The sequence below is a fragment of the Cannabis sativa genome, chromosome 1, assembly GCF_029168945.1.
Source record: "Cannabis sativa cultivar Pink pepper isolate KNU-18-1 chromosome 1, ASM2916894v1, whole genome shotgun sequence".
NCBI classification, from domain to species: Eukaryota; Viridiplantae; Streptophyta; class Magnoliopsida; order Rosales; family Cannabaceae; genus Cannabis; species Cannabis sativa.
The window spans coordinates 36,652,352-36,707,658 of record NC_083601.1 but is presented as its reverse complement, the minus strand read 5'-3'; the positions used below and the strand labels follow the sequence as shown (position 1 = coordinate 36,707,658).

The following is a 55,307-nucleotide window of genomic DNA, read 5'->3' as shown; positions in this document are numbered from 1 at the left end:
AATACATCATATTTATAGCTCTCTATTGGAGATGCTCTCAAAGGATATTTGGTAATGTTTGGGCTAGTACCAAGCGGTTGGTGTTTGCTAATGCTCTTTGTGGGGAAGTTGCTGCTTGTCTGTTGGCGTTAGGGATGCTCATAAAAATCGAAAAATTGAAATCGACTATCAAATTGACCAGACTATAACTGAATTTTTGGTTTCACGTCATCACCGAATTTGATGATTAATTTCGATTACAATTTGTTTGACATGGTAATCAGTTTCAGTTTTTGACAAAAAAAATATTGGTTAAACTGCCAAAAATTGAAAATCCAAAAATTCGCTAAAGCTTATACAGCCAGTTTTGAGTGGTTATAATTTCTCAACGGTTGGTTGAGGTTTTCATAAAATAAAAATCGTCACCGATTTATCGGTTATAAAATTGGTAAAAGCAGAACATAACCAATTGAATTTTACCTTTAGTTGGCATTAGATTTAGTTGCGAAAAAAGACTTGTAATTTGTTATAGTAGAATGTGGCTCTTGTTATTGTAATATTAATCAAAGATTAAATAATCATCAAAAAAACACTAATTTATTTAAGGCATCAAACATAGTGAGTAAAGCATATTACTTTATAATAATGGCTATGAATCTTCATACATCATTTATACTCCTTTAACTTTGCAATATACACTCAATGAAATGAGAAGAAAAAGATATAAGGGTCACAACTCTTATTCACTCTCTAATATCTTAGCTACACACATTCCACCCCTTAGTCACTAATACGCACAACCTTTTTATGAGGAACTATGGGCCAATTGGGTCTAGATGTCTAATGCGGGAGAATTAATTATTTTAGCTCTAAGGGTTGACCAAAGACATTTTAGAGTGTGTCTATGAGCCCCGAGCATGTTATTATGTTATGTCCATCCCCTATTCACCTTGAATCTTCATTTTGCTTCATTTTTTTGCATTCTATTCGCCTCTTACCTGTAATTTAAGATAAATTTATTTTTAACTAAATGCACAAAAAAAAAAAAAATAGTTAATAGAAATTTAATTTTACAATTTCAAGTTGTATTTGTTGTTTTAGGTCTTTCCAGTAGGCGATGACCTCTACTCACACCTTTTGTGTCACCTCCTCTAGGGTCTCTTATTCGTGTTTGCCTCTCCCAGGTTGACAATATTCTTCTTCCATGCTTTTTTTCGAGTTCGATCTCTAATTGTATATTCTTTTTGACATCGCTAACAAACCGTAATTCACGAATTTAGAATTGTCAAGTGGGAACTCAAATTTGGTTTGTAAAAAATATAATCATTAAAGTCATATATATATATATATGTATTTTTACAATAGTTTTTTTTTTTTTTTTTAAGTATTACAATAACAATTAAATGTTGTCGCTGGTCTATCCCAGATAGTTTGAATTTATACTTTGTAAATGCTCTCTCAAGTGAACTTATTCATGAGAATGGTGCTGCGAATAAAGAGTTTGACCATGTTGTTAAATTTGTTCCTATAGTCGTCCATGGGGGCCCCACTCTAGATGTTATCGAAATTTTAACTTCTACCTCGCGGGCTACTTGACTAGTTCATCTTTTACATTTTTTTCCCTTATACGCTCCTTTAACTCCATTTTTTTTATTGTTGTCCACACCTGCACTAGACATTCTATACGTACAAGCTATATTTATTAATGATAAAATAAGTAATTGCAATCATAATCAATTTATTAACTAAAGGAACATGTATTTAATAGGGCTGAACATTTAGACCCGCAAACCCGAAAAACCCGGCCACCCGCCCCGACCAGCTGCAAAAAAAATCGAAAAACATTAAAACCCGTGTTTGGTTGGGTCGGGTTCAACCCGAAATTATCCCACACGGGTTTCGGGTTCGAATATTAAAAAGAGGTTTTTTTTAGTCGGGTTCTAACCCGTGACCCAAAATACATCAAAAAAATATTTTTTTATTATATTAAAAAGTTAATAATATTAATTTTTAGTTTATCACACTTTACTTTTTACTGTTCATTCAATACCTACCTACTCAATACTCACTATTTGAACTTGACCAAGGTAACCAAGCAAAACAAGTGGCTACAGTAGATGAATCGTTTTTCAAAACAATAAAACCATGTCTTGAAGAGCATGACTACAATAACAATGATAATGACAGATCTTAATAGTGGCATTACGAAGTAGGGACCACCTACTTTTCTCGGGAACCCAAAAGTCAATGTGATAAAAATAAAAAGCCAATGTGATAAATGAAACTTAGTTGTCTGAGCCTTTTCTCGGGAACCCAAAAGCCAATGTGATAAAAAATTATAAAAAAATATGGCATTTTTAAAAATTAAAATTCATTTGAGCCCAGAAATGACATTCGGGCTCAGCCTAGTAACATGCAAACCCGACCACGCCTAACCCGCACATACCCGACCCGTAACCCTCCATACCCGACCACCAAAAAATTGGGTTCGGTTGTACATTTCCAAGACCCAAAATTCAAAAACCCGAACCCAAAAACCTGACCCGTGTGCAGCCCTAGTATTTAATATAATCAATGGTGGGTTAAAATATTACAATATTTTAAAGTTTACAAGCCATTACAATCATCATCATCACCATTAAGGGTTATATTATTTTCATCATAACTACTAGTGTCTTCATCATCACTATGAACAATGAAATCATCTAAATCTTGATAGTCAGGATGCACATGGTCCATGTTGGTCACCTCAGTTGGGTCGATACCATCATAGACATAGTCGACATCGTCTAGTTGTAGAAGTTGTACAACTAACTAGATTCTCAAATAGTTTCTTTCTTGTATAGTCGAGATGTCTTCATCATCTTCATCTGGGAAATTCCACACATTACGCGGGGTGTAAATATTAACAAACCATCATTTTCTATACTATTACTATTTGTGTCCCACCACTTGCACTTACAAATGATAACACTACAATCATTCAAGTAAGTTAATTCATAGAATTGTTGGAGGATGTCATAAAAATTTCGACCACGTTCACCCAGTACCAAAATACTACTGTTTTGGGTGTTACGATTGTCATCTATTTCCTCAACTATGAATTTAACACCGTTAACAATAAACAACGAGATTAGAGGGATTTGTGATGGCACACAATTCATCTGATACTTCCTAGGGTTGTTTGCTCGGAGTTGATTAATCTATCATTGAATTAAAATATAATCAATATTAACATAAATTATAATTAATAACAAATTTAGTAGAAAACAATACTCACTCGATACTTCGGGAAACCCGTTCTCTTGAATCGTATCAAAATTTTGATCACCATTTTCATGCACTTCCAAGAGAGTAAGTTATATGGGACTAAGATTAACGATTGCATGTTGCACGGTTTGCTTATGTTGCCAAATAGATTGCACTCATTAGTGGCCAAACCCAACCTCACATTTTTAAGTTCAAGTGCGAAGAATGGATAGCGCATGTTAAATCGCTTCCACTCTTCTGCGAATGGAGCATGTCAAACCGCTTCTATTCTTCTGCATCCGCAAAATGCCCAAGCTCGTCATCCTCTTTAAATCTCTTAGAGTAATACTACCGCATGTTCTAGACTGAATATCTTGAACTATTAACAAAATCTTCCATTACCTTTTAAAAAGAAAAATCATTATTTTTTTTTTTAAAAAAATACTAATGAAAATTGAATATATGTTCATTAAACAAAAAAAAAAGAAGAAGAAGATGAATATATAGGCAGACACATATAAATAGGATAATAGGTTTAAATTAGTTCATCGTGTAGGAGTAGAGGAGCAACCCGCCCGTGGTGTCTTCTGTCGTACTCGTGGCTGATGGAGGATCCGAACGCACCACACGGTCCCTCACGCCGCCACGTTCGTCAACTCTCAACTATGGAGTAAGGACCATTCGCCTTATTCAATTTTCTCTTAGAGATTTTATCGAACACTTCTCCACATCAATTTTCTCTCAATGCGACGGTACCCAAAGTTTCTTTCTTTTCTTCACTTAGAATTGTTTTATTTTAGTTCGAAGAAATCCCAATTTGAAATCAATAATGCTTTCCCTTAAACTGAAGCATCTCGCCAAAAACAAGTCTAGTTCTGTTTCAAAAACGCAACTTTCTGTAATCCTCAACACCATTACCAATCCAATTTCTCCTTCTTCTTCTCCTCCTCCTCCTTATGGCGGTAACGGCACTGGTTCTGCAATTTCAACTCCATGGCTAGCTTCAAGATCAACTACAACCTCTCAAACAAGTAATGACGGTATTAGTTACTATGGTCGATTGTCTATGGACCCTGTAGTGGTATCCCTTAAGGAATGGTTTAAGACTAGGAACAACAACGCCCTTTTCTATGAGATCTTCAAAATCATCGGCAGCAATCGAAACGAGGGCGACGACGTTTCGTTTCGCGTCACAGATTTGGCTCTATCTAACTTGAGGATCCATCTTGACGAGTCGTTTGTGCTTGATGTTCTAAATTATGGGAAATACAAAGACGTACTCTCCTGCCTCAAGTTCTTCGATTGGGCTGGACGCCAACCTGGATTTGTGCATACCCGTGCCACGTTCCACGCCATTTTCGGTATTCTCTCTAGGGCTAAGCTTTTTTCTCTTATGCTGGATTTTCTTGATAGCTATATCAAGCAACGTTACGTTCATAGGGTTCGGTTTCATAACACATTGGTGATGGGTTATGCTGTTGCTGGGAAACCTCAAGTTGCACTCCAACTGTTTGGTAGAATGCGCTTTCAGGGACTCGACTTGGATGCCTTTGGTTACCACGTGCTTTTGAATGCTTTGGTGGAGATGGAATGTTTTGATGCTGTTAAGGTTATTGCTAAGCAGATTGAAATGAGGGGTTTTGAGAGTGAGCTTACATGGTCTGTGATGGTGAAAAATTTCTGTAAGCAGAAGCTCTTTGAAGAAGCCGGAGCTTATCTTCGTGGGTTGGTTAGTGATGGACGGTCCTTGAAGGGAGATGAGCTTGGTGGACTTGTTACTTCTCTTTGTAAGGATGGTAAGTTTGAGCAGGCGGAGAAGTTGATTGAGGAGTTTAAGGACACCGAGACCGTTCCCATGACTAAGTCCTACGATGCTTGGGTAATGAATCTTGTTTGGGCTGGTAGACAAGATGAGGCATTGGAGTTTATGAAGAAGCAAAAGTTTTTAGATGGGTATGTTCCAGATTTGTTTCGATATAATTCCTTGATTTGTAAGCTTCTGAGGGAGAACCGGCTTAAGGATGTGTTTGACTTGTTGATGGAAATGAAAGAGAGTGAGCTTTCCCCCGATGATGTCACTATGAATGCTGCATTGTGCTTCTTTTGTAAAGCTGGTATGGTGGATGCTGCAGTTGAACTGTACAATGCGAGGTCAGAGTATGGCCTCACTCTTAATAGCATGGCCTACAATTTTTTGATCAATACTCTGTGCTTAGATGGGAGCACTGATAAAGCATTTGGTGTATTGCAAGATTCTGCCGAGCAAGGTTATTTTCCGGGTAAAAAGGCAATTTCTATACTAGCAGATGCTTTTTGCAGAGAGGGAAAACTTGACAAGATGAAGGAACTGCTTCTTATTGCCTTGGAACGAAATGTTAAACCTAGTGCTTCAACTTATGGCAAGTTTATATCAGCTTTGTGTGCGGCTAATAGGGTAGAAGATGGCTATTTGATATATGAGGAACTCAATAAGATAAACGAGGTTGCCACAAGGAGTACTTTCTTTGACTTAATACATGGCTTTAACAGATTAGATAGGGGAGATGTTGCTGCTAAACTCGTCATTGAAATGCAAGAAAAGGGTTACAAGCCCAGTCGTACCTTGTTCAGGGCTGTTGTTCGTTCCCTTAGCAGAATGCAGGAACCAGAAACTCAATTCCTCGAGCTGTTGAAGTTGCAAATGTCTTGCTCTGACCCCAGTTGTACAATATACAACTTTTTCATCGAAGGTGCTGGATACGCAAAGAAACCTGAGTTGGCTAGAGGAGTGTATGAGATGATGATGAAGTGTGGGATAAAGCCCAATTTGCAATCTGACATTATTATGTTACAGAGTTATTTGAAGAGTGAAAAAATCTTAGATGCTGTAAATTTCTTTAATAGTTTGCGCACCAGCAGAGTACTTGGAAGAAAACTATATGCTGTCATGGTCGCTGGTCTTTGCAAAGCAAACAAGGTGGATCTTGCGCTTGAATTTTTGATGGAAATGAAGACAGCTAAAGTGACTCCAAGCATGGAGTGTTACGAGTTACTTATAAAGTCATTGTGCTTAAATGGAAGATACGATGCAGTGGTGATACTTATCGATGATTTAGAGAAAACTGGCCGTTCCATTACACCGTTCATTGGTAACACGCTGCTGTTGTATTCTTTCCAAAGTCAAGAGCTTTATGAGGCTTGGACTCGTTTGAAAGAGGATCAAGCAGAGAAATCTGATACCTCAATGCTTAGACTGCTAATTGGTGCTTTCTGTGGCCGTATTAGGGTGAGCGAACAGGTAGAACACTTGGAAGAAGTGATTGGAAATTGCTTTACACCTAATGTATTCACTTACAATATGTTGTTGAGAAGGATATGCTCGATCAATATGGACAGTGCTTGTGAGTTGTTCCTTCGGATGTGTCAAAATGGTTATGTGCCGGATCAGTTTACCTTTGATATCTTAGTACAAGGTTTTTCCAGACATGGGAGGACAAAAGAAGCACACAGATGGTTAGAAGAAATGCTTCGCAGAGGATTTACTCCTGCTGAGTCAACAACAAAGTTAATGTAGAGTGATCTGGTTTCTGAATGAGTCTCTCTCACCCCAATTTTTGTTAAGGGACTAGAAGTTGAAAACGATCAGGTTAATTTCTTCTCAGTGTTCTTGTGATTGCAATGTATCAATGAAATGAAATAAAAAGGAAAGAAGTTTTCATCTCTATGCATCTCTTTTATTGTCTTCTTTTTCACTTTTGTTAGTAGAATTGGATTTTGTTTGCGGTAGATTCAAACTATATAACAGGAGAGAATAGTACAGTAATCCTTCAATTGTAAATATTGCAGTAGTAGTAAGATTCAAACTATAGGTTTGATTTTAGTATAACTCTAAAGATTAGCGTTGTTTCTTTCTCTTCTTTTGATGGTATTCGTGACTTAATATCAGCTACCATAAAATAAATGTTTAAAATCATCTAAGACCATGATCACAAAAAAATAGAATTTTCCTTGCTAGATGAACATTGTTGGTTATTATCTCTGTTACCACCGAAGGCATCATAAATTTTAAGTTCAACTTGGCATGTTCGTTTCTACTTCCACATTTTTCTATATAGAATTTCATCATACTGACACTTAAATGAAATTCTGGACTTCAGAGTAGGGCTGTTCATTCGATTCAATCTGTATTTTTTTGGTCAAACAACATCCAATCCACACTAAGTGCGGATTTTATTTTTTGGATCCAATCTAATCCGCACAATAGCTCAAATCTAATCCAATCCGCAGAAGTGCGGATTGGATCGGTTACTTTGGAATGGTTATTTTTTAATATTAAATTATTTAATATTTATGAAAATATATTTTTTTTTTCTTCACATAACTAGCAATAAAATAAAACAAATTATAGTTATTTTTTTTTGTCTCTAACAACATATTAAATAAATAAAATAACAAATAACAAATTTAAAGGAAGAAAAAAAATTGTATATATATAAAAAATATTTAATTTTATTTTAAATTGTATGTAGAAAAAAAATATACAAGAATAAAATATACATTTATCTATTAAGTTTTGCAATATAATTGTATTATATGTATTAGACTTTTAAATTACTATTTTCTTTACATAAAATATTATTTGTATACATAATTTTTTAATTTTGTTATAACTATGTGCGGATTGGATTGGATCAGTTACTTTTACATGTCAATCAACATCCAATTCGCACAAGTGGGGATTTTGAATTTTCCAATCTAATCCAATCCGCACAAGTGCGGATATCCGCACTTTGCAGATTGGATTGGATTAGATCGTGCGGATTGGATTGGATCGACTATTTTATGAACACCCCTACTTCAGAGGGCAGAAAATCCATTTCCCTTTATGCTTAAGGGGGAAGTTTTCCCAGGGATAAGCTTTCTAAGAATGCTCAGCAAAATCAATGTTTAATTTTCTGGTATTGATATGTCAAAGAGTATTTTTTTAATAGTTTATAATGTTTTACTAATTCATGAATAAATTTTGATACTGTATTTATCTTTGTACTCTTCTATTGGACTTGGTTTTGAGAAGGAAAGGAAGACTTGATCAAAAAACTGCAGTTTCTTACTTTCTTATGCTTTAGACTTTACTTTGCCAGGATTCCTAGTATTAAAATTAAAATATGCACTTACTGCACTATGATTATTAGTATAGTAAATCATGCCGTATACGTATATACTGAAAAAAGTTCAACGGTCAGAATTTTTTGGAAGTTTAAAGAAAATTATTAATAGAATAATTCGGTTACAATGGTACATCATCTTCATTTTTCTACCACTTTAAATATTTGACAAACTGAGGAATATTATTAGTACATTCGAATGATAATGTATAAATAAATGTATATGTGTATGTATGAGTGAACATAAATTAATAATTAATGAAACCTTTCTGACAAAAAAATAAATAATAATAATGAAACCTTGGATGTTCAATGTTTCTTTCATACATGACGAAACATTTATTTATATTGACTTACCTTAATGTAATGTTCACGAAATACATAAAAATAGCTGTATGTATAATATATCTTATATTCCCAATAATACAAACAATAGAAAAAGGCCACTGTAGAATATAATAAACAATATCTATAATCTAGTGTAGACAATTATAATTATATGCAAATAAGATATATTCTTAGGTTGTTTAATTCTATATGTATAAGAATGTACATACTAAATAAAATAAAATACACCACCATATAGATCATCATCTGAAAAGTTTATTTCTCAACCTTTTATGGTTCGATTCATGAAAAGATCAAGATGTAGACACTAGACATTGGACAATCAGGAGGAACATATAAATATATATTTATTTATATATATATATATTTTAATAAGCCTATAATTATTCCAAAAAGAAAAAAATAGCCTATAAATTAGAACTATATATGTCACTATAGTTTGAAGACGAATTTGATTTCCAGTTTATTATTATGTAGCGCGCATGTAATATAATATCACTAAGAAAATGCGAAACATCAAATAGTTTTTTTTTTTTTATTATTTGTTTAATTTTTTTAGAAAAGAAAAACATCAAACAGATTTTAAAGTTTATAAAAAGGATAAATAAGTGTTTTGTTGGGAACTAATTTTTGTAGAGTTTTGCTTCAAATATTGTGTAAAAAATTCCCAGAATTATAACAACCTTCATGTTGCAAATATATATCTTATTGGTTGAATTCTGTTTGATTTTTTCGCACAATAAGCCACATATATAATATAGTTAAAATATATAATGGCCTATATGTTTAATTAAATTATGTTCAAAAAATGTATTCAATAATTATATTGTAGTTGGCTAAATTTTTTATTAAGTTCAAACAGTTATTTATTATGGATTATAAAGAAAATTATGTGTGAAATAAAATATTATTTTTGATATTATAAATTTTTAGAAATTTACAAAGTTTACTAAATATTTATAATTTAAGCCAAAATTATCCTTTTAAAATAAATAAGAATCTACCTAAATACAACTTACTCAAAAGAGTATAACTTTTTATTACAATCTCTTACTCTATTTTCACGTTTAAAATTCCATATCAGAATATTTTTATTAATTTTTTTCATAGCGGTGTTCATTATAGTTATAGTATCATATTTATAAATTGTTGAAAATTTTTAAGTAGTTTACAATATCAAAAATAAAGTTCTTGATATTCTAATTTACTATGCACGTTTAAAAACTTTAATGGTCTGTTTGGAAACAACTGTGTAATTACTATGCAGTGTAATTACTAGGGTAGTAATTACACTGCATAGTAATTACATTGTATTTTAAAATACAAGGTGTGTTTGGATGTCAAGTGGTAATTACATGTGAATTCCTAATATCATGTTTGGCATGATAGTTAGTAATTACACAGTAAATTAATATTATAATATTTAAAAATAAATTTCATCAATTAATAATATATAAATAAATAATAATCTCTTCATAAAATAAAGTCAAAACTATAACAATTTAGTAGCAAATATTTAAAATAATTTTTTTTAAGACTATCTAATGCTCTTGCGTTCAGGGGCGGAGCCAGGACCTAATTACTAGGGGGCCAACTATTAATTTTTATTTGAAAAATTTTATAGTGCACCTCTAGCTAAAAAATTCGTTTTGACATCTAAAAAAGTTTTTTAGTCTATTTTTTTTTCATGATCGCGTACTTTGTAGTTTTCTCGTACTACTTGTAATTTTTAAAAAAATTCTGAATAATTTATAGTGCCAAAAAATAAAATTCAAACAATTATTTACCAAACAAATTAAAAAAAAAAAATCATGTGTGCAACAAATTTTTTTAACCTTATTTTTAGCACTGTAAACAATTCAAATTGTTGTAAAAATTTATAGATGACTCTAAATAAATACAACCTACGTAATCATGAAAATAATTTGGATAAAAAAAGATTAAAATATTTTGTTGTACTCATATTTTTTTCTCTTATATGTGTGGTAATCATGAGTTGTTTAAACTTTATTTTTAGTATTGTAGAATATTTAAGATTTTTTTAAAAATTTACGAGTGGTTTTAAATATGTACAATGTCCATAATTATAAAAAAAATGGAAAAACTTATTTTGTAATTATATTTAAATAAAGAAACACTAGTATTTATCTTATATTTCCATAAATATTTTCATCACATTCAAAGGTATTAACTAAGTTGCTAAGTATACGTGTGTGTCTGTATATATATAATCTCATTTTATTATATATCCAAAAATATATATGTTTATAATAGTTAATTAAAAAATAACTATACATATATATATATATTATAAATTCATTATCTTCAAAAAATTTGGGGGGGCCAGGGCCATCCCACCCTTTAAAGTGCCTCCGCCCCTGCTTGCGTTCCATATATTTTGAGTTATTAAATCTCTAAAATTAAACATATATTGCTTATCATCATCTGTTGGCCCGTCACCAAGTTCTTCATCTGAATCTAAATCAAAATCAATATTGTTCAAACTTTCACAATTTCCTATTTCATTTCCATGTCCTCTTCGAAAAATTCATCATCCCAATTCCACTTGCGAATAAAGTTGTGAAGTAAACAACATGCTAATACAATCCAACCTTATTTTTTGATGATTGATAGAAAAAGGGAAAGTCAATACATTAAAAATAATTAAAACATCATATCAATTAATTAAATTAATTTGAATTTATTTTTGGTATGTAATAACACTGTGTAATTACACCCAATTCTCATGGGGGGTATGAGAATTGGAGAGAGTAATTGAGGCCTCCCAATTATCTCTAATTACACAGTTACTATGTAATTACATGGCCACACAACATGCCAAATCGTGTAATTACCTCCAATTACATCCACCTACCTTAGTGCTTCAAACGCGCCCTAAGGGTGCGTTTGGAAAGCCACAATGTAATTGGATTTGTGTGTAATTGGAGGTAATTACACAATTTGGCATGTTTGTCTGACTATGTAATTATACTGTAACTGTCTAATTGGAAGTAATTGAGGGGTTCCAATTACACTCTCAAATTCTCATGGCCCCCCATGAGAATTGAATGTAATTACACTATGTAATTACTAAAAACTTTACATATTAAACATTAGCTATTAAAAAATATTATTTTCCCATGTAATTACTAACTATTTTGCCAAATAAGATATTAAGAATTCACATGTAATTAACACCTCATATCCAAACACATCTTGCATTTTAAAATATAGTGTAATTACCATTCTAGTAATTACCTTACTTAGTGATTACACAGTTACTTCTAAACGCACCCTAAATATATTTTTGACATTGTAAATTATTTAAAAATTTACAGAAATAATGTTGTAAGTATACGAAAAAAATTTGAAAAAAAAAAATTAAATATATTTTCCGAGACAAAAATTGACTGAAAAAATCGAAGTAGTCTTGCCAGCTGGCATGGGTCAAGTTTCTCTCTAACAGTATTGTTTGTTCTTCTACGTATTCGACTGGTTCTACGCTGGTTGGTTTTCTGTTCCGATTGCTGCGTCGTCATCGGTGGAGCACGGTGTCACGAAGGTTCTGATCGTTGAGTCGTCATCGGCGGAGCACGGCGTCAACTGGATATTGCGCCTGGGTCGACTGGATATTGCTGCGACTGGGTCGACTGGAGTTTGCGCCTGGGTTTTTTCTCTGTTCCGATTGTTGAGTTATCGACTGGTTTAGTTATCGTCATCGTTGAGTTATCACTGGATATTTGCGTCTGGGTTTTTTCTGTTCCGATTGTTGAGTTATCGATTGGTTGAGTTATCGTCATCGTTGAGGTATCGACTGGATATTTGCGCCTGGGTTTATCTGCTCCGATTGTTGCGACTGGTTTAAACGTGCCGGTTCTCTCATTGACTCTCATAGGGCTCTCGACGGATCAGGTTTGTGGTGTTGGGTTTGTTTTTCCCAGTTTCTATCGTGAGTTGTTTTTTGGTTTGATGGCTTCGACTAGCACAGCCATGGATGACATGGAGTTCCAGTATGGGCATATAGAGTTGGATGATGAGGAAGAATGTGGTTTTGAGATTGAGGACGACGTGGAGGAGGCGGTTCTGGTGGATGATCGTTGGTGTTTGGTGGGGAGGTTTTTGAATGCGAGATCGATAGATTTTGAGGCTATGAAACACACGCTGGCGGGGTTATGGAAACCGGGCAAAGGCTTGTTTGTCAAGGAATTGGGGCCGAACCTTTTCTTATTTCAGTTTTACCATGAGATCGATATTAAGCGTGTTATTAATGGCAGTCCTTGGACTTTCAATAGGCTACCATTGATATTTGGTAGAGTTCCACGAGGTGGAGATCCGAAGTCTGTAAAGCTTAATCAACTTGATATGTGGATACAGATTCATGGCCTTTCTACGGGATTTATGACGGAGAAAATTGTCGTTACCGCTGCAAACTACATTGGCTCCTTTGTTGAATCGGACCCTAAGAACTATAATGGTCTTTGGCGGGATTATCTCCGAGTAAGAGTGACGGTGAACATTGATGTCCCATTGAAAAGACGAATGAAGCTTAAGAAAACGGGTGGTGAGTGGTTTTATGCTAATTTTAAATACGAATTTGCTCCGACATTTTGCTTTATCTGTGGTTTGATAGGTCATTCGGAAAACTTTTGTCCTAAGTTATTTGATACACCTGAGGATGAGATTGTTAAACCTTATGGGAGCTTTATGCGTGCACAACCACGAAGGAAAAATTATCTATTGAGCTCTCAGTATTTGCGTACGGGTACGGAGGCCGATGAGCAGTTTGACCATGCAATCCCGGTGCGACAAGATGAGGAGGATGATCGGCCAGCCATGCAAACTGGGAAACTACCTTGTTTGGAGTTTGAGAATAATCCCCAGTCAAAGGTGGTTGATGATATTCCAGATTTGGTGGATGATGGGAATATTCCTCTTAATGAAAATTTGAATCATAATGGCAACAAGACTAATGCTTCCAAGTCTAGTATCAATGAAAGAGGAAAGTCAGTTGTGTTTGGAAATCATGTGTCAAGCGGGAAAGGTCAACCTTCACTTTTCATTGGTGGAATTATCGGTCCACATGGAGGACAAGGAGGCCGTGGGCCTTCTACTGAGTCCAAAAGAAGGCGTCAACATGAAGGGGTTGGTGGGCCTGACTATGTTGATATGGAAGCGGAGGATAGTGCTGATATGGATGTTAATGGACTCTCAAAAAACGAGTTCGAGGTGGGTTCTGGTTTCCAGGCCCACCGGGCATTATGAGTACATTAAGTTGGAATTGTCGTGGGATGGGCAACCCACGGGCGATACAATTCCTATATGATACTGTAGCCCATAGGAAACCAGATTATATCTTTTTATGTGAAACTTTGTGTCGTAAGGATGTGTTGGAGCGAGTTCGAGCTAAGCTGAAGTTTGAAGGTATGTTTGCGGTTGATGCATGTGGTAGGAGTGGGGGGGTTGCTTTACTATGGAGGCATAAGGAAGATGTCAAAGTATTGAACTATGCCACTAATTTTGTGGATGTGGAGGTGCGGCCTACTGATGTTGGGGAGTGGCGTCTTACGGGGTTCTATGGGGAATCTAAGAGAAGTTTGCGTGGGGCTTCCTGGGAGCAACTCCGGACGTTGGCTCGTGGAAACACTCTTCCTTGGTGTGTAATTGGGGACATGAACAATGTTTTATCTCAAGAGGACAAAAAAGGGGGACATCTCTATCCTAACTGGTTAGTTGACGGCTTAGGGACCTTTATTCGGGAGTGTGGGTTAATTGATTTAGACATTGTGGGACATCGGTTCACTTGGGAGAAAAGTCGGGAGGCATAATTGGATAGAGGTCCGTTTAGATCGTGCTGCAGTGACGGACGGATGGCTCCATTGTTCCCATGGGCTAAACTTATTAATCTCGAGGTATCTTCTTCTGTTCATTGTCCCATTTTTCTTGACTTGGTTCGGCATAATATAGCTTGGGAGTCGCAAATTTCGCTTTGAAAATTGCGGCCGGGAACCTCTGTGTTATCGAATTGGTAAAGGAGTGTTGGGAGGAGTATAATCTAGCGGGTATCCAAGAGAAAATACAACGGTGTGGGGAATCTCTTTCGGTTTGGGGCAAAGATTATTCGGGTAATTTTGCTTCTCGTATACAATATTGGAAGAAGGAGGTGAGACGGTGGAAGCAAGGTAGAGATCCTGATGCTATTTCTAAATATAAGGAAGCTGAGACAGAACTTTTTGAAGTTCTTACTCAGAAGGAGGTGTTTTGGCGTCAACGATCGAAACAATTGTGGCTTCAGGAGGGGGATAAAAATAGCAAATTTTTCCATGCAACGGCTTCTTCTCGGCGCCGTATGAATGCTATTGATAAACTCCAATGCGAAGATGGAAGTTGGGTTGGTAGGGAATCGAATTACATCGGATGTCATGTGCTCTTGCTTCCAGAACACATTTACTAGTTCCAATGTACTATGGATGATGTTCTTGATGGGATTTACACTTTCTTGTAACTTCAACTCGGAATGACTACTCTCTTGCAACCTTTGAGTGATGAGGAGGTGAAAGATGCTCTATTTCGGATGCACCCGAGATAAATCCCACGGACTAGATGGCATGACTCCGGGTTTTTATCAAAAGTGTTGGGCAATTGTGGGTAATGACGTCATCAAACGGAGTCAGCTCTTTTTTCTTATTTGGACAGTTGCCTACTGGTCTTAATCATACTAATTTAGTGTTGATTCCTAAGAAGAAAAATGCCACTACTATGGGTGACATGCGCCCGATTGCTCTTTGTAATGTCCTCTACAAGGTTTGCTCCAAGGTTCTAGCTAATCGGTTGAAGCTTGTTCTTCCTGCAGTCATTTCAGAGAATCAGAGTGCTTTCATTCCCGGGCGTCTTATAACTGATAATATTATGATCTCGTTTGAGGTGATGCATTATCTCAAGCGGAAAAGAGTTGGAAAGGAAGGCTATATGGCTCTTAAGCTTGATATGAGTAAAGCGTATGACCGTGTTGAGTGGCTTTTTCTTAAGAATATCATGCTAAAAATGGGCTTTGATGCGCGGGTGGTAGATCTTATTTTGCATTGTGTCTCAACGGTTTCGTACACTATTACTCATGGGGGTCGTGAGATGGGGCCAATTGTTCTGGAAGGGGTATTAGACGGGAGATCCGTCTCCTTATTTATTTCTTTTGTGTCTTTGAAGGATTTTCTTCTCTCATAAAAAGATTTGAAGCTCGGGGAGCTCTTCATGGTTGCCGTGTGTGTAATGGTGCCCCCATAATTTCTCATATGTTGTTTGCGGATGATTGCTATATCTATTGTAAGGCTATTGAAAGGGAGGCTCGTAGTGTTCTTCTTCTGCTTCAACTATTTGAACAAGCCTCAGGTCAGTGTGTTAATTATTCTAAATCAACTATTTTCTTTAGCCTCAACACAACTTCGGCCTCTAGACAAGATATGTGTAATCTTCTTCGAATGAATGAAGCTCCTGAAAACAGTTTGTATCTTGGCCTTCCTTGTATCATGGGCCGTAATAAGAATGCTATTCTTGGCTTAACGAAGGATAAGATGCGAAGAGAATTCGAGTTGGGAAGGTCGCTTGCTTTCAAAAGCGGAAAGGAGGTATTGATTAAAACAGTGGCTCAGTCTCTTCCTACATATGCTATGTCTGTGTTCTTGTTGCCGGTGGAAACCTGTAATAAGCTAGAGGGTATGATGAGCAAATATTGGTGGAGTTCGGGATCCAATCAGACCCGTGGGGTAAGTTGGGTGAGTTGGAGGAAGCTGTGCCGTCATAAGCATCATGGGGGGCTTGGTTTTCGAGACTTAAGGGATTTCAACTTAGCCATGTTGGGAAAACAAGCTTGGAGGTTAGTTACAAATACTCATTCTCTTGTTAGTCGGGTATATAAGGCCCGATATTATCCTCAGGGTTCTTTTTTGAGTGCTTCTCTTGGGCCGAATCCTAGTTTCATATGGAAGAGTATTTTTGAAACGCAAGCTTTGATTAAGGAGGGCGCTCGTCGGGGGGTTGGTCCAGGCACGAATATTAGTGTTCAATTTGACCCGTGGCTTGCGGATGATTCTCAACCGTGGGTTACTTCTAGAGCTACTGGTATGGAGACGTGGACGGTTAATAATCTCATGTTGGTAGGAGAACGGGCTTGGGATTTAGAGGTGGTTTCGAATATATTCAATGACCGAGATAAAGAGATGATCATTCGAACTAACATTGATCAGGAGACTCCTATTGATACTTGGTATTGGCACAAGGACCTTTATGGGTTCTATACTGTGAGGGAGGCATATCGGTTGTTGCACCATTCGAGTTCACTAATACTAGTGAGTCTGAGATTAAGATATGGAAAATTGCATGGAAGCTTCATGTCCCTCCCAAAGTGCACCAACTCATGTGGCGTGCTTTATCTGGTTGTTTGGCTACTAAGGTTCAACTTACCACCAAACATATTCCTCTAGATCAAGTTTGTCCTATGTGTAACCAGGTGCCTGAGACCATTTACCACTTGTTGGTGCAATGTTCTTTTGCACGGTCTTGTTGGCATCTTTCGGTTCTAAATTGGAGTCATACGCCTATGGAGTCTTTTTGGGATTGGTTTAGCCACATTCTGCTACAACACTCATCCACGGCCCAGGAAGAATTGCTCATGGTTCTTTGGGCGATTTGGTATGCCCGAAATGAGATGGTTTGGCGGGACAAATCAATGTCAGCGGCGGAGGTTATTCTGCGGCAAGAGTAGTCCTTAATCAATGGAGAAATGCTCAGACAAGGAGAATGGGGTCTTTACTTGTTCCTACGGGTTCAAGATTGGACTTAGAGCATTGGGTGAAACCAGTTATGGGAAAGATTAAGGTTAATGTCGATGGTGCAATCTTTGCAAGTGATGGTCGATTTGGAGCGGCAGGGGTGGCCCGGGATTCTCAGGGTCGATTCATTGAAGGCTTCACAGTTTTACGAGTGGGGTGTGTGGATTCGGCTATGGCTGAAGTGGTAGGGGTTAAGGAGGCCTTGAGTTGGATAAAGAGGAAACATTGGGGACCGGTTGAGATTGAAACCGATTCTTTGGTTGTTGTCCAGGCAGTCCAAAGCACGGTGGAGATACCTTCTCCTTTTGGCCTTCAAGTGGCGGTTTGTCGTTCTCTTTTGGCGGGTTGCGCTAGTCTCGATTAATTTTGTTAAACGTTACGTAATAATTGCGTTATGTAACTTAGTAGCTCTTGTTTGTATCCAGATCGTATTTTTAGTGAGGATGATGTTCCTCCTGATTTTCTTTCTATTGTAATGGTTGAATCTTCTTATTAATAAAGTTACCATTTTCCTTCAAAAAAAAAAATTGACTGAAAAAAATAGTCAGTTAAGTTGGTGTGGTGTGGGCTTCCTCACGGTAGTAGTAAAGTACGGATTATTTTCACTTTGTGGAGTGGGGCCATTAGTACATTCTCATAAACCTTCACTTTGAAGGAAACTAGAAAGAGAGAGAGAGAGAACTATGGTGATGGTGGACCAATGTAATGCAATGGAACCCACCTTCTGATTTGTTTACACATTTCTATCCATGTAGCTGATACCATTTTATTTTACTATTATCAGAGCCTGCTTCCATTCTAATTGATAACCTATAATTTTTATTATAGCTACAAGTCAAGAGTCAAGACAACACCTATTAGTCCTAATCAAACCCATTGGGACCTCAAATCATAATTTCTTGTCTTTTCGTTCTCTTAATTTCTTTTTCATTTTATTGATTTTCTTCATCGATCATTATATTCTCTAGGTTTCATCTTATACTGCGAGAGACAAAGAAGAGACTGGAGAAGTGAGAGTGATAACACAGAGGTAGAGACTGGGACAAGAGTTGAATTCGAGGTTTAGAGTGAAAGCAGAGTTGGTCACCAGCTAAATCTTCATTAAAGTGAGAATTTGATTTGGTTTTTGCTTTTTTTGGGTCTTCATTATTAAAAGAAATTTGAATTGGGTAGTGTGTGTGGTTTTTGTAGGTTAATTAATTAAGTTCCATATCGAATTGGGGAAAATTCTTCAGTTCAGAGTAAGAGTTGAATTTTTGGCTAGTTTATGCATTTGAGGTTAAGAAGCTTCAATTGGGTAGAGTGAGAATTTTGTTTAGGTTCCAAATTTTAAAGAAAATCAGAAACTTGGAGAAAAAATTCCACGCGCACATATAAATATTAATGTTGAGTGAGTTCTTCAAGATCTATTGATAGTATGGCCGTGAGTTCTGTGTCTGAAGTTGCTCAAAACGTTGGTCGAATAAGGTACCCTGATATCTCAGAAGTGATGTCTAGTAGTGAGGGAGAGATTGTACCGGAACCCACAGAAAGAGTGACAGAAGATACAATATATGTTGCAGTGGGAAAATATGTGAAAGAGAGCAAATCAGTCTTGGTATGGGCGCTTCAGAACTCAGGAGGGAAGAAGATTTGCATACTTCATGTTCATGTGCCTGCACAAATGATACCCCTGAGTGAGTCTGCAACTTATATTATTACAATTGTATTTACATACATAGACTCCGACATATAAAATGTGTGCGGGGGAGAGATTATGATCACACACACTTATGCATGCCTAATGAATTAGTTTGTATGCAGAATTCTAGATAACAAGCCGGTTCAAGTACATGTATGTTTGTATGTCAAATTTGTATTTTAAACTGATTTCTGAATCATTGATCATGTATTACTTGTTAGGAGTGGAGTCTAGAAACTTTATTTATTGAACTGCTGTTGACAACACTTTGACAACACTTGATGGTGATTTGCCTCTTTTTGACTGAAAAGTCTGGTGTTTTGTTGTTGGATATATAGTTGTGGAGATTTGTTAAGATTTTGAAAGAAAAAAAAATGGGATAATTGGTTTAACATTGTTTAACTCTTTTCCATTTTCTTAGTGGGTACAAGGTTTCCAGCAAACTCGTTGAAGGATCAGGAAGTCAGAGCATATCGTGAAATTGAAAAGCAAAAGATGCACAGAAGTTTAGATGATTACCTTTTTATTTGTGATCGAATGGGGGTAAAATATATGTTGTGTCTGTTTCTTTGCGTCTGATTTTTGTTGTAATTCCTTTCGGAAGTCTGTTTTAAGTAAAAATATAATTTCTAGTTCTGCCAAGAGCAAAATAAAAAAGTATGAATCTAGAGTTTATTTATCCTATTCCTAGTCTTGCAGCTCTTGCTGACCCAAAATCAACTGATCAAAATGATTTATGTGAAAATAGGTACAGGCAGAGAAGCTACATATAGATATGGAGTCCATTGAAAAGGGAATTATTGACCTCATCACCAAGCACAAGGTTACGAATCTTGTTATGGGAGCAGCAGCGGACAAGTACTATTCAAGGTACAACTACATAATAACTTTTCTTATCATGTGTATATTTTATTTTATGCATTCTCTCTCAACGCAGTCTTGTTGTCATCCCAGATGATTAGATCCAGCATTACTTGGGGAAAAGTGGACCCATAGTTGAGAGTAGGATTATACGCTGTAACTGGAATGTGATGTGGCTGTTTCTTTTTGGTTCAGATTTTGTTTAATAACACAAATGTGCTATATAATTAGTTGATTGAAAGAAAAAAATAATTTAGAGTCAACATAAAAATTTGGTTGTCTAATGTTGCTTTCAATGTAAAGAATTTGTGGTAGCTGCAGATTATGGTATATTTACCTTATATTCAATGTCTATTTATTTAATGCATGTATATCTATTTATAAATGTGTTTGTGCTTTAATATTCTGCTTGTTTGATATTTTACCCAATGAGGGATTGCATACTTTATGTTAACAATTAGTTAAATTTACCCTCTGCTACATTTACTTAAAAAATGTGCTTGCACCTTCACTCAGAGGTTGGCTTTTTCTTGAAAAGAAAGGATTTAGTAATTTTTTTACTGAATATTGTGTTTTATTGGTGTACCTGTATATAAGATTAGTTGGTCAATGTTATAATGTAGAAAAGCTAGCTATTATAATTAGTTTCAATAACCGGTTTGTGTCTATAGTCCTCCTATAAGAAGAGCCAGTGTATACCTGCATTTTGTGTGCCGATTCTACATGGTATCAGAGACAGGTTCATCTGTCCATAATCCTTGTTTTCCCCTTCTGCCTAGTCTTTATACTACCTACAATTGCAGGAGAATGATGGACCTCAAATCAAAGAAAGCCATTTTTGTGTGCCAACAAGCACCTGGTTCCTGCCATATACATTTTACTTGCAAGGGGCACCTCATTCATACCAGGTTGGTCATTATTCAGTAGTTTCTCCATTATGTAGATGTCAATTCAATAATTTGTTTCAAATTCTTACTATCAAATTGTACAGTGAATTGTTGCTAGGGAGACCTTTGTGACAAGTTCAGATTTTCACAGATTTTGATATCCTGAGTACTAATGCTGTTAACACTACAACACAGGAGAAGTAATTTAGGTGGAACTGATATTGAGGTAACATCTTTACCAGTGCAACCAATCACTGAGACAGGACAATCCAACAACAACTTGAGATCTCAGTCTGTTAATCTGGGACAGAGTTATCAAGCAACATTCACAAGTCAAGTTCAAGATCCTTATCGCAGGGTAAGATCAGCAAATAATATGAAAATTGGGAGGATGGTGAGCGATATTTCTTCCCTAGATGGTTCTGAAGGAGGACTGTCAACTCCTCAGAACAAAAAGGATGCAGAAGGAAGTTGTGATGAATGGGATATTGTACCAAGGACTCCAGCTTCAGGTTATTCAACATGCTCTTCCACTCCAGTGATGGATGCAGCTTTCAATTCTTTTGTGAGGAATGGCGGGAGTGACACTGGATTGGACCTAACTGCACTTCCTCATTCAAAAGAAGCTCTTACTCATTCATCCCCTCCAAGTGTATTGGTAAGTTTCAAAACTATTTTTCTAGCATGATATTTGTATTTTAAGGATCGAAGGGAAGCCTTTTGTCTTTTGCTTGCCACTAATTATTTGAGTAGTTCCAATAATTTCTGAAATATTTCATGGTTGCTATCAGGATGGAAGTATAGATGAAACTCTTTATGATCATCTTGAACAAGCATTTTCTGAGGCTGAAAATGCCAAGCGGGAAGCATTTCACGAGGCAGTTAGGCGTGGGAAAGCTGAAAAGGATGCTATTGATGCTATACGCAGGGTAAATTCTTACCTTCCAAGATTTCTTCGAGCTCATCTCATCTGTTAATTTTTTTCCCTAGGCTATTTAGGATTTTTAACCCCCGAACTATGACTTATGTATTATTGTGCCCTTGAATTTTTCAGCCCGTTAAAAATGGTGCCCGAACTATTCACAGTGTTGTAAATTGGTCACTCTGTCAAGTTTTGTCATACCTCATACGTGGTAAACAGAATAATGACATAAATATTTAGATAATTGTCACATTAGTGTCACGTCAACACCATGTGTGTAATTAAATCCTAAATAGCCTAAATAGCCTTTTTCTTATATATTATTTCAATTTCAGATTGCTTGTAGTTTTATCTCTATCCTCTATAAATGCTTTGGACTGGGCATTTTCTATTGGAACTTACAAGAATTGGGTAGATATTACAAATTATGTACTTTGCTATCATTTTATTTCATATCATATCTATGATGAGAAGATAAGCAAGACCCACGTATGCAATACTGATAGAAATTTTTTTATTAACACTGATTCTAATGTTAAATGTGTTATCATTACCAATGCTTTTATGATAATTTGATTGTCCATCTTACTGATTTGACAAATTTGAAATTTCCATGTTAATAAATTTATACCCCTCACAATTGGTATGGTTGTATTCAATTTAGATACTGGTTGCATTCAATATATTTAGTAATTGCATGTAAACCTGAGTATATACCTCTGAAGCTTGAAAGGAAAACTCATAGTGAATACTGGCTTTAATAGGCAAAAGCATCGGAGAGCTTATATGCTGAGGAATTGAAACATAGGAAAGAAGTGGAGGAAGCGGTTGCAAAAGAGAAAGAGGAACTTGATAAAATAAAGAACCAGCAAAATGAAGTGGCGGAAGAACTTCGTGCAGCCCAAGATCAAAAACTATTACTGGAGAGCCAAATTGCAGAGTCTGATGAGATGGTAAAGAAATTGGAGGAGAAGATTATATCAGCAGTGGAGCTATTACAGAGTTACAAAAAAGAACGAGATGACCTGCAGGTTGAGCGTGACAATGCACTGAGAGAGGCTGAGGAGCTGAGAAGAAACCAAGGAGAGGGAACAAACACACACATTCCTCAATTCTTCTCTGAGTTCTCATTCTTTGAAATTGAGGAAGCTACCAATAACTTTGATCCATCCTTGAAGATTGGAGAAGGAGGGTACGGAAGCATTTATAGAGGTCTCTTGCGTCATACACAGGTGGCTATAAAAATGCTCCATGCTCATAGCATGCAAGGCCCCACAGAATTTCAGCAGGAGGTAAGATGGTGTGATTGTAGCAGTAGCAGCTGAATAGTTTATATAGACTAATATTTATCTAAGTAATAATTGAAAAAATTATATCATTTACTAAGATCAGATTTGTACTTCATTTGATGCATTTTAATGGATCTGTTACTTCGTAATCTTGATCGATGACAATGTTACACTTTTTGATAATTTAGGCCACCCAAGTAATGTTTGGACTGCCCTGTCTACTTGATTTGGTTGAATATTATGCCTATGGTAATTCAGTATATAGCATTTATTAGCCTTCATTGTTTCTGTCCTTGAGAAATAATAAATCAATTACTAAATCCAGCGCTACAATTTTAAATAGAACATACGGAAATGTGTGAGGTGTAGAAATTAAGAGCCAAACACAAATGACAAACTTTTCAAATTTATTCTACCAATTTATACATATGATTTCTTTCCGTTGCTTATTTCTCTCATATTTCCCTGAAGACAGGATAGAACATATGAAATTGAATGTGATTATGTGTTTTGTCTTGACTACTGGAATGATTATTTTTAGGTTGATGTGTTGAGTAAGTTGAGACATCCCAATCTTGTCACACTCATTGGAGCTTGCCCAGAAGCATGGGCCCTCGTATATGAATATCTCCCCAATGGAAGTCTTGAAGATCGCCTTTGTTGCAAAGACAATACCTCACCATTATCATGGCAAACTCGCATAAGGATTATTACAGAGTTGTGTTCTATCCTTATCTTTCTTCATTCCAGCAAACCTCATGGTATTGTACACGGTGATTTGAAACCAGCCAACATTCTCCTTGATGCTAACTTCATTAGCAAACTTAGTGACTTTGGAATCTGCCGTCTGTTATCTAATGGTGATAGTTCATACAGTAATACCACATTGTGTTGCAGAACTGATCCAAAGGGCACTTTTGCATACATGGATCCTGAGTTCCTGTCAACAGGAGAGCTTACATCAAAATCCGATGTTTATTCCTTTGGAATTATACTGTTACGGCTGCTGACTGGAAAGCCAGCTTTGGGAATAACAAAGGAGGTACAGTATGCATTGGATCAAGGAAAGCTAAAAACACTCCTAGATCCTTTGGCTGGAGACTGGCCATTTGTGCAGGCTGAACAGTTGGCTCGCCTGGCGATGAGGTGTTGTGAGATAAACCGAAGGAGTAGAGCAGACCTCGGATCAGATGTTTGGAGGGTACTTGAACCAATGAGAGCTTCGTGTGGAGGCTCATCATCGTTCCGGTTGGGTTCTGGAGAGCACTTTCAACCTCCTTCATATTTCATTTGTCCCATCTTCCAGGTATGATTCCTCTGTTATCATCTATATTATAGTAGTCAATAGTTCCTTGTTGCCATAAAAATGTGGGTGATCATCAAATAATTCTCATATATTTATGTATTAAAACTATCAAATGATTCTTTAACACTTGCAACAAGGAGTGCTAGTTATAGGTCTAAGTCCAACACTTCATCTAGGAATTTATGTATATTCTCTCCCCAACTCTATTCTGTTGTAAATTTCTTGCGATGAAAACCTGCAGGAAGTAATGCAAGATCCGCACGTGGCAGCAGACGGCTTTACATATGAAGCCGAGGCTTTGAGAGGATGGCTGGATAGCGGACATGACACATCTCCGATGACAAATCTTACACTGGAACACTGCAATCTTGTTCCCAACCACGCTCTTCGTTCTGCCATTCAGGAGTGGCTGCAGCAGCATTGATATCTTTCACCTTTTCATATTGTTCTGGTTGTGATATTGCTTACTCAGTCACAGGCACACGCACTACACATGCATACATACATACATAATAATTACAAGTTTCTCATATATTAAATATACCACTTCTCCTTGGCCTTTGTGTTACTTAATTCAATGTAAGTTTGTGTAAAAACAACGCTGTGATGATTCTCACTCTCTTTGTATATAGAAATATAAACTCTTTTGCTTGATAATTTTCTAGTCTCATACCAGATTTTAAAATTATGTTGAACTTTTAGGAGAGAAAAATATTGGCATACACAAACTTTTCCCGTAAAGTTTTGAAAATGAACTCAAATTTGTGGGCGTTAGTCCCGAGTAAATATCTAGACTATGGACATAAAAAAATAATTTGTTCACCTTGGTTTTCTGACTTTGGCTCTGAAAATCTAAACTCAGATTATTATAGGGTAAATTTGGAGTTTGTATTTTATAAAAGTTATTAATTGGATCATCTGTTTTATTAAATAAAAATTGAATTTTATATTTTTCAAAGTGATAAAAGATAGTATCTTGAATTATTTTTTGTCAAAATAAAAGCTAGTAATAATTGGATTTAGAGTTGTTATGATAAAATTGTATATATTTTTTATATTTGTTAGTGTTAAAATTATTTTCAAGTTAGTTATACTAAAAATAATTATCAAAAATTGAACTCGAGAGTATTAATTTGTCATTTTATAAAACAAAAAGTCCAATGAATAACTTTTGTATTACCAAATTCAAAATAATACTAGTCCTTTACTAAATGCTATAATTCTGACCAAGCCATAGGAGAGTGCGTGTATGTTGGAGGTCTTGAGTTCAAGTCACAAATTATGTATAGTTGTAATATATAAACGCATAAATCCGAAAAAAAAAAATACCATACTGCTGTCAACATTAAAATATTCAAAGATAAAGAGTTATTCAAGTTAGTTATTTTAAAGATAAGGTTGAAAAATTCATAAGACTGGACCTCTCTCCCAAAGAAATAAGTTTGGAGTAGAATGTCAATTGAATAGTCTTAAGCCAACTCAATTGAACAGTGGGTGTCATTTTCCCATGATTGTACTTGAAGACTTTATAGAGAAGGTGGTAGTAGCACCATGTAGTGAACTATTTATTTATTTTTATGAATGTATATGCATATGTATATCGTATGCAAACTACCCACCTAAGACAGCTAATCACAAGCAGTACTAGAGACCTTATAAATATCGTGTACGTGGATTTGCAATATTTATTCATTTTGCTCAATAATTGTACACGTTTCTAGAGCAATAATGTGGCATGTACTATTTATTTATTTTTTTTGGTTATCAAAGTCTTTAATATCAAAAGTAATGATTATCTTTTGAGCCACGTAGCTTTTGAGGAATATTAGGATCTAATCTAAACTCTAACACTATGTTTGGTAGTGGAGAAAAAAAGTTAAAAGGAAAAAGTGAAGGGAAGAAGAAAATGTTATACGTTTGATATGAAAGAAAAAGGGATGGAGCCGTGGAGGAGAAAAATGGGTGGGAGAGATTTTTGGATAAAACTTATTGAGTTTTATTTGTACCCGACTAAGTTATAAGTATTATATATATATATTTTTTTTTTAGAATTAGACATTTCATTAAACAACTTGACGATTACAAGGAAATGGCAAGTCACGCTCAATCGCATGACGAGCACAAGGGGGAGAAACCCCAATCCACATAGCACTAACTTTGTTTGTCAAAGCATAATTGGCTAATACATGGGCAGCGACATTCGCTTCCCGAAACACAAACCGAACCCCATTAGCTGAATGATGCCGAAGTAAACGTTGAATCTCCACAATGAGGCCATCCTCCTGCCAACAACCCACCTCCACTCCATTAATAAGACGGACTGCTTGCAGGCAATCTGATCTAACTTCAAACATGGCCACACGTCGCTGGATGGCTGCCTTAATACCATCACGTATGGCCAACAACTCTGCCACCAACGGAGTACCAGCAGAGCAGAGCGCAGTAGCTGAAGCAAAGCTTACAACCCCCTCGACATCTCTAATAACTACCCCAGTTGCCGCCCCCTCGCCACGAATAGAAAACCCAGCGTCCACATTAACAGAAAAACAACCAACACTAGGCCGCTCCCATCTCGGCATCTCTGTTCATTTTTCATTTTATTTAAGTTATTTTTCATTTTTTCTTTGAAATTATAATTTTTTTGGAAAATGTTAGAATGCACCATCTTAAAAGTGATGCATCGATGTACCCCTATCTAGCATTTAAGAGACTTTTTAGTCCAACTGTTTTTTATGATCGTGTACATTATAATAATTTAAGGTCTGCAATAAAATTTTGAGAAATTCAGAAAAATTTAACACGTTGAAAATAGTATTTAAACTATCTATTACAAGCGTGTTAAATAGACTATATAAATTATTTTGAATTTCTTGAAATTTTATAAGATGTCTTAAACAATTATAACGTTCACAACTATAAAAAAAATAGAGTAAAAAGTTTTTTTAGATGCTAAAATAAATACGGGTGTTTCGGTGTGCATCCATTTTAAGAGGTGCATTGTCGAAACACCCTAATTTTTTTATTCTAAGAAAAATTTATGTAATTATTTAAAATGTTATTTATTTTTTATTCTATTTATATATTTTTTAAGAATATGAGAAGAAAAATGTTTTTCTAAAAAAAACTAGTATAAATTGAGAGTATATATTTCATATAAAATAAAAATATTAAAATAGGTGCTTAATAAATTTGTAGAGTATTTACTTATTTTTCATTAAATTAATTTATATAATTATATTAGTTTGTAATTGTACTTTTTGTCAGTTTTTTTTCCCTTCCATTCTCTTTTCTCTACCAAACTTAGAGAAATATCTTCTATCTTCTCTTTCTATCTATTCTATTTTCTATCCCTCATTATTTTGTTTCTTTCTAATTTTCTTTCCACCTAACCAAACATAGTTTATTATATATTCGTATAGTTTGGTATTCAGAATTCTACTAAAATAGCTTAGCTATACGTATATAAACTTTTCATTTCCCATAAAAAAAATGAATATATTGAAAAAGAAAAGAATCAATGAAAATTATATAAAAAAAAGGACAAACATAAATTAATGGTTATTGTAATCATGGGCCTACGTATATACGTATACGTACGCCACTTAAATATGAAGAAATTAGTCTCAATCAACAAGAGAAAGATAAAGACAAGGTATGTATGTTGTAATTGTTTTTAAATGATTTCTTTTTAGTAGTGGAAATAGTGGCAACATAAATAAATGCAAAATTGGGGTACAAAATAAGTTCCCAAAAATCATTATGTCCTCTCACTCATTTAATAATTAGAAATTCAAATTAACACATTTTTCTTCATTATAAAACTCTCTCTTAATTAATATCCATCATTATCTCATTACTTTTATTCTTCTAATTATTTTCATAGAAACCACAATAATGAAATGTAACTTCTACATTTTCCACACAATTTGATCATTGTTCTTTTCTATATCTTTCACTCTCTTCACACTTTTTATGTTTACTATGTTGTGTTTTTCCATATAAAAAAAGGTTGTTTTACATAATAATTTGTTTTATGTTTAAAGTTAGTGAAGTTTAAAGAAGAGTTGTTTTGCCACATCATCTTTTAGCCATTTTAACTTTTTGTACGTCAAAAAAGGCAATTGAAGTAAAGAATAAGAACTTGTTTAATCTGTACACCAATTTCAAAAACAGGACAATATGCATCAAAATCAATGACTAATTTGTCGGCTTTCCTATTTATACATATTATAAAATTTTCCTTAATTATTATATAAATAAATACATTAAGTCAATGATAAACTATATAATTACACGTCGTACGTATATGTACGTAGGCCCAAAATGGATTTGAGCCCATCCGATCATTCCAGTGGGCCCCACACATGTGGATCTCCTCCCCACGTGTGATTCCACCATTAAGGATTGGGCATGTGTGGATAGTGAACCCTGAATTGTTCCATGTGAGGGTCCCACCAATACAGCGCTAATGCCGTACTACTAAAGAAAGTGTCATGCTCCTATGCGCCCAATAATATCTGACTCCGACACGTGTAATAATTCTATTCGATACAAGCTGTAAGGAACAAATTTGTTAGCCAATTAAAAATCTGATTATTGTTATTTGATGGTGAGCGTGCATCCAGAGGATCTAAGAGATTAATTATTTTAATAGATTGTCCTATCTGTACGGCCTATACGGTGCTGCGAACCGCTTCGGACAGTAGCCGGTTATCTGTAAAATATGGTACACGCGCTTTCAAACTTTTTTTTTTTCATATATAATTAAGATAAATATTAAAAAAAAAATCAATTTTGAAAATAACCAGTAAAATTTCGTCAAAACTCAAAGCTTCGTAACTCTTCTATTATTGTATTGTTTGTTTTCCCACCAAAAAAAAAGTTTTTTTTTTTATAGATTTCATGTTTCACCTAAAAATGGTTAATATATATTTTGAGCTACATTTAACTATTTATGTAATTAATAAGCTAAATCAAAGTCAATTATCTGTTTATAGTTTATTAATGGTTAGTGTCAAAAGCGTTTGAATAAAAAATAATAGTACATCGTGGTACAAAAAAGTCAAAAGTTACTCTTCATATGCGTATTTTAGCCATTTGACAGTTTTTATTTTATTTTTTTTAACAAAAGATTTATATTTTTTTCGACTAAAACAAAAATAAATAAATAAAGTAAAACAAATTATCACTTACCCGTCATTTATTGGGTATTAATATTTTAGGACCTTACAAGACACATAATTTCCATCCAAATAGAAAACAAAACGAACAAAGATTATTATTTTTACTTACCCAACAACAATAACGAAATACTGTAATAGAAAATATGGTTAAATAATTTGCCCTAATTGATTCTCAAAACAAACTCAACTGTATGACCTAGATATGATATAAATTGATGTATGCAAAAAAAAAAAGAGTCATTCGTTTTTAACTTAATTAGTAGAAAAAAAAGTTGTGTGTTTGTACAGTAATGGAAAATTGTAAAAAGTAGAAAGGGATCAACTTCTTTTTGGATGAATATACAGTATTACTTTGTTTGACCCAACAAGATTTTCTATATGACACTTTTTTAGTACCAAATTATTTACACAAACATTACCAACTTCTAAATAATAAAATATACCACTGCAATGCTATTCTATAATTTCGGTGTGAAAATGAAAGGCCAATTAGGATTTTTTCTTTCCGAACTTTAACATGTATAAAATCATGTTCCCTGAACTTTTTTGGTCGTTAAAAATTCTCCCTAAACTATTGAGATTGTTAGATTTAAGGACTTTTGTCTAATTTTAGTAAAAAAAATTTAACATGGATGAAAATTCAGGGGCATGATTTAGTACATATCAAAGTTTGAGGGACATGATTTGGTAGATATCAAAGTTTGAGAAGCATAATTTAGTACATAAACAATCACTGAAACAATAAAATTGAATGAAATTAGACAAAAGTCTTTAAATCTAACAATCTTAATAATTCGAGAGAATTTTTAACAGCCAAAAAAGTTCAAGGGGCATGATTTAATACATGTCAAAGTTCGGGGAAAAAAAAATCTTAATTAGCCAAAATAAAATTTTAAATTATATGAAATAATATATTTTTCTTAAAATAAAAGTGAAGAGAAAAAAAAATGATTGCCTAAAGAATCACCCAAATACATAAGTATGTATGTGTGAAGCTTAAAAAAAGAGCTAAAATGGACATTTTGTTAGTGATATGAGTAATTTTCTATAATTATTTATGTTTGAGATGTATTGTGAAGTAAATAAAGTATATTTGGTTCTACTTAAAAATACATTTATTTAGATATTAAAAAATAATTTATTAATTAAAAGTTCATTTGTTACGCTGTATTAGATGATATTTTTACATTATATTATATTAAAATATGTTATATATATCATATCTTTATATAATACTAGAAGTCCTAATTAATCTGAAAGTTAAGTAATTGATTTTAAGTTTGAATTTGATGAATTAAGGCTAAAATGATAAGTCACTGAACAAAGAATTTACAAGTTTTCTTTGACATTGGAAACATATTCTAACTGAGTAGTGCTTAGGTCCCTTTAGATCTGAAAAGAAAAAATTCTCTTGCTTCCATCAAGCTGAACTCCCTCTAGCAGATCAATTTCAACTTCTTTCAGATATTGAAGATCAACACTCCTTCTTCAATCCTTGAATATCCAATGAATTACAATCTGCAACAACAACAACAACAAAAATTACAAAAAAGTATTTTGCTCTAACAGAGCAAGAATCACTAGAAGATTCTCTCAAATATATAGAGTTAGTTAGAAAAAGCTAGTTCAATTTAGTTAGAAAAAACTAGTTCAGCTTATTTAACTAACACTTCGATAACATTGACTTAACTAACTAACACACTAACTGATCAATCCAACTGGCAATGAGTTGAACCAAACACTAAAACAAATTAAAAGTTGACGACTTAGCAAAAGATAAATGAAGTTAGACTACACAGTTGCATCTAACAAAGATTTAGTTGATCAACTCAAATAGTCAAAAAAAAAAAAAATAGTTCAGAATAGGGCTGTAGGCTGTACAAAAAAAAGTTTAAACCGCCCAAACCGAATAACCCGCCTAAACCAAACCGAAAAAATCGATAAAAATTACAAATCGAAATAACCCGAAAAATTACAACCCGCCCAATCTGTTAATTGGCCGCGTTGAAAATAGGTCCAACCCCGCCCAATTAAACCGAATAACCCGACCAACTCGACTTTGGCTTCTTTTTTTTTTTTTTTTAGTTTTTATTATATATAACATAAATGATTAAATATATAATAATATAAAATTGTATACTTAATTGTTGGTTTTAAAGTCATATATATTGTGTTGTGCTTTGGTGGAATTTGATATTTTTAATTTATCTTTTTAATTTTTATTGACTTTGAAATCTAAAAAAAAAAGTTTGGCCGGTTCGGGCGGGTTAACCATAACCCGCCCAAACCGTTGGTTGATTTACAATTTTTTTTTTTCAAATTGGCGGGTTGCACTTAAAATTTTAGCAATCCAAACTTTAAATTGGATTAAAAAATATATAGGACAAACCGCCCAAACCATGTACAACCCTATATAGTTCAGAACATAACTAACACAATATCAAATAACATAATTTGTCATATAAAAACATGACACTTATAATATTAAATTTTAATTTATACTAAAATATTATATATATATTTGAAATAAAAAATATTATATATTTAGGTGCCATGAAAATAAATATTAAATATAGCTTTATAGAAAAATATCACATAAATATAATTCAATTCAAACACAACCAAATAAACCATTATATAACAACGTTATTCACTGGTCCAAAACCAAAATATGTACATGGACTAATAAAATAAAAAAAAGTCATTAATTTGGGGTGGTTAGGCATGGTTTTTTAATTTTTTTTTTCTTAAAAAGTTTCGAAATAAAACATTATTTGGCAAAAAAAAAAATTAATTATTAAAAAAAGTTTATATCATAATATTTGTACGCACAAAATTTTTATACCATCTTATGATTATTGTATACGCCGGTCATAAAAAAAAATATAAATTTAATAATATAAGTGTCGTCTGGTAACACTTTTGTTTTTTAATTTTTTTAATCACAAAATGAAAGTAAAATTTTTGTTTTTAATAAATTTATTTTTAAAAAACAAAAATGCGTTCTGTAACCACTTTTGTTTTTCAATTTTAAAAACAGAAAACAAAAGTGTGTTCTGTAAAATTTATTTTTATTTTTATTTTTTGATTTTTATTTAAGTCGCGTCTAGGTCCGGGGTCGGATTCGGGTTCAAGTCAAAAGCCGAGTTCAGCGCCAGGGTTGTGGGGAGGGAATTCTGGTCCGGGTCTGGTCGTAATCCAAAAGATTGATTAAGAAAAAAAAAAAAACTGTTTAAAAAAATATTGAAAGTGATTTTTTTTGTTTTTAACATTTTAATTTCTAATTATAAAATTGAAAAGTAAAAACAGTTTTATAGAACATGTTTTTGAAAAAAAAAATCATTTTTCTACTTTTAAAAATAAAAAGTGATTAAAAAAGTGTTACTAAACGCCACCATAATAATTTATAATTTTGTTGAAATATAATTTTTTTGTTTATAAATATATTTGCCAAGTAATTTATATCCCTAATTTTTGGAAAATCTAAATTTAATGCTAGCTTGCATAATTTTTTAATATGCTAATATTTTAAATATGAAATATAAGGTGCTTTTACAATGCATTTTTTTTAAAAGAGATGCACTAATGCACTATTTATCTATTTTGTTATTTAAAAAAAATAATTTATTTTTTTATATTTGTGTATGTTATAATTATTTAAAATATTATATAAAATTAGTTTTGAAAAATTTAAAATAATTTATACGTATAAAATAAAATAATTACGTATATAACATAATGTTTTAGATTTTTTAAAATTTTAAAAGATGTTTTAAATAACAAAAAGACTATAAAAAATATTTAACTGAAAATTATTTTAAATATCGAAATAATAATATATCAATATATCTCTTAAAGGGTGTATTGTAAAATATATATAGATAATAAATAAAAAGAAAGGTAATATTTTTTGTAAATGAAAAGAAAGATAGGATTAAAATTATTCAAACTGGCCACGTAATAAACGGGTTATAACTTTGACGAAGAAAAATCACTTCGATAATAATGTCATCTTGACATCATGTCTTATTCTCCGACACTTTTTTAAGTCGAAACCAATTGGTACGTGGGTACACGCGCCAACAGATGAAGTAGGAAAAGTTGAGATAGCTTTAGACTCCGAAGGCTGAAAAGGTTAGGAAGAAAAACCAGTTCAACGGTTTCGCAACGACAACCACTGGATGACTTCGCTTTCCTCTTTATTTTATTTAATTAATAATAATTAAAAAAAATTAATTAATTTCCATTCTCATCTGGCCTTCGTTCCTGGACAAAAACGACAAACCAGAAAAAGCAAAACGCAATCCCACTTGGCTTCCCCCTTATATCTTTTCTCTTCCTTTTTCCGTATTTCTTTCACTCACATTTTTCATCTTCTTCTTCTTCGCATCTCATTTTCTGAAACCCTAACCTTTTACCTTTAAACTCTGATTATAATTCCATTATTTAATTTTCTTCTGGAGACCTTTTTTTTTTTAATTTATTTATTAATTTTTAGTGTTATTTTTTTTTTTAAAGTGAGAAAAATGGATTTACAGAAAGTTATACTTGTTGTTCTGCTGGTTATGGTGTTGAGTATGGAGGTTGGTTCAGCTGGGGACATAGTTCACAATGATAATATTGCTCCCAAAAGGCCTGGCTGTGATAACAACTTTGTTCTGGTAAGAAACCCCAATTTCTCTACTTATTGGTTTTATTTTCCTGATTTTCAGCTGCAAAAACGGGTGAAAGGGGAAACTGGAAGGAAGAACTTTTATATTTTATTTAAAATATTTGGTTTTTTAATGATTGAAAAATGAATTATTAGTTTTTATTTTGTCACTGGGATAAACAAGACAAGAATGCCACTTAATTTATTTATTTTAAGCTTTAGCTATTTTGGGTTTTGCAAATAAACCGTTTGATTGAATTATAGTTTATTTATATATATATTTTTTCATTTATTAGTCTCTGTTTGATTCTAGGAAAATTGGCTGAGTAAGACAAAAAAACAAAAAAGATTGTGTTTTTTCTTTTCTGTGGATCTTTTTGCCAGTTTCAGGTGTTGAAACTTTGAAATTTTTAATTGGGTGATTTGAATAGACCAGCTGTATTATGCTACTCTAATCAGACTTCTTATTTTGGGTACTAAATATTGAGAATCTGACGTAAAAATTATCAAAAAAAGTTTTTCTTATTATTGATGTCTGTACATACATTATGCCTATTCAGTAGCCCATAACTTGAATTTGCCTCTTTATTTCCCATCCCACCTCCCAGCTCCCACAATTTCTTGTGCCCCTGTTTGGCATGTAAATAATACTAAATTATTTCGTCTTAACACTTCTGCTTTCAGTTTGAGGATATAATAAAATTGTCAGTTGACTCAGTTCATTTCAGGATTGAACTGTTGCTCTCTCTAACAAATTTCAAGTTTTATGTTGTGTTCTAAAGTTATGAAGTTATTCAATATTAACAACCGTGCTTTCTTGTTGTTTTCCTTTCCACTTTAGATCCTGGGTTGTTTATCTTTGATTCACATCTTATTACTCCTAGTTGACTTTTTTTTTTTGGATTTGATCGAATTCCTAGTTTCACAAAATAATGGGCTGAGAACATACTATAAGCTGTTTTAAGACAAGATATCTGTCTGATGATGTTTTTGGTTTTCAATTTTAAAATTTCATGGCATTTATTATTTTATTTTTGTGCTGAAGTTTGACTTTTGATCACCTTAGAATTTATATTTAATGGATGGTTAGTTATGGATTGAGATGAAACCATGATTTTAAGTAAAATTGTATTAAATTATCGATCCTATGATTCTAAACAGACCAAATAGTTTTTTTCATACATGGTATGGTATTGTTAATAGTTTTGGCTTTTTAACCGATCAAATCGGTTGTCCCACATAGATTAAATGGAAAAATATTGAGCAAGAACATGGGTTCTGATAATTGTCAGATTAATTAGGAGTGAGTTTTATTTGGGTTGATAATTTAGTCTTCCATGCCTGTGCAAAATAGGATTCTTATGTTGTTGTGTGAACAAACAATGTAACAAATAGAATAATCATTTCTCATGGAAATCAATCCTTGTCTAGTGCTTCCTTTATCACAGCATAAACTCTAAACCCTGTGCTTATTAAAATATTACTGTAAGTAAAATCAAAAGTAGAGAAATGCATGATCTTATTTTCTCTCTGGTGGTAATCTACTTTCAGTCAACTCACTGCTTTAAGTATGTAAGTTATTGACCTAATTTCTCTACACTCACTAGTCACTACTAAGACATCTGAACTGAACCCATGTTCTTGAGGCAGGCATGATTCTTTGTTCTATTAAATTTATTTCTCATTTGTTTGATGTGTTGGTATGACTTCAACGATAAGTTCTGTTTAACCCTGTAGGTAAAAGTTCCTACTTGGGTTGATGGCATAGAAACCAGTGAGTATGTTGGTGTTGGTGCTCGATTTGGTCCTACCTTGGAATCAAAGGAAAAACGTGCCAACCATACTAGAGTGGTTCTGGCAGATCCTCCTGATTATTGTAGTCCACCAAAGCAAAAGGTACTCTTAGTGTAGACTATATAATCCTTGATACGGCTTTCAAAGTTTAAAATAAGTGATTTATGCGTTTTATATGTGGAATCTGCAAGATTGTTCATTTGTTGTGTGTCTCATAATTTGGAGACCTGGCTTTTTGGTAGCTCTCAGGAGAGATTGTCTTGGTCCATAGAGGAAATTGCAGTTTCACAACAAAGGCTAATTATGCAGAAACTGCTCATGCTTCAGCTCTTCTCATTATAAACTATCGAACAGGTACCTGCATGTAATGTTCCATTACCAATCATAAGTGCTTAGTCCCAGCCAACACATTGCATACCTGAATATTCTCAGATTTTTATTAAAATTTATAAGGCATAGAAAATATTAGGTTAATTTATTTAGTTATTAAGCTGCTTGTCTTCTTATTCCATAAGAATCTTCTGGGAGAGAACAGAATCAGAATTTCTAGTAGTAGAGTTTGTTTGAATCATAATTAAGACCTAAAATGTATTATGTCAGAATTTGGTTTTGTTTCAATAAATGTTGCTTTCTATTTCACAGAACTTTTCAAGATGGTGTGCGAAGAGAATGAAACTGACATAATCATAGGCATACCTACTGTAATGCTACCTCAAGATGCTGGTACAATCTTGGAAACAGATCTTAAGAATAATTCCAAGGGTATGCTTTGCCTCCTTAAAATAATCCTTTTGTAGCGAACTCAGTATTGTAACTTAGCAATTGTTGTATCCACTTTTCCTGCAAATCCTGACGGGTTGATACCCTTTTCTCCAGTATCTGTGCAGCTATACTCTCCATTGCGTCCACTGGTTGACATTGCAGAAGTATTTCTGTGGCTTATGGCTGTTGGTACCATCTTATGTGCATCATACTGGTCTGCATGGACTGCTAGAGAAGCGGCACTTGAACAAGAGAAACTATTAAAGGTTACTAGTCTTATTCCAGAATAATATTAGTTAAGCTTATGCAAGGATTTTCTTTTTGTTGAGCTTGTTTCCTTGCCTGAATATTTCACTGACTTCTTTGACTACTACATGTGCTTCCAGGATGGTTCAGAGGAAACTTTACACATGGAAGATGCTGGGCCAACTGGTTATGTGGACATTAATACCACTGCAGCAGTCCTCTTTGTTGTGATTGCTTCATGCTTCTTGGTTATGCTTTACAAACTTATGTCATTCTGGTTTGTGGAGGTTCTGGTGGTCCTGTTTTCTATTGGTGGAGTAGAGGTGCGGCCACCTTCTGTGTTATCCACAGATAGACAAATGCGCACATAGATTTAGATATGTATGTGCCTATATATGAAGATATATACTATACTATTTTTCCTATTATCTGAATATTTTCTACTAAGAAAAATAGTTTAGAAACTTAATTTTAAGTGATAGTTTTCCTCCCCAAGACTGCAACCCACTTTTGCCATTGCTCCTTTCTTGTTAAATCATGATAGTATTATTTTAATTGCATTATTTATTTTCAGCTTTTTAATGAAGGTGTTAAGTTAGATAATTCTTATGACCCTAATTATGCGCCTCTGTTCCATTTTTTTTAACTTGGTGAAATTAATTCTTCATCAATTATTTATCAAATTTAATAAATATAAAATAAGGTTTTTGCATAAATATGCTTAAATTTCTTATATTGGGACATGAGCTGTTAAAATTGGTTTGCATCATACTCTCAGCTTCCTTCAACATGAATTCTGAACACCACATTTTATGTGTTTACAGGGCCTGCAAACCTGCTTGGTGGCTCTGTTATCATGGTATATATTCTGTCCCCTTTTCTTTTTTTTTTTCATTATTGTTTTCTTTATAATATTTGGAGTTTTGAAGGAATTTTTATTATAGCTATATTATTCTTCTGTTCAAGTTCAAATATGATCCCTTATGAAAAGAAGAAAAAGGATTTCATTAGCATTTATGTAGGATTTTTGTTAGATTTGAAACATCTTCCTTGCAGTTTTTTTTTATTTTTGCAATGAACTTTATTTTAAAATCATCTCTTTTGAAGTTTTTTGTGATAAAGATGATTTGCACCACAAGCATCAAATATCTTGTACACTCGAAGTGCATTTTGTTTTATCTAAGGTCGAACATCATAGCTAAACTTTTTCAAATATTATTATTTTTAATTGTTCATAATAAAATTCCATTATTACAGCTACTTAAAAGAGTTTTCTGGGAGCTCAGCTAGTTTCCAGAATATATGTGGTTTTCCATTCTTGCTGATATAGTTCTTCCCTTATTGTTATACAATTATGAAACTGATGACTAAGTGACTATAGTTTCAGATGTTTTAAACAAGCTGGAGAGTCATATGTAAAAGTGCCATTACTTGGAGCTGTTTCATACCTGACTCTAGCTGTTTCTCCTTTCTGCATTACGTTTGCTGTTGTTTGGGCAGTTTATCGTCGTGACTCACTTGCCTGGATAGGTCAAGATATCCTGGTAAGAAATAGAAGAAAAATAAATGTTACCTTTCATTTTAACTTTCTTCAGTCTTTTTAGATTTTGTTTTTGATATATAATGTCCAGTTTAATCAAGTGCAATGAGGCTGCTGCATCTATCTTTGTTGGCTTATTATTTCAGCTCTACTGAGAAAATGATATCATTTTCCGGTGAATAACAAGTTTTTGAGTGAATGAATTATTTCTAGACAAACACCCTATACCATGTAGATAATGAAAGCTTGTAATTAGTTGTTTTCATTTTGTCCTTGAGCATATCATTGGTCCTTTTTAAGAAGTTGGTTGCAGTTGTCATTTACTCAACTCATATCAAGCTGTTTTAGTAGCAGCAACAGAATACTTCAGTAAAATGTCTCTGTTATCTTGGACTGCGGAACACTTGTCATGCATCCTTTCAATCCCACACTGCCACTTTAGCACATTTTTCTCACATGAATAAAAATTTCAATCAATTTGATCATAAATATATATTTTATCCTGAATTATGTTTTGTATATGACATGACTGAAAAAGCTAACTAATATATTAATTTTGATCTAACCAGGGTATTGCGTTGATAACTACAGTTCTTCAGATTGTTCGAGTACCTAATCTTAAGGTGAGAATTCTAGATGAATTTGTCTTTTTGTGGTGGCTGGCGAAGTAGAAATATCTTGCTATTTGTAGGTCTAACCACTGAAGCGATTTCACTTTATGCAGTAAATACTCTAATAATATATCCCTTGTTGATACCTTTCTAGCTCTTTTAGTCCACCTCGACCTTTTCTTTTTCTCACTAATAATTCTCTTAAAAAAATGGCCTATCTTGTGTTTACATTCATGCGGTAAGGACACTGATAGCTGCTAGATTGTATAAATTTCTACGGAGATTATGAAAAATATTTTCATTACAACTCAAGCATAAAAGATCACTCTATGAGAAGATAGTGGTGCCAACATAGTTGTAGCAACTAAAAATCATATGCTTAGTCATTGTGGGATCCTAGCTACTTATTCACCTATCTGCTTAGATTTAAAACCTTGTGTTCATATCTCTCCCTCTAATTACAAAACTACTTAATAGAATGATAAATTTTACATTGATAGACATGAAAGATCATTCCTTTAGTAAATGCTATCTAGAGACTAATTAATTAGATACTGAAAATTTCCTTCTTTTGTTCGTTCATGTGATCAGGTTGGAACAGTTCTTCTCAGCTGTGCTTTCTTGTATGACATATTCTGGGTATTTGTTTCGAAGTGGTGGTTCCATGAGAGCGTGATGATAGTGGTCAGTAAATTAGAACTTTTTCTTTTACTTTGAAAAAGTCAATAGGTCTGCTGGCCTATTGTAACTATTGTACCAGGAGAGGCTAGAATCTTAATATTCTGTTTCTGTGCAGGTAGCTCGTGGTGATAGGAGTGGAGAGGATGGTATTCCGATGCTACTAAAAATCCCAAGAATGTTTGATCCTTGGGGTGGCTACAGCATCATTGGGTTCGGTGATATTATCCTGCCTGGATTGGTGGTAGCATTTTCACTAAGGTACAATCTGTATGTTTGGATTTTGCTGAAATCTGCATTCTGATGTAGATGGTTTACCCTATCTCACATAAAACTCTTCTCTATAAACGTTTCTAATAAACGGGTAATTACAATTGATGGGTCTAAAGTTTGCTGACTCGTGCGACTTTTATAGGTATGATTGGTTGGCGAACAAGAAGCTTAAAGCTGGTTATTTCGTGTGGGCAATGACTGCATATGGTTTAGGTATGAAATACAGAAACATATAAACCATCAAATAGTAACAATCTTATCATTCACCATATATTACTGATCCTTTGAAATACTGTGCTGCAGGGCTCCTCATAACATATGTGGCTTTGAACTTGATGGATGGGCATGGTCAACCAGCTTTGTTGTACATAGTTCCATTTACAATAGGTAAAAGTTCCATTAAAGTGATTTACATTTTACACTATCGTCTGGCACGGTCACATCAAGCACCCACACAAAATTATTCACATTAGACGCGTTTTTGACGTAATAGGTCACATCTTAAAACATATCATGTTGTTGTGTGTAAAAATAATTTAGTGTACAGTTTGTAATTTGTGCACACATATCATTTTCACTCTTTGGGTCAAACGTGTTTTTTCGAACTCAACTATCCTTGGGGATTTAGGGATTTCATCGTGAGACATTAAGAGTGCATTTTGTTAAATGTAATGAAATAGAATTGCAAAATATTTTTATTTTCTATTTATGAATATTCTATTTCTATTCTCATTCTGTTTTTTTTTTTATTATTTCTTCCAACCAAACATAACCTAAAAGTTTGGAGTTACAATTTCCAAGTTTGTTGTAATACTGAGTGTAATAATGTGGTCCTGATTTGGTGAATGTAGGCACTTTGTTGACGTTGGGGAAGACGAGAGGTGATCTTAAAATTCTCTGGACAAGAGGAGAACCAGAGAGATGTTGTCCTCATGTCAGACTTGAGCCCTGTGAAGATAAGGACCAGGATTGATATATAATAATGCCTTACTGTAATTGTATGACAGTTTTAAGTTAATTAATATATAAATATAAAATACACACGTGAAAACTTTGCAACCCTTTTTAACATTTGATCATTAGTTGTAGGAGAGCTTGTTACAGCTGCAGTATTATTATTAGTTCGGCATTTATAAACATCCAACTCAAAAAAGAAAAAGAAAGAGGGGCAACAGTATAAGTTCAGTTTTAGTTGTTGAACAAGAACAAGGACATGAATATTTATTCAGTTGTGTGTACGGAAGCTTCTTCAATATTCTCTTCCCTGTAAAATTCATTTCATAGGATTGTTTTTTTTCTTTTGTTTTCTTTTTCTTTCTTAAAGAACAGCTTTCCTTGATTCTGATCTACATATTCACTCTCTCTCAATGAAAGAATTAGTAGAATGGTTATGGTCTCTCTCATTGACTTAAACCAAGTGATGAGTATCTCAACCAAAAATGTAAGATGCCATTACCTATTATTAAGATTGTTAACATTTATTTATTTATTTGGATTTCACATTACCCAGAAATAACTTCCATTACCTATTATTAAGACTGTTAACATTTTTTTTCATTTATTTGGATTTCACATTACCCAGAAATAACTTAAACGTATTGGCTGGTGTTTAGCTAACTTTTGTTTTGGCAAGAAATATTAACCATGTTTCTTGTCAGCATAACTGAGTTGATTTTCCTTTCAATTTTTTTTATTGATTTACATATTATCAAAGATTATTTTACCTGTGAGTCTGTGACCTTTTCTTGTTTCCGTTTCTTCCCCCTATATCTAGTTTATTTATATATTATATATGCTTTAATATATTTAATAATATTTATTTAATTTATTTTGTATATGTATGTGTATTATTTAGTAATAAAATTATGCTTATTTAAATAGTTATTTTTATAGTTGATTCTTACATACCTAGGATCAAATAAAATATAATCCAATTCAGTCTGATTCTAATTTATATTTTCCTCAATACAGTTTATAATTAAATCTAGTCTGCCAACAAAACTCTTGAATATAAAAAAATTAAGGGAAACTTACTAAAATCTGGAATTTGGGTTAACTTTTACAAAAATACTGTCACGCGAAAATCTTTTCAAAAATATTATATTTTTATAAAACACCAGTAAAACACAAAGCAGAACAACTCAAAACAACTGTAGAACACCAATAAAACACCAGTAGAACACCAGTAAAAACTTAATACAATATACTGAAGTATGAAACTTATAAAAAAATACAATAAAAATGTAAAAAATACCGCCTGACAGTATTTTTATAAAAAAATAAAAAAAGTTAGTATACCATTTAAATTTCCCATTTTAATCAATATATCTGTCATTTCTAGTAAGTAACAGTGATTTAGCTTACGGAAATGCATGGTGATTAAGACTTTTCTCATCAAAACTTATGAGTTAGGAATAATATCGTAGTGAAGAACGACAAATAAAAATGTATTCAATTGAATATTATAAATTATATATTACAATAATTTTAATAGAATAAAGACTTACATACAATTTCTTTAAAGTAGATTCACTTCTTTTATATTAACGGTGGTCCTGGAAGAAACACGAGCAACCACTTTCCAAAATAATACAAAAGTTTTTGAGTAGACAAAAGCACTGTAATACCTTTTTTCAAAAAAAAAAAAAAAGCATTGTAATACCGTAATGTCTATTCTGCGGGTGTTTATTGGATCACAATTAATATTTTTAAGCTTATCCAGATCTGATCCAATTATATATTGGATGTTAGATTTTACCATCCGATCGATGCAATTAATTCCAGTCATCCAATCGACCCAACATCCATTGAATATTGGATTGAATCGGGTCTATCCGTTGGATGTATTTCACATATATTTATTGGTTTAATTTAGGTTTATTATATTGGATTGGATCCATCCAATCCAAGAAAAAAAAGAATAAAATTTTAATGTTAATTCTTATATATACATATATATTTTACGTATAACCATATAAAATCTAATTATTCATCCAAACTAAATGAAAATACTAATTAGTTCGATTGGATGTTGGATGTATTGGATTTTTGGACACCCCATGCAACATCCGATCCAATCCAATTGGATATTCAAAAATAACATCTGATCACAATTGGATATTCAATATTTGGCGATCGATTGTAATTGAATCGGTCGATTATCATTGGATTGGATGATTTATGTACACCCCACTAGTGACCTCAAAATACTACTTTGATTCAATCACCAAAAGGACAACAAAGAAAGAACAAAGAAAAAATAGAGAATAATATGTATTTCCAATTGTGAGTTTGTAATTGTAATTTTTATAATTAAAAATTTTAGGTTTTAAAATTATAAATAAAATACAAAAATTGGTATTTTTAAAAGTTCTCCAATGCAGAATGTCTTTCCAACACTATCAACCATAGTGATCTTTGTACAATATTTTTGCTCGAAATATTTCTTAATAACAAAAATGATAAATAGTTGATGTCTGAGAAAAAAAAAAAACAAAAGGATTGATCTTTTACCAAATGCCAAGCCAACTAGTACAATTGTCCATCCCCGGTGGCTATCTTGTAACTAACAATAATACCAATATTAACACAGCTCATCATTCAATTAATCAATGTTCAAATTCCCATAATACTGTTTAGTTTCCACATATAGTACTAGAACAATTCCAGCCCTCAGAATTAGAATATAAAAAAAAAAAATACTATAACAAAAACCGAAGTCTTACCTCATAATAATTAACAACAGAGATTAATTCCACGATTGAAGCATAACTCAGTTTCTAATAAAACGTGAAGATTTGCAGATAAAAAAAATATTCATATATGTATTAAAATATGGAGTTATTCTTACGAAACTGACAACTTTCTCAGCCACAAAATCTTCCAACTCTGTTTTTTCTTATCACATAATAAATAAATAATAGAAGACATTTGATAACATTTCTATGTTTTAATTATAAAAATAAAAGTAAAATTTATGTTATTAAATATAAAAATATGTTTTATAAATATTTTATTTTTTTATTTTATTTAAATCAGGTCCACATAAGTCTAGGATTTGAATCGTAGTCCAAGTCCTTAGATTAAGGTTAGAGTTGCAGCCTAAAATATTAATTAAGGAAAAAAAATTAATTAAAAAATTTTAAAAGTAATTTTTTTTTGTTTTCAAAATTTTAAAATTTTAATTTTACAGAATATGTTTTTTAGAAAATATTTTTACTTCTCTAATTAAAAAATTAAAAAGTAATTAAAATTTTTTTATTAAACAATCTTACATTAATTCATTTCTTTTGGCTAATCAATCATGCTAATTATTTTTCTTTTTCCTTTTTCAAGTCAATAATTTAACATGATTACTAATGAGCTATTATCCAATTATTGGGGTTAGCCAGATGGGCTGTTATTCTCAATAAGCTCCCCAACCCCAAGACCTTCATTCGGATGGATGCCACGTGTACCGACAGTGAGGCTTGGACGGTGATTGTTCAATGATACATTTGGGCGGTTGATGTGTGATGTGTGGTGGTTAAATTTTCACAAATTATTAATATTAATTATTATATTTATATAAAGTATAAATTATGAGTGATTGGTGTCTGCATGTGGGTAGGGCCGACATATATGGAAATTAAGATCGCTATCTTTTTACTAATTTATTAATTTTTTCTTTTAAAGGGAAAGCTTTTTGTAATTTGTACGCCCAATATTTTTTTGCTTTATATCCCTTTCAAATATATATTTTTTTTATTAGATAATTGGTTTGAGAATCTCCAAATTATAAAAAAATTGCTTAGCATTACTTATCAATGCTCTTTTTATTATTATTCTCATTTTTTTAGTAACTAGTTTCCTATAAAAGTAAATAAATTAAAGAATGGCTTTCAATATTATTTTAGGCTTGAGTAACAAATTATTAAATATTAGGTAGGCCTACTTTGTTTTTTTTAACTATAAATAATACTTATTTACCCCATAACTATAAAATTATCAGAAAATGATATTTTTGCCAAATTTATTTACCAAAATTACTTATTTCGTAAGTGTTCTCACTAATAAGATTTAACCACTTTTTATTATATGATACACTTCAATAATAAAACAACTAATAATGTTAATAGTAATATTAATAGTTATTATAATATTATTAAAATATATTAGTTATTTGATTATTAGAGTTGTAAAATTATTGAGTGATTCAAGTTATTAATTATTTAAAGTAGTTTGTGTTCAAAGTTTACAAAATTTACTGCTATTATTAATTGCATTTAACAAGATAAATGTTCTAATTTTTCACTGCTTATTTGTAGTGAAAATTTATTATAAACTTTATAATAATATCGATTTATTTGTTATAATTTTTATTTATTTTCTTACTAATATATATTTTTTTTATTTATTTGCAGTTAAAATATTTTTTCTCACTAAGGGAATTAATTCTCACAAGTATAAAATTTTAACATTTATACTGTTAAGATTTCCCTCTTGTAAGAGTTGTTCCTTGTTGAGTTTTTTCGTTTCCTTTGTAGAGAGTGTTGCTAAAGACATTGTCGATTCTGTCCATTCTTTTTTATTAAGAGTGTCTCTGATTGTGGTTGTTTTCTTTGATATATTAGGTCTTTGTTATCTGTCTTTCTAAGTGTATGTCTTCTACATGTAATGCAAATTGGTATTGCCACAATACATGAGTTAATAAATTATGCACTATAGATAGAAACTAAGATTTTTTGGTTGGAAATTTTTTTTTCCTTATTCAATAACTAATGTATTATTTAACTCTCAACAATAAATTAATTATTATATTAAAAAGAAAAAAAAAATCAAAACTACAAAGTATCCGTAATGTTTTTTCCTTAGGGAACTACCTTATAAAGTTAAGATTGATAATTATTTTATTTAAAAAAGGCTAGCATCTTTATAAATATAGTTAAAAGTATGAATTAATTTAATTAGTATTTAATTAAAAAAAAATGAGCGTTACACTGCATTAGTTAAGTAAAATGCTTAAACTAACTTTTGCAAGAATTTGAACGTTACTTTCAGCCAAAAAAAAAAAGAAGAATTGGAACGTTACAAAATAAATAAATAAAAAACTTTTATTGAAAATATGTTATCATTATTCAATGTTTGTTTGGGGGCTTGGAATAATTGTAAGTAGTAGGGTTGAAAAAGGATAAGGACTGACTAACCCACTGACACGTGTTCTATGCGTTATTCCTACTTTGGACAAATTCCAGAAACTTCTTACTATTTAAACTAATTAATTAATAAATTAATCCAAAACTCAAGTAACTTTATTATAGTCCCTAACAAAAATTACTAAAATCCTTTTTCACTTTACCATTATCATCCCAAAATCGTACTTCTAAAAAAAAATATATATTTTTCTATATTATCTTAATATTCCAGACTATTTGTATAAGTATAAAATAAGTAATGTAAAGGCCGTTATTAAAATCACTCTGTTTAATTTTTAATTAATAATTAATAATTACTTAACTTTAACTAAAACAGCTAAGGTGTGCTACGTCCAGTGTACTCATACTTACTATTTTTGTCTATAAATTGTTTTATTCTTCTTCTCAAACCAGATAGAAACTCAGCAAAAGTTCACTTGTTTTATTATAGTTGCTTTACTTTTTAGAGAGAGAAAAAAAGGGTTTCTGCTTTTTAGAGAGAGAGAGCTTCAGCATCTAACAATGGAGGGTAAAGAAGAAGATGTGAGGCTGGGAGCCAACAAGTACTCCGAGAGGCAACCCATTGGGACCTCAGCTCAGACGGACAAGGACTACAAGGAGCCACCTCCAGCGCCGCTCTTCGAGCCCGGTGAGCTCAAGTCATGGTCCTTCTGGAGAGCAGGGATTGCTGAGTTCGTGGCTACCTTTTTGTTTCTGTACATCACTGTTTTGACCGTCATGGGAGTCTCTAGAGCTCCAAACAAGTGTGCTTCTGTGGGTATTCAGGGTATTGCTTGGGCTTTCGGTGGAATGATCTTTGCCCTTGTCTACTGTACTGCTGGAATCTCAGGTATATATTGATCTTCATATTTGCTTGATCTGTTTGATCTATTGTTTATTTCTCGTTTAAGTTGTTTGGTAACTAAAATAATGAAGATAGGAAAATGAAAAACTCATATGGAAACTAGAATAAGTTGTTTGGGTTTTCATTGTGATGATATTCTTATTTCTGAGAAGAAATTGGGGCTTGGCTGGCTATCTGTTACTGAGTTTTAACTTATTAAACATTTTATCTTGCATTGTGGTCTGTGGAGGAAATAAAGTTGATGATAGAGAGAGCAAAACAACGAAAGCTCAAGATAATTTTGTTTATGTATTTGAATGAATGGGAACTTTTCGTGGCTCTGTTTGGCTAATTTCCTAGAAAGATCTTACTCATTTTGCTGCGGTTGATGATGATATGCCTGGCCTATATATATTGTTGTTTATTAATCTTATCATAAACCTTTATTAATCTGACCTTGTCGATCCGTTCTGATCAGGTGGGCACATTAACCCAGCAGTGACTTTTGGGCTTTTCCTAGCAAGAAAGCTCTCCTTAACAAGATCCATATACTACATGGTGATGCAATGCCTAGGAGCAATCTGTGGGGCTGCAGTTGTGAAGGGGTTCGAGAGTTCTCAGTACAAGATTCAAGGTGGTGGAGCCAACGTTGTCAATGCTGGCTACACCAAGGGCGATGGCCTTGGTGCTGAGATTGTGGGTACTTTCGTTCTTGTCTACACTGTTTTCTCTGCTACTGATGCCAAGAGAAGCGCCAGAGACTCTCATGTCCCTGTAAGTATTAAATGAATCTCTTCAATTGTGGGTACACATCACAAATATAGAGTGTTCTTTATTATACGTTTCTCTGCATAAGAATATGATGAACTTTAGGACAGTTTAATTCACCTGCTTGTAAAATATAAGCGTTTTTTTTTCGTTTCTGTTGTTGAGGTTTTTATGACGATATTGATGAATGAGTCAATTAAATGTATTGGTTCCATATGTTAATCCATATAATAAGAATAAGATGACTTAGGACTGTCTTATAATTCACCTGCTTATAAAATATAGGCGTTTTGCTTGTTTTTCTTGTTGAGGTTTTTATGAAGATCCATATCTTTTTCCATTATGTCAGAGATCGTTTGTTTACAATGGCTTTCTTATATATATCCATCTTAGAAATATATTATTTTCCAGTAGAAACCTTACCCCATTACAGAAACTCATGAACCACCTCATATGTAACGATAATCCAGATAAACAGTTATCGTGACTGGTTATAGAGTTTTGTTGTACTAATGATTCCAAATTCAATGTTGCAGATCTTGGCTCCTCTTCCCATTGGGTTCGCTGTGTTTTTGGTTCACTTGGCCACCATCCCCATCACCGGAACCGGCATCAACCCCGCCAGGAGTCTCGGTGCAGCCATCGTCTACAACCAGGAACATGCCTGGGATGATCACGTGAGTAAAACAAGCATAAACATATGACCCACTTTGATTTGTTTCCAAATCTTGTGAATGAAATAAATCATATTATTTGCCGTTTTTTGCTAACTCTTTTCTTTATTATATAATATTTTGTTTTGTTTTTTTTTTTTTGTTTCAGTGGATCTTCTGGGTGGGACCATTCATTGGAGCTGCACTGGCTGCACTTTACCACCAGATCGTCATCAGAGCCATCCCATTCAAAAGCAAGGCTTGAAAATCTCTATGTTTTTCATCTCTATCTTATTTAGTAGTGTATGCCAATTTCTTTAAATATTGTGTTTATTTATTTTATCATTTGATGAGATTGGAAATGAAAGGCTGGATTCTAATTTCAAATTAAAACATTATATATTTAGTACTAGTTGTTGTCTCTTGTTGTTGGCCCTATTATCAATGTAAATTTTCTTCTAATTTTGCTCTTATTCTCACAATATTCTTTAAGCTTCTAATTAGCATTTCTTTAAGGTACGTTATCTCTACGACTACTAAAAAAGTAGGAAAAAGTAGATTTAATCATGGGTTTGTGATTTCATTTTTTTAGCTCGCGTGATATCAATATGAACAACCTCCATTATTGTAACCCCATACTGGTATACTCGTATACGCTTCTAATTAGCAAAAAAACTTTACATTTTCTCTACCCAATGTTAAGATTCATGGATTTCATCATATGAAGAGTGAAGTTCCATCTAAACATAAATTGCATACCTGATACCATTTCTTTTTTCAAGTATTTTTTGAGATAATTAACAATCTTAAGCTGCTCAAAAGTTCATAACATTTGCTAGTAATTAATTTTTAAATTTTAAGTTTTGAGGGCAAAATCCTTAAAATCAGTATTCTGGTAGCAGTTAGTCATTTTTATTTGTCAACTAACAGGGTGACACAATTTATACCTAGCATAATTTTATTAGTAGTAAGTAAAAATTAAAAAATAAAAATAAATTTAATATAAAAAATGAATTATTTTAAAACTAATAAAAATAAAATATAAAAAATATTATTTTAAATCACTTTTACTTTCTTGAGCTTCTTTTTTTTCTCTCTCTAGATCTATTCTCTAGAGCCAACTAAGGTGGTGTATGCTTTAATGTAATGTAAAGTAAAAGGATTGATAATTGTAATATGAATGGTAATGTAATGGAATAAGAATTATAATAGGAATGATATTATAATGTTTGGTTTAACTCTGTAGTGAACATTGTAATCAAATAAAATAAGTTGTACATTGACAAAAATACTTTTAGTTTTATTATTTTTAATATTTAAATTTTTTTAGAAAAAGTAATAATAAGGGCAAAAGATATATTTTCTAACAATGTAATCATCATTACATTGGTTTGATAATATAATGAGGATTACAATACATAATGTAACGACCATTACAAAAGTTTAAAAATAAAAGCAAACAATGTAATGGTAATAATGATTCCATTACAATTCCCATTACACTAAGCCAAACATGCCATTTGGCAATTGATGGTTGAAACGAACCACAAAATTAAAATTATGACTCGCAAAACCTTAAGATTTGCCCATTTCTCTCATTTTTGGGTGGAGATGCACTCATTGAGAAGTTTTTGGGTGGAGATGCACACCGACGATGCGTTTGGACCACGAAATCGAGATCTATGCCCTCAAAACTTAGGTCCCCCTAAAACTCGCTGGCTCGTTCTCTCTCTCTCTCTCTCTCTCTCTCTCTCTCTCTCTCTCTCTCTCTCTCTCTCTCTCTCTCTCACACACACACACACTCTCTCTCTCTCTCTCTCTCTCTCTCTCTCTCTCTCTCTCTCTCTCCTTGTATTTTTTTGTGCAAGTTTGACGAGAATCGGGTTCGTGGTTGATGAGGACGGGGATGGGGTTCATGGGTTCGTGGTTCGACGGGGATGGGGACAAGTTTGTGGTTGATGCGGACGGGGATGAAGTTTTTCGATTCGTGGTTCGACGGGAATGGGGACGGGTTTGTGGTTGACACAAACAGGGATGAGGTCTGTCAGTTTGTGGTTCGACATGGATGGCGACAGGTTCGTGGGTTCGTGTGGAGACTTCGTAGGTGGATAGTTGGGGTTGGTCTTCGTAGTGGCAGTGGAGATCTTAGATCTGGTTCAAAGTTGTAGATATGAAATTTGTGTGTATAGAAGTGCGTGTTTGTTTGTTAGATTTAATTTTATTTAAATTTAGTTTGAGTTTTGGTTTTTTATGTGTGTGATTTGCATTTGAAAAATAAGGTGAAGTGGTAGTTGGTTGTTGCGGTGATGATGAGTTGTGGTGGCAATGGTGGTGGATAGTGGTGGTGATGGTGTATATGAAAATGAAGAAATGAGAAAAAGTTAGAAAAAAAGTGGAGAAGAAAGAAAAAGAAAAAAAAAAGTTGTTTTTTTGTTTACAATGTTTTTATTTTAAATAATTTATTTAATTTAATTTTATTTTTAAATATTTATTTGTATGGACTAATAATATTGTGCTATGTATATACAGTATATACTTGGACTACTAACTTCGCAGATAACAGATAAAAATATATAGAAATGACTAACTGCTAACATAATGAACGTTTTGAGGGAATTTTGTCGTCAAATTTAGATTTTAAGTTTTAATTAGTAGCGAAGTAAAAATATTAAGAGTTATGCCACAAATTACTCAATAATTCAATAATGAGTTCCATATCTAAACATTGGTGACTTGTGAGGTGACTTAAAAAGTAGTTTTTCGCACAACTTTCTTATAGTGCAATTTCTACATGTATATTGTATTTAGTCGAAGAAGCGAAGAAGCATATGAGACAGGTTGAAGTTCTTACCTTGCTTCTTATAATTGACCCTCCTTTCAGCTGAGAGTGTTTAATGTCTATTATCCCCCCCCCCCCCCCCCGCGGGAACTTTGACATGTACTAAATCATGCCCCCTGAACTTTTTTGGCCGTTAAAAATTCCCCCTGAACTATTAAGATTGTTAAATTTAAGGACTTTTATCTAATTTTAGTAAAAAAATTCTAACATGGATGAAAGTTCAGGGGGCATGATTTAATACATATAAAAGTTTGAGGGGCATGATTTGGTAGATACCAAAGTCTGGGGAGCATGATTTAGTACCTGAAACAATAAAATTGAATGAAATTAGACAAAAGTCCTTAAATTTAACAATGTCAATAGTTCATGGGGAATTTTTAACGGCCAAAAAAGTTCAGGGGGCATGATTTGGTATATGTCAATGTTCGGGGGGAAAAATTGCTAATTAGCCCTATTATTTTATTTAATTTTAGAAGTTAATCATCAGAAGCTCTCCCTTTCAGTGTTACTTTGAGGAGCAGGATAGGCTAAGCATTCTACCATACGTTCACACTTTTTTTTTTCCAAATATAATTACTAAGATTGTTCATAAAATACTCGATGCAATCCAATCCAATCTAATCTATATATTTATTTATATTCATTTTAAAAATAACAAATATATTATTAATATTTTAATGTAATAAAATAAAATTAATACATGGTACATATATTTATCAAAACTTAATATATGAAATGTATATATTGTATGAAGAAAAAAATATAATTTAAAATTATAATTATTTTTTTATTTTTATATACCATTTTTTCATGTTATTTTTTGTTTATTTATTTTAATTTGCTGCTAGAGTATCGAGATACAACAACAATTTATTTTATCTTGTTGTTAAATAATTAAAAAATAAATATTTTATGCTTTATATTTAAGTGATTTTGGTGATGTCGAAAAAAATATATTAATTTCATTGAATTCAAAATATGAAATTTACATTTAATGCAAATCAAATGTACTATAAACAATATAATACATATTAGGTACTCTCAAAGGCACATGCAAAAAAGAAAAGTTCTTTTAATTAAGACTAATTAGGATTTGTACTTTTGAATTTTGACATATACTAAATCATGCTTTCTAAACTTTTAAGGTCGTTAAAAATGCCTTATGAACTATTGAAATTGTTAAATTTAAGAATTTTTATCCAATTTTAGTAAGAAAATATCTAACATGATGAAAGTTCAAGAGACATGATTTAATATATGTCAAAGTTCGAAGGGTATGATTTGGTAGATATCAAAGTCTAGGGAGCATGATTTAGTACATAAATAATCACTGAAATGGTAAAATTAAATTAAATTAGACAAAAGTCCTTAAATATAACAACCTCAATAATTCATGAGAGAATTTTTAATGGCCAAACAAGTTCAGGAAACATAATTTGGTACATGTCAAAATTTAGGAGGTAAAAATCCTTAATTACATGTTACTTCCCTTTCTAAGTATATGATATCAACATTGGTATGATTATGTCCTTTATAAGTATTTATTTCAACATTTCCTTTGCAATGAAGAGAAATGTAATATACAAAGTTGACATTAAAGAAGGTATTTTTTTTCCTTTCTAATTAGCAAACAGTTAAGTAAATCTAGAATATTAAATTAAAATTGACACTTTTGATCCTTACAATTATATTGCAAATTAATTTATTTTTAAGTAAATATAGTATTAAGTTATTATTAGTGCAGAAGGTCTATCATCTCTCTTGCGAAAATATGAACACCATGGTTATATCCACGGTTGCAAGGTCGCTAATGGGGCGCCCCGGGTCTCTCACATGCTATTCGCTGACGATAGTTACTTGTATTGTAAGGCTACCTTGGAAGAATCTCGCCGCATTCAGGAATTACTCCGTAAATTTGAGCTTGCATCTGGGCAGCAAGTAAACTTGGCAAAGTCCTCAATCTTCTTTAGTGGTAATACAACACCAGCGGTTAGAAGTCAAGTTTGTACATCTCTAAATGTTTCAGAGGTGGTTGAAGGAAGTTTTTATTTGGGTCTCCCTAGTACTATGTCTCGCAACAAGACTATTGTTCTAGGATTCTTAAAAGACAAGGTGCAGAAGCGTATACAAGGTTGGGAAGGCAAGTTTTTGTCTAGAGCGGAAAAAGAAATCCTTGTTAAAACAGTTTTGCAATCCTTACCGACTTACGCTATGAGTGTTTTCCTACTTCCTTTGGAGATTAGCAGAGAAATTGAGAGAATGATGACCAAATTCTAGTGGCAAACCTCTAAGAACTCTCAAAAAGGCATCCATTGGATGGCCTGGGACAAACTAAGCAAGAACAAGAAAGGGGGCGGCCTTGGCTTTCGCGATTTGCGGGACTTTAATTTGGCGATGCTAGGGAAACAAGGATGGAGATTAGTGTCTAGACCGGACTCTCTAGCTTCAAGAGTGTTCAAAGCTAGATATTATAATGATGGTTCTTTTCTCAACTTTCTTGACTCGGCTCCAACCCAAGCTTTGTGTGGCGAAGCATTTTGGAGGCTCAAGAATTGGTTCGTAAAGGTATAAGGTGGTGTGTGGGTAATGGACAGTCTATATCTGTCTTGGGTGAGCCTTGGTTACCAGACGCAAATAACCCATTGGTTACTTCATCTCACCCGACCCTTGCTAGTGCCACTGTTGCAAGTCTTATGTCCATGGACAATGGGGGTTGGGACAATGAAATTATAGAAGATCTCTTTGAAACCCGAGACCAGCAGTTGATAAAGAGCATTCCTCTTCAAGCTCCCACGGCTTTGGACAGATTGTACTGGACTTTGGAGACCTCTGGGATTTATTCGGTGAAGAGCGCATATAGTTTTTTGCAAAAAGAAAAAGGCTACTGGTATGATGATCAAACCGCTTCTTTCTGGAATAAATTGTGGAGTTTGAAAGTCCCTCCTAAGATAGCGAATTTGCTATGGCGTGCGTGTACGGAGTGTCTTCCAACTCTTGTTCAGCTTCGAATCAAGAAGGTAGTCAGCTGTGTTCTCTGCCCGTTGTGTCAGACCGAAGAAGAATCCACCTTGCACAACCTTGTCACCTGCACTGTGGTTCAACAATGCTGGAACCGTGTGGGAATTGGAACTTCGGCCACACCAGAAATGTCATTTCTGCAATGGTGCAGCAGCCAGTTTCAAGCAGTAAGTGGAGAACAGCGGTGCCTAATTGCAGCAGTTTGCTGGGCTGTTTGGGGTGCCCGAAACAACCTTGTGTGGCAGAGAAAACTTTTTAACCCCGTAAATGTGGTCGCATTTGCAACGAAGTATCTTGATCAATGGAAGAATGGTAGAAATTCCAATTTGGATACATCTCGGGCTGTTTTTCAGTTCGGTGATGGTAATGAGCATTGGACACCTCCAAATGGTAACTGTTGACCGAGGTTTTCGGCAACTAGTAAAATATGAATATAATGATGAGCTGTAAGAAAGCGAGATGAAGACTTTTTACGTGGTTGGGACGTTAATGAGCCTTAGTCCACGAGCCACTGCTATTTATGGATATCTTTAATACAGATTTTACACTTGGGAGAATGTTTCTCTCTTTAATACAAAGAATGTTCTTGGTGAGTTTTTTCTCTTTTTGCTCTTGAGCAACCAAGATTCTCCGACCCCATTAAATGAGCTTTGAGGGGGTATTTATAGTGTTTTGGTGGGGTAATCCCTAGAATTGTTCTTACATATGTGTCTGTAAGTATCCATAAAGTTGGGCATTTCCGATGAATATACCATGGGTGATGCATGGTCAAATCCCTAGGTGCTG

General features: G+C 33.2%; 6 protein-coding genes across 7 annotated transcripts; all 6 read left to right on the top strand.

The window, feature by feature from the left end:
• The first annotated feature begins 3,711 nt into the window (after window positions 1-3,711).
• On the top strand, window positions 3,712-6,929 carry LOC115706489 (pentatricopeptide repeat-containing protein At1g71210, mitochondrial). Its single transcript, XM_030634150.2, has one exon. It carries the CDS (start codon window positions 4,058-4,060, stop codon window positions 6,779-6,781), a length of 2,724 nt encoding a protein of 907 aa, XP_030490010.2. The 5' UTR covers window positions 3,712-4,057; the 3' UTR covers window positions 6,782-6,929.
• A 5,760-nt stretch (window positions 6,930-12,689) lies between these two features.
• LOC133034358 (uncharacterized) lies at window positions 12,690-13,982 on the top strand. The gene has a single exon (XM_061109428.1). It carries the CDS (start codon window positions 12,690-12,692, stop codon window positions 13,980-13,982), a length of 1,293 nt encoding a protein of 430 aa, XP_060965411.1.
• A 26-nt stretch (window positions 13,983-14,008) lies between these two features.
• LOC133034352 (uncharacterized) lies at window positions 14,009-15,171 on the top strand. The gene is made up of 2 exons (XM_061109420.1): window positions 14,009-14,445; window positions 14,685-15,171. The coding sequence occupies exons 1-2, from the start codon at window positions 14,009-14,011 to the stop codon at window positions 15,169-15,171; spliced, it is 924 nt and encodes a 307-aa protein (XP_060965403.1).
• A 2,992-nt stretch (window positions 15,172-18,163) lies between these two features.
• On the top strand, window positions 18,164-25,145 carry LOC115706490 (U-box domain-containing protein 33). 2 transcript variants are annotated; one of them, XM_030634151.2, is made up of 10 exons: window positions 18,231-18,648; window positions 18,734-19,218; window positions 19,645-19,766; window positions 19,972-20,093; window positions 20,888-20,992; window positions 21,167-21,629; window positions 21,763-21,900; window positions 22,658-23,185; window positions 23,724-24,488; window positions 24,730-25,145. In XM_030634151.2, the coding sequence occupies exons 2-10, from the start codon at window positions 18,960-18,962 to the stop codon at window positions 24,910-24,912; spliced, it is 2,685 nt and encodes an 894-aa protein (XP_030490011.2). In that variant the 5' UTR covers window positions 18,231-18,648; window positions 18,734-18,959; the 3' UTR covers window positions 24,913-25,145. The 2 variants fall into 2 exon arrangements, with proteins under 2 accessions (XP_060964318.1, XP_030490011.2); XM_061108335.1 differs by having other exon boundaries at window positions 18,164-19,218.
• An 8,668-nt stretch (window positions 25,146-33,813) lies between these two features.
• LOC115706486 (signal peptide peptidase-like 4) lies at window positions 33,814-41,507 on the top strand. Its single transcript, XM_030634147.2, has 14 exons — window positions 33,814-34,332; window positions 36,060-36,218; window positions 36,359-36,470; window positions 36,759-36,878; window positions 36,993-37,144; window positions 37,265-37,447; window positions 37,949-37,983; window positions 38,506-38,668; window positions 39,234-39,287; window positions 39,867-39,959; window positions 40,072-40,214; window positions 40,369-40,439; window positions 40,530-40,613; window positions 41,078-41,507. Exons 1-14 carry the CDS (start codon window positions 34,198-34,200, stop codon window positions 41,197-41,199), a joined length of 1,626 nt encoding a protein of 541 aa, XP_030490007.2. The 5' UTR covers window positions 33,814-34,197; the 3' UTR covers window positions 41,200-41,507.
• Window positions 41,508-46,545: 5,038 nt separating this feature from the next.
• Window positions 46,546-49,137, top strand: LOC115706485 (aquaporin PIP1-3). The gene is made up of 4 exons (XM_030634146.2): window positions 46,546-47,249; window positions 47,722-48,017; window positions 48,548-48,688; window positions 48,834-49,137. Exons 1-4 carry the CDS (start codon window positions 46,922-46,924, stop codon window positions 48,927-48,929), a joined length of 861 nt encoding a protein of 286 aa, XP_030490006.1. The 5' UTR covers window positions 46,546-46,921; the 3' UTR covers window positions 48,930-49,137.
• Window positions 49,138-55,307: the final 6,170 nt, after the last annotated feature.

Bases quoted from the DNA above. Each gene is read 5' to 3' on its own strand.
- LOC115706485 (XM_030634146.2), top strand. From the start codon at position 46,922: ATGGAGGGTAAAGAAGAAGATGTGAGGCTGGGAGCCAACAAGTACTCC. The intron at 48,018-48,547 runs GTAAGTATTAAA...TCAATGTTGCAG, and splicing joins CCAGAGACTCTCATGTCCCT to ATCTTGGCTCCTCTTCCCAT. The intron at 48,689-48,833 runs GTGAGTAAAACA...TTTTTGTTTCAG, and splicing joins AACATGCCTGGGATGATCAC to TGGATCTTCTGGGTGGGACC.
- LOC115706489 (XM_030634150.2), top strand. From the start codon at position 4,058: ATGCTTTCCCTTAAACTGAAGCATCTCGCCAAAAACAAGTCTAGTTCT.
- LOC115706490 (XM_061108335.1), top strand. From the start codon at position 18,960: ATGGCCGTGAGTTCTGTGTCTGAAGTTGCTCAAAACGTTGGTCGAATA. The intron at 19,767-19,971 runs GTAAAATATATG...ATGTGAAAATAG, and splicing joins TTATTTGTGATCGAATGGGG to GTACAGGCAGAGAAGCTACA. The intron at 20,993-21,166 runs GTTGGTCATTAT...ACTACAACACAG, and splicing joins GGGCACCTCATTCATACCAG to GAGAAGTAATTTAGGTGGAA.
- LOC133034352 (XM_061109420.1), top strand. From the start codon at position 14,009: ATGGGCAACCCACGGGCGATACAATTCCTATATGATACTGTAGCCCAT. The intron at 14,446-14,684 runs GTTAGTTGACGG...GGCATAATATAG, and splicing joins GGACATCTCTATCCTAACTG to CTTGGGAGTCGCAAATTTCG.
- LOC115706486 (XM_030634147.2), top strand. From the start codon at position 34,198: ATGGATTTACAGAAAGTTATACTTGTTGTTCTGCTGGTTATGGTGTTG. The intron at 37,984-38,505 runs GTATATATTCTG...AAGTGACTATAG, and splicing joins TTGGTGGCTCTGTTATCATG to TTTCAGATGTTTTAAACAAG. The intron at 40,440-40,529 runs GTATGAAATACA...ACTGTGCTGCAG, and splicing joins AATGACTGCATATGGTTTAG to GGCTCCTCATAACATATGTG.
- LOC133034358 (XM_061109428.1), top strand. From the start codon at position 12,690: ATGGCTTCGACTAGCACAGCCATGGATGACATGGAGTTCCAGTATGGG.